This window comes from Perna viridis, chromosome 9 (assembly GCF_037379345.1).
Source record: "Perna viridis isolate PV_CMFRI_1.1 ecotype Kerala chromosome 9, ASM3737934v1, whole genome shotgun sequence".
Classification (NCBI taxonomy): domain Eukaryota; kingdom Metazoa; phylum Mollusca; class Bivalvia; order Mytilida; family Mytilidae; genus Perna; species Perna viridis.
In genome coordinates this window covers 6,567,263-6,628,210 of record NC_142453.1, presented here as the reverse complement: position 1 = coordinate 6,628,210, position 60,948 = coordinate 6,567,263, and the positions used below count along the sequence as shown (strand labels likewise).

Sequence of the window (60,948 nt, the reverse complement as noted above, 5' to 3'; positions counted from 1 at the left end):
TTACAATGGACTAAAAAACGGCCGTATGAGGGGTAGTACCCCAAACATGGGGGAGGGTGTAACCCTAACTTGAGGTCTTGTAACCTCTGACAGTAGGTATAGAAGGATTTTCCTCATTTGAATTTTTTTTATGTGGGAGATTTTGCGTGACAAACTTTTTCCTCCCCGAAACATATTCAAAAGAATTCTTGTAAGATGTTTATTGTTCTTGCTATGCAACATTTACATTAAACCACTGTGGTAGATAAAAACTGATTGTATTCCTGATTTTAAAACAATGCAACTTGTTTCATAATTAAATAATCATGTTGTACCATATAAAGTCCTATATATATACCTGTCAGTTAATGGCAAGCCCACACCTGTGTCAACAGATCTTCGAACTGCGAAAAGATAGGAGAACTGCCCACGCTATCTTTAATTGAGGGAAAAGCGTCCCTTTAATTAACTACAAAAAACTGTACGTTATATGTATCATCGTGGGTTTATCCCAGGGAATCCGATTAACTAAAATAAATAGCCGACAACAGGGTTGTGGCGCAATCAACATAAACCGTCATTATTTTTTTAAGAATCATTAAAATATTAGTTTTAAGCTCCTAGTCTAATATTACATGTAAACATATTTTTAATTAATGATCTCAAATTTGGTTGCGACGTTGCGGTATATCAGTGAAGTATATACATGAAGTTCTATTTTTTGTTTATTCCAATGAGGCATCTCTAAAAATTGCATTGTATACATTACATACGAACTCTTCATATACATACCCCATGTAACTTATAACAGATAATACTTCGTTTATACATGAGCTGTCTAATCTTTGAATAGAAAAAAATCATGTAAATTTTATATGTAAAGTGGAGTAAGGGAAGAGCCTTAAATCTCCATTCAGATCGGAATTTTATCATTTTCTCAAAATTCTTTGTTACAAGCGTAACTACTTGTGTATAAGGTTTAAAATTATTATTCATATTTCTCGTCTTCAGTTCACTTGGTCAGTACTAAATTTTATAGCATTACTTCAATACCAAAATGATACATGTACAAGTATACCGCTAGTATATTATAATTCCACTCGATATCTGTGTAATATCACTAAAGGCGCAATATACACGCGTGTCACATATTAACTGTCAGCTAACTGCAATGTGTCTAAATACATGTATTTTATGTTAAGGTTAGAAACCACTACTTCCACTTCCCATAGGCTTCTATGCAAATTTCACAATATTCAATGGCTTCTCTGGACTTTACCTTAACTTTAACCTGCAGAGGACTACATATCAGCATGATTCTACATATGTCAGCTCACAATCCTCAGAATGGCAGTGGGGTTAGCAGACTTGCAGTGCAGTACTGGTCACCAGAAGTGAAGTGTCTATAAATAGCATGGGAAATCCCAGTGTTTTCACAAGATAGGGGTATATTTAGAAATCATTATGGAGATTAGGCTTCGCATCACAAGAAGCAAAATGCACCTATAAAATGTACAGAAATGTTTTTCCTTTCAGAAACTGTTTAAAGTTTTAAAATAAGATGATAACTTTTTTCACAGCACTATGAGGAACAGGGGTAATTTCTGCGTAGGACTATTTTTGCGTACGTTCCAAATGCTCATTGGTTGAATTGGTGGTCTGTAACCTAAATGCCACGTGCCGCGCCGGTTGCACGGTATATTGTATATTGTCTGAATATCGTAAATACTCCTATACATTTTTTCAGGTACGGGCGTCAATTTCACAAAAAGTCGTAAGTGTAAAGTTGATCGTAAGTAATGACGTCACAACATAAAATAGCATTATGACATCACAATTTGCAATCAATTTCACACTTACGACTTTTTGTGAAATTGACGCCCGTAATTAATTGATATTATTATTATTTCACTAGAATATATCATAAGCATGTTATTTTACTTTTTTCTGACCCATTTTGTTTAGTACAAATCTAATATGTTTAAACTTAACTATTGCGTAATCAATTACGCCAGGCCTACAAATTCACTAGTGTTAATTTAAGTTACAAAAATATAGTTGAGACGAGACAGTAAAAATATAACATTAAATGATGTGATGTGTACCAAATTAGCTCAAGCAATATAAATCTTTTAGTTCACTTAACGAAGGAATATGAATAGTCTAACATAACTTGATTCTGTCTTCCTGACAGGTTTTCTGCCAACACAACCTGTTGTTGCCTTTCCAACACTTTCTGCCAACCGACAACCTGGTGCTGCCTTTCTGGTAAGATTTCCGCCAACACAAACAGATGTATGTGAATAACATCATATACCTATACGCACGCTAAAGGCTCAACAGACACCCTAATCCTCCGTTTGAAAAGCATGTTCCCAATTAAGAACGCTTCTGTCTTACAATATACATGAACGATATTAGTTTGCGCACGATAAACGAAGGCTTTTACCGTGCGTTTACACGCACGATGCACGAACGCTCCTACCGTGCGTTCAAACGCATAATCAACGAACGCAATCAGTCTGAATTTGAACTCACAATTTCGGAAGGGCAAACTTTGTTTTAAGTTTATCCATAATATGATATTTCAAATGTTTGTTTTATTTCATTTTTACTCCGTATTACTCAAGATATTTCTGTATTTTCTATGTAGCGTCAACTTATCAAATAAAAAGAACAATATGAAGAGGTGGTTTTATCGAGTGGGGTCTTCATCGTGTTCTTAATATATACATACATTCACACAAGAGACTAGCTTTTAGAACATGAATTATATGACTGTTTCAACGTCTTTCTTTCTCTTTCCTTCGTCCGCCTTAAAGCAACTTTTTTTTTTTTTATAATATTCTGTATTTTTAATAAGTGATATGTAGCAAGAACATGTATCAGAGTGTTTGTATTTCTCCGTAAAACCACACCGTATTTTTTTAATCATTACATGTACAGTAATAACCTTGTCCCTTGTTTACTCGATAGTTACTATCCTGCAAATAAACGAAAGCTTCTATCGTGCGTGCAAACGAACGTATCGTGCGTTTTTAAACGAATGCGTCTATCGTGCGTTTAAAAAACGATAATCGAACGCTCCTACCGTGAATGTAAATGAACGCTCGTATCTTGCTATAAGTTTTCGGGGGAGTACGAGTTGCTCATTTGGTTTTGTTTCTTTGTACATGTTATTTTGATTATTTGCATTATTATTGGTATCTATAAGAATCAGGCAAAATTGAAAAAAAAAAACATGCTTAAAAAGACTCACTAATTTGACATTGTTGCAACATAGTTCATGGTTTATTGAAAACGAATTGATAGTTCGTCCCTCTTAGAAGTGTCAGAGGATGCAGAAGAGAGAGTTCATAATTACAAAAAAATGATCGGGGAAAAGTGATTGTCACCTCCATTTGCTGACGAAACTGCAATACATTTTATATAATTCATACCTCGAATTACTGACACTTCAAAAAAGAAAGAATGCCATTTCTACATTTCAGAGAACATTCTGAATTAGATTTCATGGAAAGACTTGTGTGTGTGTTTTGGTTTTTTTACCAAGTTCTACAAACTGCCTAATTCTTACAGAGAATAGCACTTGAATGAAGTTTGTCAACGTTTCTAAAATCTATACAAATATGGCAGTTGTTTTTAAAACTGTCAGCTTTAGGAACAAACTCATCACCCTTCGTCCACGTCGCAACAATAGCGTAAGCCAGTTTGAATACGTTTGATCATGTGCAATTTAATTACTCTGGAACATGTGTATACCGGACCCTGTATAATCCGAAACCATCTAATTCAAAGCGGACACTTGTCAACGTCCCTAACACCAGAGACCTATCAAACTGACAGGGGCATGCTCCCACTATTCAGGAGCGGATCCAGACACTGAAAAGGAGGGTTGCTAGCCGGGGTTCTCAGAAAAAGGGGGCCCTAGGACATTAATTAACACTTTTAGTCAATTTTATACATGTATGCATTTCTAAAAAAGGATGGTGCCAACCCCTTGCACCCCCTGGATCCGCCACTGCTATCTAATGTGCAGCTTGACTAGAATATAACACGTACGCTAGACGGGCAGCATATTTGATATTGGGAGCAAGCTCTTGACTCTAAAGCGAAGTGTTTTTTAAAGTTTAAAATGGGTTCAGTTTAGACAGGTTTTATTGTATTTTGCCCATTTAAGTTCAAAGTAGGGTAAACTATAACAGTAAGGTACATATATGTCAACGTTTCTAAACGCAATATGAGGAAGAAACTCCTCGCCTCATAAACCCCGACGTCGCAAACAAGCACTATACTACCACTATATACAAATTATAGAGTATAAGTCATGTTATGGCAATATAAATGCATATCATATTTATAACTTTAAAACTTTTAATCGTTTTGAAAGTACATGTATATCTAGATTTCTGTCCGTTTGCACTTGTGGTTTTTGTTCATATTGATCGCCCTATTAGTCAGCGACTTTTTAAGGTGTTCAGGTACTTGTAACTCTTGCACAGGATGCATGGTATCCAGGTTTTCCCTACAGATCTTTAAAACTTTAATTTGATGACCTTCGCTACATACTTATACAATGAATTTCTTGTGAAGTGCTCGGCTTTTAAAACAGACAGTTACTTACTACTAACAATCGACTAGCAAAACAAACAGTGGTGAGTCATTGTACTTATTTGAGGAAACAAACTTCACAAGAAAAAAAAATACTTAGAAAAAAAACAAAACGAAAAAAAAGGTAGACAAGTTTTTTTTTTTATTAAATACGAACTTGTATAATGGTCGAGTCAAAGGAGAGCGGGTGTTGGACACACGTCTTTTGGGCGATTTTGATATTTCTTGCAAAATTTGGGCAACATGAGAAATAATAGCCTGGAACCCCCTTTTTCAGGAACAACAGAAGAAATCTGTATCCACGCCTACTTATGTATTGGTCATTTAGATTTCCATTCTAGCTTTCATGACGCTTCAACATACCTGTCTTTGATTACCTTATGTGATTACAGTGGCGGGTTCAACGAGGGTTCCGGGGTCTGAACCCTACCCACCTTATTCATTTTTCTTGTAGAATTTTAGATTTTGTTATTTTTCTCAAAACATTGACATATATAAAAATAACAGCAAGCAATCATCCTCTTTATATAATTAATTTCTAAACAGGAACTCCCATTTTTATTTCTGGACCCTATACCTCCCTAAAATATTGAATAAGATTTCGGTATACATTTTAGGTGTCGATACAAAATTTCAAGCGGGAAAGGGGAGATGACTATTGGGATCTCCATTTTTTGACAGTCTGTCTCAGGCAATTAATATTAAATGTACCTTTATGCATAGAAATCCTGATACAATAATAAAATTGAATCCGTGATTCATTTCTGCATTTATGTGCCTCGTCTTTTTTGTATGTACACATAACACCGAATGGGTCCTAACAAACATGAAATAAAAGTTAATTCCTCTTGCTGACTATCTACTATTAAGAAAATTTTACAGTCACTAAAATAGATTTATTCAATAGTATTCATTGTAGAAGAAAATTTATATAAATCGCTACCTTTCCATGCCTTAAGATTTTCAAAACTTATCAAGCCTTTCGTGGAAAGTTTCGAATCTAAATATAACCATTAGCAAATTGATATGCGGTAAAGTGGTTGAGACTCAAAAAAGTGAAGCACTTTACCTCTGTGAACCTGGGAAATTAAGTGAAAACGAAACAACTAAAGAATACATGTGATTGGTCTCCCCAAAGATCAAGGCGTCGGTAAAAAGTTTGGGAATGGGAACAAATTGTCACGTGATATTATAATATGAAATATGATCAAATTTTGACCCGAAATCCGGGTAGGTTTTCTAAATACATTGTAAGAACTAAGTTATCGAATTGATACATACAAACTTAAGATAATAGTCAAAAGGGAAAGGCAAGAGAAGGAAAGTCCATATGATAAAATGGAAATATAAAGGCAAAATCCGGAAAAGTAGAAACAACTACAATGAACATGACTAGACATGTACATTCAGTCATTTTCGTTGGTAATGGCTGGTTAAACCAGCGTGTATAGCGCGCAAAACCGTCCGCTCTCATACCTGTAACGGTTAACTGTTTCCTGTATACTGTGAATCAAACAAGCAATACAAAATAGGGGTTGGTAAACATTACAGAAAATATAATGATGAAATCATGGAAATCCATCGTCTGAAGTCTTTTTGTCAGAAACAGAATATTTCTAGTAAATGTTCGCATTGTTGTATAAGAAATGGTTGGAACTAATAGGGTTGCTACATGCATCTAAAATCCGCAACATCAAAGTGGACTTGAGTTCGGGTAGACTGGACAGGACGGGGCCAGTAAATTCAACCTACTGGCCTAGAAGGACAGGGGCCTCAGAAATTTCAAACCAAACGACCCTTGATACGATATAAACATGTTAAAAAGTACTTTTTCACATTTTTTAGATAGTCATTAATAGCTTAAATTATCGATAAAAATTATAAGTACATACAATCAGTTTTAAAATTTGTTTCCGTGTACTACAACTACGTGTACAATAACACGAGGATGTGTTTCTTGTGGTGTTTCTATTTTTGTATTGCAATTTATTTGTTTTTTTTTTCAATTTATATGCAAGTAATGCACTGTAGCCTGAATAGATAAATTATTCACATGGCAAGAAACGCCTGCTGTAACCTTATTTTCGTGACAGCTAGAATCATGTTCTGAAAAGTGACCGAATCGGTTCAATTGCAACGATATATCAAAGTTATCCGAAAAAGCTCATAAAACCTGCACCCTATCAAAACTTCTTGATAATCAAATATTAAAAAAGTAGAATTTAGATTAGGTAGAACTTAATGGATGTCCATAGCACCCACAAAATAAATGCCGCGAAAGATACATGTTACTATATAAATATTTGTTGCAAATGAACTTTGCCTTCAAAATATTAAGTTTTATCATGAACCGCACGCGTTCCAAATTCGATTAAAATACTTAATAAATATTTTCATCGCCTAGCAGTAATATGCAACTTAATGTATGCGCATGCAACAGTTATGTTCTCTCCTTAATTATGATCCCATTTTTCTGTAAGTTGTTGCTACCGGCAACGATTTATTCATCAGGGCTTTTAATTGTAGATTTACAACCAACACGAAATAAATATACTAATAGGGTACAGTGCCAATAGAAATTGATTTAAAATAATAATAAAAAAATTAATAAACCATGTGTGAACGTTCTGTATGTTTTCGTCATTTTTGTTTTTTGAAATTTGTTCACACGTGACTTTCATGCCACGCCCCCTCTTTTTATATACATATATATATATTACAGGTTCAGCGCGCACATGCCAGATTGCACGTACCATGTTTGCAAAAGTTAAAGGTACAACCTGAAGAAATAAATATCATGGATTACACAGGCAGAGGTCGCAGAAATAATCCAGACCAAAGATTTAGCAATCATTCATCAAACAAGAACAATATAAGGCTGGCAGTTGATTATAATGGTGCCCTTCCTCAAATAGATCGGCGGAGAAACGGTCTCTCTCCTAAGAGACACACAAGAACCACCGTTGGCTATTCAGGAGTAGATGACGCGCTACTAAGTAAACTTAAAAGAGAATTTGAAATAGAGAGAAGAAACGGCTACCATGGAAACCCGGGTACAAACCGTGTAGACAGATTCGGCAGAAAACTGAAATACCCCGAGGGTTACAGAGAGGATGTCTTTTATAAACCAGCCCTCGATACGACAGGTGGGAACCAAAGATATTACAACCAAAGTGAAAGAAATGGCTACAATGGGGTAATACACAGTGGAACAAAATCCATCAATTTTGAAAATTTGCACGAAATTGATAACAGAAAATCTGAAGAACTGTATGGTTCGCAGAAACACAGGCGTAGTCATAATGACTTAAAACATGAAACGGAAACAAGAAAAGAAAAACGAACAGAAACGAAAGAAGAGCAGAAGAAAGAAGCCGCACAAAAACCTTCTTTTATTAGAGTTACGAACCTAATAGACAAAAGCCAGCTCACAGACAATCTTAACAAGAAGGCAAATGAGGTAAATATACGGTATACACAAGGTTTTTTTAATAAATGAAAAAAATAAATAAATAAAGTCTTGAATTTGCAAAATATCAATATTTAGGTAATATTTCAAGGTAGTGCAATTGCTTACTAAATTTCCCATCATGCATGGTAATTACAGATTTCTTTTCTCTGAAACTGTTTTTTTTTGTAAAATGATACATGTACTAACTGTGAACCAAGATTAGTTACTAAATTTCCCATCATGCATGGTAATTACAGATTTCTTTTCTCTGAAACTGTTTTTTTTTGTAAAATGATACATGCACTAACTGTGAACCAAGATTGGTTACTAAATTTCCCATCATGCATGGTAATTACAGATTTCTTTTCTCTGAAACTGTTTTTTTTTGTAAAATGATACATGTACTAACTGTGAACGAAGATTCTCCTTATTTTTAAAGGTAAAGATAGTCTCGCTATACATAAATTTCGACCATTAGATTTCGTTTAACAGATCTGTCCTCGTTAAGGTAGGAATGGCGCGTTTTTTGTGTGTTTTTTTTTAAATTTTTGTTAAATTCGTCTTTTAACTTGTATCATTGATATATATTTCCCGCGTCAAATAGTTATCCATTAATGATAATTTATCGTTTCATATTGGAAAGAGTATGTGTACTGTAAATGACCCTATATTAAAAATGCATTGGTTTATTATTGTCGTTCCAGAGTCTGATTTTTAAAACTCTCCTCACCTAGATTCTCTAAAAAAATTAAACGTTCAATTAACATATGTACATGTGTATTGGTTAACTGAAATCACTCTCAAATGCTATTCTATTCCCTTGACCACAGGAAAACAAGGATAGGGGCGGATCCTGACACTTTGAAAAGGAGGGGTACCAGCCGGGGTTCCTCAGAAAAAAAGGGGTGCTAGGACATTATTTGCCATTTTTATTGTTATTTTTCCACCTGAAAACGACAATTTGTCAGCAAAAAAGGGGTTGTCACACCCCCCCTCTGCACCCAACTAGATCAGCCACTGAAGCACATTCTAGTTCGATGGCTGAGAAGTTTGTAAATCGGGCGTAGACATAGGCATACGAAATATTTAATAAACAGATACATGAACTTACAGTTAGATAGCAGCACTCGAAGTTTGCGCGCTGTTCACGTTCGCCACTTTATTAACCAGAAAAGACAAGGAAATCAAAAGATTGGTTTCGTAATTATGAAAGTATTCGAATACGCAACTAAATTTAGGCACGGATTCCACCGTTTGCTTCATAAATCCGATTTTGAGAATTCCGCGATTGCATATTTGTGAACTATTATCCGCCATTGAATGTTTACTGAAAACAAATTCCATCAATCATTCTGATATGTAGGATACACACATTTACAGACAACTTCATTTCATCGATGTATTACTCGCCAGAAACTTCACATGCATAATAAATGTATAGAATTCAGTACGTGCATTAAAAATTCAGATATCTGAATATAGTTATATAACTTAATATAGTGATTAATCTTAAAAAGGAAACCTTTTTCTAGAAACTTAAAGCGACAAAGTTGCTAACGTCACGAATTACATGCAAATTGAAATCAATACATATAACTTCGTGTGCTAAATATTGCATAATTTTAAGTATGGCTGTTTGACTTAATACTAACCGCATGTAATAAGGAAATGACTAAGTAATCTATGTTTGTTTTAAAGATTATGAAATATACATTCAAAAAACTAGACCATGCAGTAACTACTATAGAACACTCCTGATAAAGTTTTTTTTGTATTTCAAAATGTCTACCTTGGGACATGTTAAATTATGGTTGCGTCAGTTTAATAGGGTACATGCAGTTAGAATATTAATCATTAAAAAAAAGTAAAAAATGATTCTGCAGCTTTTAATTTTTTGCACTCCATTTTAAAAACAGCTAATTAAAAATATTACAGATCAGATTAATGGAAGGGGGTTTTTATGCTTGAAGTTCTTTTCCGATGACAACGAACTTAACAGAGTCTATTTTTATCATGTACATGTATTATATATGCATATAATGGCTTGAGAAGCATGCATATATTGACGGATCCTACAATTCCGAAAGAGGGAATAGGGACTCCGGTAATTTCCAGTTTTTTTTCTCCATTTGCACAGGTAATCAACCAAATTTTCCAATGTGAGACCTGGAGTCCCTCCCACTAAACGGATATGAATAGATAATGCTGGACTTTAGAAGGAGATTCGAGGCTATTTTCAGAAAATATTACAATCCCCCACCAAAGAAAAAGCACTAAATTTACTGCAAACAGAAATAAATAAATAAATGAAATAAAAATAATTAAATAAAATATAGATTTACAAAGCGAATATTAAACATGTAATTCTCACTCGTATAAATTGTAAGGTAAAAATGCTGATAAAACATAAGTATCTTTTTTCATTTATGTTCGCGCCCAAGTACATGTAAATGCACAAACACAATTCAGTGTAGCACTTAGGGTATATTATATTTTTAGCGTATCATTCAAATACTATATCCTATCGACAATTTTATTTTTAAATGGCTTTTGAAGTGCCTAGTCACGATAAAGAATGAAGAAAATGAAGAATATTTTTATTAAAAAACAAACAAACAAGAAAAAGTGAATATTAGTCAAACTTACTTATTCTACCAATCTCCCAACTGCCATCTTTTCAGGTTCAAATTATTTGAAAGGCCAATTGGTTCATATTAATAGCCGAAAAAAAAAGACGGATCACATTTGGTTATAACATGATTTTCTTATTTCATTTTGAATCAAAGAGATTAGAATATATGTTGTATAGAATTATGTCGGCAAAGTCAACACGATAAAGAATGTATTTACCTGTAACTTCGAATCTTGTTTTTATTCTTTTGAAAAACAAATCATTTAAAGGTTGTATCATGTGGACATCGGTGCACCGGATCTTTGATGACCACATTGACCTCCGACACAGGGCCACGGAAAAAGACGGAAATTATCGAACAAGCAATAAATTTTTTTGATCAATATTATTCCAATTTAAAATGGTAAGCAATTCATTATTTTTGTTTTGTGTTTATTAGTACACATATAAGGTGGCTATTTGGCTACAAATAAACGAACTCCTCACCCTAAAAGAAAAAATAACCTTTAATTTGAAAAACAAAACGAAACTGGAAAACCCACTATAACAACTGAAACAACTGTTATTTTTTTTGTTTTTTTTTTACCGTATGTTCTTCTATAAGTACATGCATAATTACGTTAAAATTGGCTATGATAAAAGGTAAGAAGAGAAAAAAAATAAAATAGGAAAAATTAATACAAGTGTAAAAGAAGAATACTTTATTCATCACTGCTTGGATAAAATGCTGATACAGTTGTAAAATAGACCTCATACCTTTAGTCATCAGTATTTGCATCTAACAAAGTACATAAACACAAATTCAGTGCAGCAATTAAAAATCGAAGGAGGATATTTTTAGCTTAAAATCAGCTCACTGAAACGACATTACAGTATTACATGTTTATACATACATGTGTATGGCTTTTGAAATTGTGTTGATTCGGATGAAGCAAAACCCTGGTGAAAAATACAAACAAACAAATAAACAAACAAAAACAAAATCAAAACGCAATGATAATTTGAATCAAATTCCTTTTTAGTAACAATTTTCTAGCAGGATCGCCATTGTCCTTCTGTCTCATAATTATCTCTCTACACTAGAGCCTGAATATGTTACCTTTATCTCTCTACACTAGAGCCTGAATATGTTACCTATCTGTTGTGATTGTTTGTGATATTCCCTAAATCGGTTATATCCCTTTTCAGCAAAGATTCTCCAGAACACGTGGCCCGTTTGAAAGAAGTGCAGACATCCGTTGAGAAAAACGGAACCTACGATCTTTTGTACGACGAACTGGTTTTCGGGACTAAAACTGCATGGAGGAACGCTCCAAGGTGCATCGGGCGTATACAATGGTCAAACTTGGAGGTAAAATATTACTTAAATAGTCCATTTTTTTAACTTTCACACGAGCGATTTGTTTGTTTTATTGTTATACGATGGTTTTGGGATACGAGGATCTTTACACAGAAATTTAAACACTATATTTAAAAGCAGTTTTTGTCATGACATGGGTTGTGTCCTTATTGTATGACTTATGAAGTACCGCGCATGGGAAGTATTGCAATTGATTTTACATACGATGGGGACATAACTTTTTGTATGTTTTAAACCAGCTGGTCTTGAGCTGGCATATCAGTTAACTGCTTGTTTCGTTTCCAACTATTATAGTTTATTTTTATGTTACTTCAGTATATAGGGGTAACTATTTAGATATACCGGTGCATAATAATTTTTGGGGGCCAGCTGTAACCAGTCCTGTGGTGTGAGGGTTTCCTAGTCGTTCGGTGTCCTTGGGCTGACATTTTCACCAAGTTGGGGTTGTTGTTTCACTGAAGCACTCGCCATACCTATTCGCGTTATATGTGGGTTTTAAAGTTCTTTGGTTTTCAATTGAATTACTGTACATAGAAAACTTTGTGACATCCTGTACTCAGAAATCGGACAGTGGGTGAATCAAGGGGTGTGACCCCCAGAACTTCCAACCAGCAACTGTTTATAACCTTTAACTATCACTACTATTGAAGCGATCCTTTCTGTATATCTAAATTTTCAGGTGTTCGATGCTCGGAAAGTTAGAACAGCCAGGGAAATGTTTGATGCTATATGTAGGCATATTAAATATGCGTCAAATAAAGGCAATATAAGGTAAGTTGCAAAGTGATGCTAAGTGCCAAAAAAAAAAAAACAAAAAAAAAAAAAAACAAACAAACAAACAAAAAGAAAAAAAAAAAAAAAGAATGCTTTTTCGATCTTCATACGCATATTTGTACGTTGCCATAGTATTTTTATTTTCTGTATTTTGGAAACTGTTCATTCATCTTCTCTATTATCAACAAAAAACAAGGACAATATTTTTTTACATGCCTCATATTTATAAAGACTGGTACTTAAGATCAGTATGACGTTTTATGTTATATTTACTATGTCACTGACACAGTGATTTACATATGTACTAAAGTGTTTGGTACGATAGATTTATGTATAGATAGATTAATCTTTATTAAACAAATTAATGGCCCGTGAATGGCTTGGTCGCGTAAACAAACAACAGTTACCCGACAAAAATAATGTACAGAGGACTCTTATGGCTTGAAATAGCCAAGCATTGCAGGTTTTCAATAATATGTACTAGTATTTAAAAGTAGTCGTGATAGGTGTAAACATGGCGGTTTGAAGCGGGGGATGCAAGAAGACATAATAAGATGGTGACCGATTTATACAATGTACACATTTTAAGTGTTTTACCCTTCTGCATTTATTATGTGAAACTAGCTGGTGTATATGTTAAAATATTTGTTAGTTTAACTAGTATAACCTCGGTTCTTTGCTTGGAACAATATAAATAAGGGGCGAACATTTGATTATGAGGTGGGAGTGGGTGGCTGGCAATTTTTGAAAATAAATGTCTTGGTCTGGAAAATTTTGGAAATAAACAAATATTCTGACTTCTATATTCTACTGTACAGTTTAATGTAAATAAATAATCTAGCCGTATATCATTAGAAAAATAAATTTTCAGATTAGCAAAAACAATAAAATATTCTACCCCGACCAAAACTGCCAGCCCCGCCCTTCAGAATCAAATGGACACCCCTAAGTTTATATTCTTGTACGGAAACGAAACATCTGTGATTAAAAGTCCTTCCCATGCTAACTAATTTGTAAATTCTAATAAAAGTTACATGGGCTCGTATATTCCTACAATCAACATTCAACATTGACTTTTTGTTCCTTTAACAAATGATTATTACAAGTAAACATACAATATATGTGGGATATGATCTTTGTTCCCTGACCGTTCAATGTATATGCACATATGCATAAACCAAAAGATCTAAATCCGAAAGATATGCACGAATATGATTTATTGCCTGCTTTTGCCCGATTGTTAGTTGAACTTGTACTGAAATTGCAAGTAACCATGTGCAACCAGCAGGTACAACAACCTTTTCCGTCTCATAGATCAAAATTTGAAATTTATGTCGGCTAACATTAATTTGGTTATTCCACTTTCAAAAAAATTGGATTTTCACACTCTAGTTATTATGATAAATGTATTGAGGTATTTGTATAGCCCCTTTATATCAAGTCGAAATGCGTAACAAGCCGAGTTTTGCGTATAGAGATGAACATACTCGTCTTGTCGGATTTCTGGTTCAGATGTTTCGATTGTAGAAATGGATTTCGAATTAAAAAAAAGGCCATAGTAGATATGACTGGCATATATGTAAATATAGAATCAGATTTTGCACGATTCATGTTACTGGTCTCATTCCTCACAGTAAGGTCAATATAATAAACAAGTTTAATACATGGATACTACACTTTTGTTTTACATATTACGGTATTGTTATGGTGTTAATCAAGTAAGCAGTAAATTGTTTCAGGGGCCAGTCTAAGAGAGACTCCTCAGAAATTTCTTCCTGATCAATGATGTCCAAAAGGCTGCCTTTTGATTGTTTGAATAGAACCAAAATTTTAAAGTCAGCAACTTGTTCATATAACCCCGTAACAATTAATGAACATTTTGTACAGGTCTGCTGTAACAGTATTTCGTCAACGCCTTGGGGACAGACGCCGTGACTTCCGAGTTTATAACCAACAAGTTATTGCATATGCCGGGTACAGACAACCTAACGGATCGATAAGAGGAGACCCAGCATACGCAGACTTTACAACGGTATTGACAAACCCTCTCACATATTAAGTACCATTCTGTGTAAGAATCAGGCAATAGGTGGCACATCTTATTTCTTAATTTGGTCTTTTGTCTCAAATATATTCAATACATTTAGAAAACAAATGAAAGGCTATTTAAGTTTATTCTGAAGAATATGTGATGCAGGTATTTTTTGACTGCATCTATAAGAAAAAAAATATATAGCTTATCCTTGCACCCATAGAGATTTACTTAGTAGCGAAGTTTTTCATGCAATTTTTATATAAGAAACCGGTCATCTGTCTTAAATCAAACATTTGCTCATGAAAATAATAATCAACATAAATTTTCTTTCATCTAGTTTTGCCAAAGTATTGGCTGGAAAGGAAAAGGTGGTAGGTTTGATGTGCTACCCATAGTAGTACAGGCGGACGGACGGGATCCAGAATGGTTTGAAATACCACCCGAGTTGGTTATGGAGGTCAGGATAGTTCATCCTAAGTAAGTCACCAAAGAAGTTTATTGGTCTATAGAATGCAATTAAGTAGCACTCCAGCTAAGGATCATGCAAAATGTGATTCATGGGTAAAAAGCCTACATATTTTTATTTTTGATATTTTGTTTGAAATATCATAGTAAATAGAAATAAACATGTGGTTTTTCATATAACCCGTGCACTTAGGAGATGAAAAATATATAGAATGCATTGTAGATTTCAAAATTAAGGGAGATAACTCTGTAAATGGCGCTCAAATACAATAGAATCTACTGTACTTTCAATGTCGATTATCTCCTAAGAGCAGGACGATTTGAATGAATAATTACACATTTCATAGTATAGACCCATAAAACAACTTAATTACAAAAAAAAATATGGAACCTTTTTTGGGGTATATCACAATTGTAAGATTTTGATTGATTCTTACAAAGACAGCTATTTAAAAAATCTTCAGCAAATCTTTACATTAACATATCAAATTTGCTAAGAATAAAGGTTTAAATTGCTTTTTATAGTTTGTCAATCTCTATTTAAATGGACATTATTTTCTGAACCACATGTTTGATGGTGATGATTGTAAAAGACTAAATTTTATAGCGTAAGGGCTAACATATAAAACACATTTTCTTTTTTGTACAATTGATATATAGCATATACAGGAAGGTAGATGGCATTTTTACTGGACAATTTTATCTTATCATTTTGGTCCGGTTGCTGTTTAATATGTCCACAATAGACTTTAGCCATGGTTGTCAGGACCTTTTGTTTCTACCTTACCTGATAAAAATTCCCATTTTCTACATACATTACATGTAACAACGAAAAAAAAATGGTTTCTTAGATTTAAGGAGGCAGATCTAGGGTAAGGGAAATAACTCTTGAAATCAGTGATATGTTTGTATCATATTCAATTTCACGAAAGCCTTTCAAGATTTCCTTTGAAACAGAATGAAATCAGTCCAAGTTACTTTGACGCTTACATGAGATTGATGTAAAATTGTGAATACAAACATTCCAATATTTTGTAAAAGTTGTGTCCCTTACCCTAGGTCTACCTCCTTAAGAGGCTGTCCATGTAAAAATCAGGCAAATCCTTTAATTTGGGTGGCACAGGGTAAATTTTATCCCGTTAATTGTATTTGCTACAATGTAATGTTTATATAATATGTATATGAAATAGTATAGAACTTTTTTTAAAATCGACTATGGATGGCTCAGAAAATGATTTTATATTCCCTAACAAAGCAATCAAATTTTGCTCAAATTAAAGAGTAATTTCCTTTTTTTCAATGAATTTCAATGCTTTCTATGTAATTTATTTCTATTCAATCGTTGCACTTGATCTAAAAACAACAATCAACTTCGAGAAATGATGCATTTGTGATATGAACTAGGTGAACATTTTTTGAAAACAATATTTGTCATGTGCTACCCACTGCTTGGGTTTTGATTGGACACCCTCTTCAGTGTTATTCGTAGTCAAAAGATAAAGGAGTAGACTGTACATAGGATAAGAACAAAAGACAAAACATTTCGTGAAGAGATCAAGGAATATCAGTGAAGAGCAGAAGGCAATGACAGAATATTAACCTCTGGTCTTACTAAACAATTTGCCACCCGAATGACCTGGTAGGGTTTAGAATGCAATTGTAGATTTGTATCGCCAACAGGTTCCCATCCTTCGCCGACTTAGGGTTAAAATGGTTCGGGCTTCCTGCAGTAGCTAGTATGATGCTGGACTGCGGAGGAATCCAGTTCACCGCCTGTCCCTTCAGTGGTTGGTACATGAGTACTGAGGTAGCATGCAGAGATTTCTGTGATGAACAAAGATACAATCTGGTAGAGGTAAAGTTCACAGACATCATAGTTTTTTATGCAACATTACATTTGATTTCAAATCTAGTGCTATAAGGGCATAGGTTTTGAAATCCTTCGCTTTTTGGTATTTGTGTGTGTGTGTGTGTGTGTAAAGTTGGGTACATATGAGCAAATGATAGCCTGGATCCCCTTTCTTACAAATTGAAAACCTCTCTTTATGAATTTATGGTTCTGCTCCTGTGGTGTAACAGAATGTCAGCAGTTTTTGAAAATCTATAGAAGACATTTCAATTTGTAGGCATGGATTCTTTGCCATTGAAAAAGATACACAAATAAATGATGAAATTAGGTTCTAAATCTGGAATAATAATAGGATAATTAATTAGAAAGAGTGCAAACCAAAACCTGATCACGAGTGCCGATGATCGCCTAGATTTAACAAAATTCAGTCGACTCGTATATGTATACTTTTAGGAAATCGCAGACAAGCTTGGATTAGATAAGAGCAACAATATTTCTCTATGGAAAGACAAAGCTGTTGTCGAGACGAACATTGCAGTTCTCCACAGCTTTCAGGTAGTAATTATATAAGGCTAAAAGTAGTAACTCTAATTTCAATACTTAGCGTTGGTCAGTCACGTTATACATGTACCTTCTTTATGCTGTATAATATGCCTTTATTGAACCATTTGAAGAACAAAGCAAACATTGACCAAGGTGCTACAAAACCTAAAAAAAACTTATTTATAAAAAAAACAAGTTTGAGAAAGTTCTTTACTTCCCATGAAATGCCAATCAAAGTATTAATTGGGATTTTATAAGGTAACAAAATGTGACGTATTGTAGCACTGTGGTCAGGTCTGGAGTTTTTGGATTTACCTTTATGTTGATTGTTATTTTAATTTTCGATTTCTGTCCAACAGTCACCAGGCTTTCTTGTTTGAATTACACTCTTAGCAGTATTTTTCCTAATTTCATTTTTAGATATAAATTCAATGGTTCTCCTTTTTTCAGCTAAGTGGAATTACGATCATGGATCACCACACAGCCTCTGAGTCTTTTATGACCTTCATGCAGAACGAACATAAACAAAGAGGAGGGTGTCCTGCTGACTGGGTGTGGATTGTACCTCCGATGAGTGGTAGTCTGTGTCCAGTGTTCCACCAAGAAATGGCCCTCTACAAATTGAGACCGTCCTATGAATATCAGGTATGATGTCCACAAAAAAGGCTGAAGTTGAATCAAATCATACATGTAAGTAGTCCCAGGAAAGAAGTGCTACATGTACATAGTAACAATTATGACGATCGTCTATTTTTCGATACGGTAATCCATGAGATTTTCGCGTCACTTTCTTCTTCGGCAAATTCTTGGAAGAAATTTATTACACTTGCAAATATAAAACAGCACGAAAATAAGTTGATTACAGAAACCGAGAAAAAGATGATGCGAATGTTTATTATAATATGTTTTACTTATGTAGATCATCGACGCGTTTAACACATGATTAGATACAAATTACAAATCAACCGACAAACAAATGAGATGTCCAGATGTGTCACTTTGGCTTTGTAGAGAGGTATTAATACCGATAGAGGGAAATACAGTTTCCTTGAACTAGCTATACATAAAAAGCGTAATAGGAACTATTTACACTCCTTGAAACGTTCACGTTTTCCCATTTTAGCGTTAGTGCATCGTTTATCGTGCGTTTACACATCGTTTTGCGTTCGTTTAAACGCACGATGAACGCACTAAAGAAGCGTTCGTTTATTTTTTGTACTTTGATTAATTCCTCGATTCAACTCCTATTTTTATATTATCTCTATTTTTAATTTATATATTTTCATTAATTCAATTTTCTATTTTCCCTTTCATCATTATTTGTTCATATTATTTTTCATCTTTCATCTATCGTGCGTTTAAACGCACGCTGTGAGCGTTCTTCTATCGTGCGTTTAAACGCACGCTGGGAGCGTCCGTTTATCTGCGTTTGATGAGCGTTTAGCGTGCGTTTAGATATCGTGTGTGCGGGAAACATAAATGTCTCAAGGAGTGTATATCTTTTACAGGATGAGGTATGGAGAACGTATGCAACAAGAAAAGATAGAGAGAAGAGGGGAAGGAAACAGAAATTGACGTTTAGAATAGTTTCTAAGTAAGGTTTCCATACTATTATCCATCGTAGTATTATGAAATTTGAAATTAATTTTAAAAAAATCAAACAAAACTAGAACAACCTTGAACCTGTAATAACAAATTCCTTGGCCACTACTCTTAAGTGCATTGCTTTGGTTGGCATCATATTCCTGTTACGAAAACGCCGTTCTTATGTGCTTAACATGAACAGTAATATCATTATATAGAAACATTGGACGGTGAATCCTGTCTAACTCGAGCCCTGAACAATCTGAAAATCTATAGTGAATACAATTTTGTTGAAAGTCCCTTTATGTTAAATTGTTTATTAATTTGTTCCTTGGTAAACTGAACAACTATATATACAAACCACCTGTCTAAACCGAATACTTGTATAATCCGAACAACTATCTAATCCAAACACGTATCTACACCGAACACATGTCTAAACCAAACACATGTCTGAATTCAACACCTGTCTAAACTGAAAACTTGTCTAAACTGAACACATGTCTAAACTGAACACATGTCTGACCAAAACACCTGTTAAAACCGAACACTTGTCTAAACCAAACACCTGTCTAAATCAAACAAAATTTTAAAGTCTAAGAGGTGTTTGGTTTAGATAGGTTTCACAGCAATAATATTTATCAGTGTGTTCATACTGACTGTTCCAACTTACATGCTATTTCAGGTAAACTTCTGTTCTAACATAGAAAAAGATAAGACTACATGTAACACACTGGACGTTGAATTTAGATTCATACACAAATGTGCATGTATTGTGCAAAACAAATAATGCAATTTTAATAATTTGTCTTAAAAGACGTTATTTGTACATCGTACATGTAGTATCACGATTTTTCCTCTTAGGCTTTCTGCGATATTGGTTGTGATTTCTTACGGTATATTTACATACATTTTAAGTATTCATTTCCTTTTTAGGGCAGCTTTCTTTTCATCTATTTTGATGACAGCGGCGAACTCCAAACGTGTAAAGTGTACCATACTCTTCGCCACTGAAACGGGCAAGTCGGAGAAATTCGCTTCAACTTTGTACAAGATATTCAAACAAACGTTTAATGCAAGGGTAAGTGCTGTCTTAAGTTGAGAATGAAATCGGTATTGAAGTAGAAATACCAAGTGAACAAACAAGGGGTAAAGCTTTAAAAAGACAACACCGTGGACACCAAAACTAAACGTTGGACATATGTACAAGAATAATTAAGGAAACTAACTTCCGAGCGAAAATCAAAAGAATGTAGTCCTTGGGTAAAGGGTAGACAAGGAAACATACCTACACAACAAAGAAAATGAAATTACAAAAAATGAAACTTATAAAGAAACAAAAGTGAATGAGTAACCAGAGGCTCACTATCTAAACCTAGCAGCATGGACTAGATGCACAGGTGAGGTATGCGTCCCCTGCTGTTCGGAAAACGCCGCCGAGTAAAAAAAAACAAAACAAAATACACACGACATAAACAGAACAAATACATGTACCACTTGTGCATTTTCTGTGCTTTGTTGACTAAGAACATGTTTTAATTTACCCGACTGTAGATAAACGCCATTGGACTGTTAGCAAAGAAAATTCTTAAAACGTTTACAGAAGTACGAGTTACCCATTTATGATGGCGCATGTCCCAAAACGCTTCTCAAAGATTTAAACACACTGGTTTTTGAATAATTTGTTTTCCCGAAACTAGGGTACTTTGACGATGGAGATAATTATGTATTTTGGTTTTATTGACATTGCAATAAAAAGGGTAATGATGCACCTTAAAATAAACGATTGTGGGTCTGAGAATCAAGTAATTAACTTTGTGAGGCCTTGAATCACTGCATTGATTGATAAATCTGGTATAATTATAATAATTAATAATAATATAATAATTATCATACTTCACTAGTATACCTTATTTGTCGGATTATTTACAAAACCGTATGTAAAACATTTAAGTAACTATTGACCAATGTTCATTTCTTATAAAGAAGTATCAGGTTTTGTATTCCAATATGTGAAACTTACTTCCCATTTTTTATTTTCATTTTATAGCTAATGAACATGGAGAATTATAATCTTGCCGAGTTACCAAGGGAACAGTTACTCTTGTTTGTTGCCAGCACATTTGGCAATGGTCATCCACCAGAAAATGGCAGGGTATGTTAATGAAAAAAGAAAAAGGAACAGATATGGTGAAACAAAAAAAAATGCACCATCGTATAACTCCTATAAAAGAGATCATCAGGCTTCATTCATAAATTTTTAATTTGATCTTGAACTTGGTATCACAAAGCAATAAATTGTGCGAAAATAAACAAGGGGTAGTTTTCATAGTTTAGACTCAAGTGGAAATTTAAAGAACTAAAAAAAAAAAAAGAAAAAAAAAGAAAGAAATAAACATCATGTATGAATGTAAAAAAAAACACACCCTTTCATTGAAAGAGCAGCATCATATATACCAGTAACATTAAAAAAAGATATTATACATTAACAATACATTCTAATATCTTTCGAATGCGCGTTTTTCATTCAAGGGGTTTTCCAATGGCCTTACTGCAGAAAAGGATAGAGTTCAAAAGAAAAGGTTTGCTGAATAGTTAAGTTCTCTAACAATGTCAAATATGCACGGGCGGATCCAGGTCGGCGGGGTGGTGCAGGGAGTTGGCAACCCTCCCTTTCATTAAAATAAATTGTCGTTTTCATGTGTAAAATTGAAAAAAAGTAAATAATGTCCTAGCACCCCTATTTTTTTTTCAGGATCCCCGGCTTGCTCTCCTCTTCAAAGTGCCTGGATCCGCCCCTGAATATGTTTTCTTTATTTTGTGAACGAATAATACAATGCTAAGGTTGACCACTCTTCTAGATTTATTGTACTGAATTTAAAAGGTCCAGTGTCCCTACTTTAACTTTATTGACAATACATACAAAGTCATGTGTATAAACTCGTTGATCGTTATGGGATACCATGAGAAACCGTATCACTTTTCTACTTTTGTCTACCCGAACGTGACATTTTAGGGTTTCTAAAAAAGGAGAGAACGCTGAGGCTTACTCTACCGGTGCATATGGTCCATCCTCCCACTCTTTAGTGGTGTCTGAGTTATTCATTTACTTTTCTTTTTATGTGTGTTGTATTGGGTATTTCGTGTTCTATGTTGTTGGTATCTACTTATATTTAGTCGTTATCAATGCATTATGTTTTTTTTGCCTCCCGTTCGAAACATGGATCCCTTAATATGTCTCTTTATTGGTTTTGTTATATTAGTGAATATTTTAATAAAGACATTAAACTGCTTTACACTCAGTTCACATTTATACTTTTTGTGGATACAATTCGTGTGTTACATGTAGTCCTATCTTTTTCTATGTTAGAACAGACATTTTATTGAACAACTGGCCTAGTGAAAATTTGTAAAACTGTATAAATATATAATCTTCAAATGTAGCAATAGACATGACTACCAATCCTCAAGCATCCAACATGCAAAAAGTCAAGTATTAAATGGACTGAGTAATGTGAAGTTCTCGGCGTTTGGACTTGGGTCAAGAGCATACCCGTATTTCTGTGCTTTTGCTCACTTTTTGGATGATACAATGAACAGCCTTGGAGCAAAAAGAATCTACAGTCTAGGAGAAGGGGACGAGCTTAGTGGACAAGAAGAATCTTTCAGGACTTGGGCTAAGAACGTGTTTGGGGTAAACAACTTATATCATCTATAGCATGACACCGCAAGGGGAACCTCCTCGAGCTATCGTAGGAGAACATCACATGTAATTACTGTGACTAGCGAGTTCTACTCCATTTAAAAATTAACATATTTGAACTTGTTACCTTATTCTGATCAGTATTATTTCCGTCAAATCCTTAAAGGTAGAACAAAGCAATTATTTCCATTTCATTCCATGCTTCTAGTATACATTCGAAATGACATTTTAAGTCTTTGAAATAAAACCTGTGCATGTTTGGGTGGAGTGGATATCAGCTAATCAACACTACAATGAAATATGGCATTTGAATATACAATGTTAGTGTTTTAGCATCCTTACTTTGCAGTTCATATGAATAAAGGTAACTGTATACCTTCCTTTGAAACTAAATTCGAATCGAGTTTCTTTATGGTTTAAACATTTTAGAACTTTTTTGTTTCATTTGGCAAATTGGTGCATTACTTTTCCCACGATATGGTATATTGATTTTGCTGTCTCTTGTACTCCTTTCGTTTTTCCAGGCTTCGTGTGTGTCTTATAATATCAAGGATAATGAAGGCCAAAAAGGGGCTGCAGCAATGTTGGACAACTCTGATATGACGTGGAAACCTGGCAGATTTAGAATCGCCCCAGTGTCAACTCACAGAAATATATCAATTACTGAAGGTAATGAAAAAAAAATGAAGAAACCTATCTCCTTAAACCTTGATTTAACAGAAAACCTGTTAAAAAAAGACACTTTATGAAGTAACTCCATTATTTAAAACTTTGGTAAACCAAATGCTTATCTAATGGACAAATTTTATACAGTACAAAAATAGTTTGGTTTAGACAGGCTTTACCGTTTATGTAACTATCATGCATATTAGGTATGTAAACATATATTTATTACTATAGTACTCCGGCAGGCTTTATTTGCGTTACATAATATTTATAAGTATGACAGATGGATAATCCATATTTTATGAAATATTTAATGCAAACATAGGACACTTTAATCCAAAACGTCAATGAATTTAAAAACATTATAAACAGAAGGGATTCATTTTTCTGTTTCTATGCGTGAATACAGCTTTGATGGTGACCGACATCACCAAATTTGAAGATTATTAAGCCTGGCCTTTCTTATGTAATATTTGAAACTGTTTAATCCAAAAAAAAAAAAAAACTTCTGAGCACATTAATCAATACTGTGCTTTATGTACCCCGCGATACTTTCTATTTACAACATTTTTATTATGGTACCAGGAAAATCCCTATGACCCAAGCTAGATAAATCACGGATGTCATTAACACAATTGTATTTCACATAAAGCCTCTTATTAGTCAATCTTCGAAATAATATTATCAAATAAAAAAGGAAGCATTGAGCTTTACGAATATTCACAAATTTGTATTATTGGTAAAATTTTGTAAATGTCACTGTTCATGTAGTATATTCTATATACGACCCCAACCCAGACTCTGGGACAGAGGTCATGACTTGCCGTGTTATCTCAAATACATTTTTTTTTAAACTGATCTCCGGTCTGATATAAATAAGGTCATATATTGGTCCATTTTGTCTAATACATTTCAGATCTATATTATATTTGTTTTCAGAGTTAACAAGAATTCATAGGAAGAATGTAGTAACGTGTAGACTTAAGGATAGAACGCGGTTCGAAATGAGTTCTGGGTATGTACAATTCTTTATGTCAGTCAAAGGAAAATTATGTATCACATCTTGAAATTGTAGTAGTCGGTACATACATTTTTCAGTCATTTTTTGTTTTGTTTTTTTTTTTGGGGGGGGGTTTAAGCATTGATACTGCATAAGCATTCTGGATGGGTTTGTCAAAGTGAACTGGAACACTGGGTTTTGAATTTGACTTTTCAGGAGGTTGACAATATTAGCAAAAATAGATATGAGGGGAAATGAGTCAAAATTAGACTACAATCCAGGCGACCATGTTCTACTGTTCCCTAGTAATCCAGCAAGACTGGTTGAAGAATTACTACAGTACGTGAAGAATGTACCAGATGTTGACAAACCGGTGAAAGTAGAGCAGCGATTTATTGACTCAGAAACGGACAAAAATGGTATGTTATTGTATTGAATTAAAAGTTGTGTAATAAACCTTAACACACCTTTACCTCTACACCAAAACTGTTACACTATAAGTACTAAACATGTTTCTTGTAAAAGGGATTTTTTTCTTCCTCAAACCATAACAGTCAAACACGTACTCCTGCTGTGATAAATTGAAGAAGCTGTCTTTGTAAGAATCATGCAAAATCTGAAAAATGTGATACACTCCAAAAAGGCTAAATATTTTTATTTTTGTAATTAAGTTCTTTCATGGGTCTATATTATGAAATGTGTAAACATCCATTAAAATCCGTCTGCTCTTTGGAGAAAATCTGAAAATCCAATAGATCCTATTGTATGCGAATGTCATTTACAGAGTTCTCTCTCTTAATTATGAAATCTACAGTACATTATATATATTTTTTTATCTTCTTTAAACAGGGGTTATGTGAAAAGCCACATGTTAATTTCCGGTCACTATAACATTTTAAACAAAATATTAAAAATACAAATATATAGGCTTTCTAACCACAAATCACAGTTTGCATGATTCTTAGCTGGAGTACTACTTAATTATGTATGATACGTTTATACTATGTACTTTAAAATCATCAATAAGTCAAGAAACGAAAACGGTAGAAGACCAATGTTATTGAATTCAGCCATGGATACATTTCACAAGCTTGTTTTAACTTATATTGTATGTTTGATTAAGTTCTTATCAGTAAATGAAAAATGCAGCTGCATGTTGTATAACAAGATATTCAACCAATCAAATGTTTAAACATTTTAAAATTTAAATATTCAAATTTACAGGTGTTAGACACGGTGAGAAAATACTTAAATGCTTTCATCTCTTGGTTGAGCTTTTAGCTTACTTGCTATTATCCGAAAATGTTCTATATCTGTGTGTGAAAGATTACTTATCTCTCGAATTCATAGTGAGTGAGATCAATGGATCACTCATTTTAGTCATTTAGTCACGTGATACCTCTTCTAAGGCAATAAACAAAAATTTCAAGACACATGGGATATTCATGATAAAAGCATTTGCAGTGTACTTTGCGTGTTATTTGCAAAAAAAAAAAAACATCGACTGTCACAGCGTATATGTGCTTATCTTACTTATTGAACCAAGTCAGCGCTTTAGGGAGGAAAACAGTAACTGCATGCATTGAAGTAACACAATATCACCAGTCTTCATGGGATATGCTTTCACTCTATCTTCTGATAAAGATTATTAGACAAATGGTCAATGTTTGTAATAAAAAGGAAAGCTAAGTACCAAGACGAGTGAGTATTGACACAATTGGTGATGCAAACCCGTGGATGAACATATCTTCGGAACACTAAAGGGGCAATGGACGTTGAACATATTAACGCAAGCAATTTAAAACATAAACAAATAAGCACGAACCCATCCAACATAGGTGCCCCGGAAAGGTGAGATGTTCCTGCTATCACAAGCCACCCTCATGCTGGTTATTGAAATTAAGTCCGGTAAAAGAGTAAATACACTGTATAGCGGGTTATTTTGGCGGGTGTAAAATTTGAATTTGGCGCTTTTGAGGTAAAAAGTTATACGAAAAATTTTGGCGGATGCTGAGAGATAAACTTAGTACTTAAGCCATAGTAAAATTTTGCAGTTTTAGACAGACCGCTAAAAACGCCAAAATTAGCACCCCGCCAAAGTTATCTGCTAAACGGTATATGAAATATGGAGGTCGTTTTTGAAGGGATATTTGGTATCGGCTGATCATGTCAGCATTTTTGATTGATGACCGTATTGTATAAGCAACATATTCTTGCCCGGGTTGCTATTGCATAATAAATTATCCATCCCTACATAGAAAATAGCAGAGCATATGTAACAAAAAGCAGAAACTTATTAGGATAAAGCAAATTGTAAGCTTAAGCGTAGGACAATATAGCTGACAGTTTAAAAGTCACAATTGTCGCGTTATAATAAATTTGGTCAATTTAGAGATTAAAATCCTGATCAGACGGAGAGACTTCTATTGTATTGTACTTTTATGAGCTACTGAGGACCGATAACGTTGCCGGCTTGTATGTTCTTTGATAAAGACCATTCAACAATGCTTTCTTGGTATCTGTGTAGAGCTATGCATTTCTTTGTGTTAACTTTTTCTAGTGTTCATGGAAGGATATATCATCTGGTGACTTCTATCCTATTTTTACTTTTTAAAAATAGTTTCCGTTGTATGCAATCACGACTTCGTTTTGGTGCTTTTCCTGTTCAAAGAATATTCGGCGGATGTACATCGGTGCAATATATTTTTTCTCTCCTAATTCCCTGTTAAGCAGCTCATTCCAACGTCTTTTTGATATAGAATTGTCTTTGGTTTATTTTTCCACCGTCATCCCTGCTTTTTCTGCTATTTACCTTCGCTTAGTTGAAAACTCGCAATTATTCCTTACGTCCTATTATGTTGCTTTAAAAGAAGATTGTCAATATTGAAAAGTGCTAATATTAATATGTTAACGTTACAGGACTTACTGTAGACCAATAGCGAATATATTACGGTTTACAGCTATCCTCGGCTGTTTTGTTTTTTTTACCTCATTTGTGATGTAAACTATATTGATACTAATTACAGCCAACAGTGAGACATGGCAAGTGTATTTCCGATTACCACAATGTAGTCTACGAGATATTCTTACATCATATATCGACATCACAACGCCACCGTCTCAAGATCTACTGAAAGATTTGTCTGAAATGGTATCTACTGCAGATGATCAAAAACGACTAAGACAATTGGCTTCAGTAAGTGACTCTATTTTGATGGAAAAAGATAGTATTTTCACTTGTATGATGTAATGTTTGAACAATAATTATGATAAAGTATTCTGCATCATACGTTTTATACCAAAACATCAAGGTCGATCAGATACATCAGAATTCACAGTTCATGACGCGCGGGAAGCACACAGAACCAATCCACTTACACAATATAGACAAATAAATACAGTACAATTATATATACAAATGATTATTAGAATATAAATATTCAGTATGAACTTCCACAAAAACCAGGAGTGGCTTCAAGTGTGCCTGAAGGGTCTGCATGTCCTGCTTCATTAGCGGCAACCGTCATATTGCTATCAGGTAGGCGTCAAGTAGAGGGATGTCAATGCAATTAGATTTGACTCATATTCCGTGATTTGCAAAAGCAAAATATTTCAGACTTACATGTAAGCTTGACGACTGTACTAATGAAAAAAAATCCACTTTAATCTTCGTATGCAATCTTTCCCATCTTTTTGCAATCTTCATGTCAATACGTCATACTTTTAGACTACCAATGCTTACGACCAGTGGAAAGCTGCAAAGATGCCAACTCTGGTTGATGTACTGAGACAGTTTCCCTCTATACGACTTCCGGCTGACTACCTGATTGTCAGACTACCTCTTTTACAGCCTAGATATTACAGTATAAGTTCTTCGTTAGACGCATCGTCCGGGGAGATCCATGTAACGGCGGATGTGGTTAAATATCAAACACCAGGTATTAGAGTGACCTCTCGCTCCTAGGAAATAATATGTTTTATGATCATTTTTTAATGATTTAAGCTAACATGAAAAAAAAAACATGACATTTATCAAATTAACACAACTTTCATCAGTTTTTTAATCGATAAGTACGACAATAGCGTCATCAACGGCTAAATGTGTACAAAAATGTACTGGTCGTTATGCAGCAATTGCACCCACATTTGCAAGAGAGGAAATGTATAACAAACGGGGTGTCCGTCCTTCCGTCTGGCCCCGTGCAGGTCCGGGTGTCAAAAATAGGCCTGCAGCAGCGCTAAGCTTGTCGTAAAAGGCGACTAAATAGTGCTCAGAACCCTAGCCGGGGGCTAGGGCGCTCTGGCCACAGAGCAACTGGGTTGTGTGCCCAGGTGGTGGAATGGGGTAACCCTGACGTGTTACGCTGAGGTTGTCAGGCTATAATACGGAAAACATGACCGCAAACCATAGTGGTGCACCGCGTTGGGAAAGATGCCACATTCCTCGCACGTTAAAGACTCCTACTGTATTCTCCCGGAGAAGGAACCATAGGGCTCTGTCACAGGAGGCTAAATTGCCCGACCCTACCCATCTCTTCCTATTTCCAGTGGCAATCAAAATTTGTCGACCTCATTATCCTTGTGTCCCATCCCATTTTTCATTTAGTCATCATTTCATGTTCATTTTGTTATCCACTTCATGTTCATCGCCTGAGTATAGCTGAAATATTGCTGCTAAACCCCGACAATTAATCAATCAATCCTTCCGTCTGTACTTATTTCCTACTTTCTTTTACACTGAAGAGATCCCTTGTCTTATCTGTCACTTCATCAACACCACTGAATGGAACTTAATGAAATTTTCACAAAATCTACAATACACAAGGCCAATTTAAGATTTTGATCCAAATTAATTTGGAGGTAACAAAATGCATGTTATTAAATACGGGATAGGGTTGCTCACAGTTTTTCAAATTTAACTGGGAAATATCTTTCATGTTATTATCTTTGTGTCATATCTAAAAATATAAGCAAATTTAATAACAAATTGCATAGTTTGGTGTGGAAAGATATTTGTATGCTAATGAGGACAATGCCAAGACAATAAAGCTTTTTAAAAGAAACCCAAGAATTCGTAAAATTCGACAAAAGTGGCTGGGTATTTTGTGAATACTAAGGAATTGTGAAAGTTTGTTCTCTTTGGGTTTTATGAAATCTAGCTAACACAACGTAGCGGTGTATCGTTTAATTTCTCATCTGATGCCGCATTTTTCTTATCTTTGAAAAGTGTTTGGTAAGAGATGATGATACCTGCACGTTGTAAGGTTATCATATTTGATATAAATCATGAAAATGTGCTCATCCAACATTAGTCAAATCACAATATGCCCATGCAAAGGTGTGAATCTTCCCAACTATTTGTTACGTATTCTTCTAAAAAGAGGATTTCTTAAAACAAAAACAAGAATACATATACTTTACATTATTTTTATGATTGGTATATTTTGTATTTAGATGGACAAACACACAGGGGACTTTGTAGTAATTGGCTGAATGATGTCAGAGTAGGACAAGATCTCCTGTGTGCTGTGAAATCGTATGTAAACTAGAATATTTTAATTGTAGTATGGTAGTGAATACGTAAGTGTTTCGTTTGTATGTATCTGTGATGTAATTGATTCATCATCAAGATACTATAAACTGACATATATTCCAATTCAAAATATTTTCATGTTGTTTTAGAATTGTCACTCTCATTTTGATTAAATTTCTGTGATTAAACTGTATTGAAATTATAAAAAAATTGATCTACTTTAAAATAGGATGTTAGATATAAACATAGATTTCTGCCACTCACTCTCGTGCTATTCTCATTGTAGTGCACCTCTTTTCCACATGCCAAGCAGCAAGACAACTCCTATTATAATGGTTGGACCAGGAACCGGTATTGCACCATTCAGAAGCTTCTGGATGCAAAGAAAAGTGGATATGAGGAAAAGGCGTGGTAGGACTTTTTCGTTGATATACAATTTGTTTTACAAGATAAGGAACAGGTCATTTCCTGATTTCCTAATCCCCATTTCAAACCCGAATTTCCTTTATTTCTATTGTCTATTCATTTTTGCCATTATCTAAAGGTAATAATCCCTATAACCGTTAACAAATTTAATATTAGGAAAACATGCGAATAATTATAATAAAAAGACAAAGAAAATTAAGACAATCTGTCACTGTTTTCACTGAATATACAACTTAATATTCATACATAAATCGACAAAACTTTGTTTATAAACACTATGCATGTTATTCATTTATTCCAATCCCCATGCCACAAATCTATTGCATCAACCACGTCCTATTCCCCATAGTCCCATGTACCATTGCAAGTTTCGTTATTGCCCCATCCGCACCCTGATTACCAAAATCCTATTAACCATTATTTTTGCCATCGTCATACATTTAAATATCATGTTAACAACTAGATTGATTTGAAATTGGGTTAAAATTATTAAGGACGTCGGCCTTCATATGTCTTTGACGTTGATCATAAATTTTACAACGGTTGTGGAATCAAAACCTTTTACAGACGCCACACTATAATAATGTTTTTACCCTGCCCCATACTCCAAGGCACCTTTACCCATTTACCAATTCCAAATGCTCCATTGTGACATTCCACATTAAATGGGAAGTTCAACCCATTCAGTTGTATAGTATTCAAAAATGTTTTGATTAACTCTAATAACTAAAAGCAGTGAAAAGTTCTATTTAAATCTATAAATCATTGAGCTAAAAAACAATGACAGCATAAAACGTGTTGAAAAAGCGTTTTTATCCTGATTGAAACATTTAAGCACTAAAAATGAAGGTTGTCACTTTGTACATTTTTTAAACTGTTTACGAGATAAATCATTCCCTATATGTAGGCAACTATGGACCAATGATTTTGTATTTTGGATGCCGTAATTCCACGACAGACAACTTCTATAAAAATGAGATAACACAGTGTGAGTTTGAAGGAGTGATGAGTAAATGTTACTTTGCATATTCGCGAGAACCCGGAGCCAGAAAGGTAGGCATATTATTTGAACTTTTTCACTTTGTAAACAAGAAAAATATGAGTCATATTCGCATTAATGTTACAGTCTTTGTATGAGTTAAGCTTTTAAATGTATAACGATTACGAAATGGGCAATGATATTAATTATTTTAATATTAGATTAAAAAACTCTGGGTAAATGATAGATCAATACACGAAGGGCCAGAAGTAAAGTGTTTTAGGTCTGTGCATATAAACATCTACAACTTTTTGTATGCTGTTTGATATAGCAAGGAGTAGTTAACCCCTGAAGCTTTCTTTGGTGATTTATAATACGTAATAATTTCAACCATTCACTAGCTCTGAATATATGCAATATACAAGTTATTCAGTAACACGTGAAAATAATGATGATAAAAAATGTGATGAAATCAATTGATAAGTGATAATTTCTGATAGTTTTTGGAAGTCGCCTTCACATTATGACTATCTTTTTCATAATTACAGACCTATGTCCAAGACCTGATCAAACAGAACGGAAAAGAAGTTTTCCAGCTAATAGTGCACGGCAACGGTCACTTCTACATCTGTGGAAATATTCAGATGGCATCAGATGTCAAAAATACACTACTCTCTGTTATACAGAGACATGGCAATATGACTGACTACCAAAGTGATGCATACCTCAACAAAATGAAGGTAATTTATCTGTCACTTAATTGTTTTCCGTTTGTTCTTAGTACGTCAGGCTACTACAATGGTGACGCATGCCTCAACAAAATGAAGATATTTTTTCTGTTGCTTAATTGTTTTTTTATTGTTCTTAGTGCCTCAAGCTACTACTATGGTACTAAAACATCGGTAATTCCAATGACATCGTTACGACTAATCGACTGTGACGTCTCTGATTACTTGAACAACGCCTGTTTTGAAATTCTTATTATAACTCACATCTTACGCAATAGGGCTGACTGGTCTATTTCTTGTCTCTGTTTTATTTTGTACTTATCTGCTATTAATATCTTTTCATCGTTCCATTGTTCGTTGCCTTTTAGTTTTAATAATATTTTAAAAGTAGGTCTACGTTTTTTTTTTTATGTCATCCTTATTTTGCTTTAGACATGGGATATTCATACCGGATTGTTTATTTACTTTTGTTTCCTTGTACATATTATGTCAGTTATTTTATGTTTTTGTTGGTTGTGTGACTCGGTATGTTAACCTTGCATTTCATTTCATGTTATTTTATCAAATCCATGGTTTTCTTTCTTTGAACAATGAACATAGATAAAAAATGACTCGTTGTATTATATTTTAAATACCAGTTAATATTCTTATTATTACTGTCATGTTTATTGTCTATTTTACAGGCTGAAGACAGACTTCATGAGGATATTTTCGGTTTAGCTGTTAAGAAACAGTGAAGAACCCCAAACATTTATCAGTCCAGTGGACTTTATTAACTATGCTGTCTTCCCTCATGTAATGAGTTTGTCTTGTCATGTTTTAGTTGCATGGTCCATGTATTGAAAAAATATGGATTTTGTTTTATGTTTTAGGCGGGAAGGCGGAATTCGATTTCAAAGCATACAAAAGCATACACTTGTTTCAAAGTTATATGTTTCTACAAGTAATTCAGTGAAACAAAAATAAATGTAAATTCGAGGGTATTAAAAAACTTTTGGTTGATAAAAAATGAAAAATGAGGGGAAGATTTTTTGGTAATAATTTTTTTCTGTGTGAAATGGGAAAGGGGGTGGTTCATTGTGTAATAATAGTACTTTTCACGAGTAGTAAATTTTTGGTGCACATAATATTTGGTAATGGGTTTGTATATATTTGTACAGGTTTAAAATCTAGTGAAATGACAATCTGTATTTTCTGTTAATTAAGTTCACACAAATGACAATCTCTATTATCTGTTAATTAATTTTATGTTAAAAGTTATTTTTTGAAATCGTTACGTGTATGCTGATTTCAGTAAGACTAACATTTGATGTTTACAGGAGTATTACTTTTATAGTTCATTTCCACAGATGAACTGCTATAACATGAATGAAAAAACGTGTACATATATTATACTTTACGGACTTTCACGGACTTTTATATGAACATTTAACTTTTGTTTTGATTCAGTTAAATATTTTGTATGAACATTAAACTTCTGTATTGAATTCAGTTTAATATACGTATGAAGGGAAGTAATAAAAATGCTCAGTTTTTTAAAGTCAAGTAATAAGGGAGGTAACAAATCAAAAACATTCTGCTGTTGTAAGACGTGAAGTAACTGAATTTTGTTCATGAATTGACACTTAGGTTATTCTGTCCTGTTTATGAGTTTCCCTTTTAAATGATGCTGTAAGTATCAGACGTTGGAGCTTCAAACCATGTACAAATGTACTACATAGATGATTTATCGCTTTTTATTAAATTTGTTTACGATTGCTTGATTCCAAAAATGACTTGTACATTTATATGCAAACGGTGTTTTATATTTTCTGTGATAACAAAGTTTAGAGATACTCTTTTTATTCAACTTTTTATTATGAATTTTATTATTCCTAAGCACACTGTGATATATGATAAATTTGATGTGCAGAGCAAATTTATATATGTGGAACACGAAGACAATTCAATTCAAGTCTTAAAGATATTTTGTCTTCGTCACAAGTTGTCGTATTTTGGTAATGTTAAAAGGTGTTTTTAGAGATTTCCTTACCTTCCTTAACAAGATTAGGAAATACAATAACAGATTTGCCCAATCATAGATTTCATATTTCTGAGATATCTAACATTCGATTGTTTAAAATAACATCCAATCGACAACTTTTGCCAAATTTTAATTGGAAATGTATAGGAGAGTTCGCTAATCTCATTAGTGATGTCATATTTACTAATTTGCATATCAAAAAGTGTCATATTGGTTGGCAAATAAACCACTAAATAAACAATTGACAAATTCGTGATTAGAATCCCAATTTTCAAACTTTATAACTTTTTATTTTATATCCAATTTGGTTCTGTAAAATGTGTCATTTAGTTAAAATAATTCATATTATGTATGTAAACCTCTATTTTTGTATAAAATTATAATTAAAATCTTTTGCACATATAGTCTAATTACTGAATATTTATTATATATATTTAAAATTCCATGGATAAAAAGAATTTTATTTGTAATGTTGGGAACCAAAAGAATTTTTCAAATCTGGTATTTGTCCCAGGATTACATTCTTTTGATTACCGCTATAGCCTTGGTTCCCTTGAGTACTCTTTCAGTTATCTTTAAAATGATTTAAAATTGATGCCCTATGCCACACAATGGATTTTTTGCCAACCAAAACCAAATCACAGGTAAGTGATGACATCATACAAAACTCTCTATACTGCATGTACCAGCCGTAAGATATGATACTTGATTTGCTCGTAACATGTGAATATCTTCCTGGCATAATTGTTGTATGAAATGGTTTTATTTCAATAAAGACGATATTTTGATTTGTTTTTTTTTTGCTGTTGTTTTATTTATAAAAAGTTGTTACAAGAATATCAATTTAGAAATGTTTTCCATCCATCAGTCTCTAAGATTCTTTTTGGCTTGATTAAACTTTCGATTATAGCTTTCTTTTATTTGTTGCGTTTGAAATTTAATCAGTTGAAAATCATGGAATTGTATCGTTTGATGACTCCTCCATGACAGTGTGTGTCCGGAAGTTAAATAAGTGAAATTTAGACTCTCACAAAATCTTACTCGCATTAAATATGATAGGTGTCCTTAGCTGAGCTGTACTTCCGGTTTTGTAGGGCTAAAACACGAATAAGCGTGGTATTACGCGATACTCTCCGAACGAATAGGTAGTTAAGTACCATTAAAATAAGGTTGAGTTTAATTGTCAGGAAATTTACAAATGAGTTTTTTGAATATTGTGTCATGCCTTTTTTTACAATTACATGCCGTGGTTTCACTTACGGTTCAATTAGTACATTTTTTTGTATAATATCTTATAATTTATTTTTTTTATTCGCTACATTGTGTATGTAGATCGTCTCTGTTTACTGTTTTAATGTTTATACCATTTACTTGGATTTTGATGCGCCAGAATTGTCTTAACATTGATGCTTCGACATTTTATGTCGGTATTTAGTCCATAAGATAGTTCTCAATACATTCGTAACAAATAATTAATTATATTTTCCCCATGCTGGTTGCCATGGGAATCATATTGCTTTAACCGTGTTTGTTTGTTCCTCTTCTCTGTCTGTCTGTTCGTCACAGAAACCACTCCACCAAAATTTTACGAAACTTTGTAGGAAGTTTTGACATTATATTTTGTTGTGCATATTACTCAGACAATTATTATCAATTGAATTGTGTGTGAGTTATACCTATTTAGACAAATAAATCAATGTTTGCTTACAGTTTATTGATGTAAACATACATGTCGATGAGTTGTACAGTTGCAAAGCATTCGCGAATAATAGAAACATATTTAACACCGGCCATCCTGACGTCTGGGATTTCACGGTGAAACCTTGGCGCTTCCAGAAAAAAATAAAGTACGTGATGTTGATTGGTCTTCCAAAGTAAATCGCCCTTGGACAAAATCCACAGATATTTTCATTCGAAAAATTCCGGCTTAATACATGAATGTTGTCGTGGAACTGAGAAAAAAATACCGACCTCCTATTTTCAGAAAAGGAATTCACATACATTAAAGTATATTTCGACAGTCTGTACATTGGTAGCTGCTTTTTTATTTAGTTATTTTTATTTTCTATTTAAAGACATTTGTATTGTAAAATCTAAGAGAAAACCTATTTTGCTCTGAAAATATACTTTCATCTACCCGTAAAAAATGTGCGTATCCCGGTGAACATTGTACTACGATCTATATATATTTAGCCTGTATTTTACTGAAAAGTCAGGTTTCTTACTCTTTAGTTTAAACATATTTATTCAGCAAATATACACATGTCATTTAATACAAAACAATATTTTATCTGCCAGAATCTGGAAACAAGCCTCAAGGCTTTTACAAGTCCATCTCCTGCGATATTGACAAAAATATAATACAAAGATTGCATGCGCTTAATAACATAATTTAAACGATTAACAAATTGTGGAAAGAGAAATGGCGAAGAGTTCAATTCGAAAGAACATAAGATTAATAAAGTTGCAAGTCAGTTAATAAATATCTTGCTTTTTAAAAGAAATTTCTGCACCTTGATAAAAACTTGCTTATTTTGATTATCGGTCATCCGATCAGAACCAAATAGTAAAATATCGGTATTTAACATAACTGGTAAATTTAGGGAAAATAAAGTCTCATTGCAAAGTTCGCGATATCCATCACAATGTAAAAAGAAACGAGATATTGATTCACTTCTTCCGCAAACGCAATTCGGCGAATTCACTAGGTTGCGAAAAAAAAGAAGTTAATTTAAAGAACTACAGTTCATTTGCAGTCTACTATGTAAAATCTGTCCAATTCTTGATCCGCTATGATAATAGGCAGGACATTTTTATCAAACCTTTGTATGTGATCTTTAAACATGTTTAAAGATTTGGAATCAGGTATACAATGAGGCAATTTATTCCATAATTTAATGGCAGATGGTATGAATAATTCTGAATACAAATTAGTGCGAGTACGAATCTCAGTTATATTCCGAGATTGACGAGTGTTATGGGTATGCCGATCTATGATTAAGTTTGGTTTAATATTATGTAGATAAGCCTGTGTATTATTTGTCAAAATCTTTTGAAGTAATAGTAATCTATGCCGTTCAGCCCCAGTTACAATTCTTGCGGCGTCCAGTTGACGTTGTCGACTTTATCGATGAGGGACTGGTTGCTACAATCCAAGATTACATCTCCATATTCCACAATAGGTCGAATAAAACTCATATATATTCTCTGCAAAGTATATGTATAGACAGAGAAATTGAGTGTTCTAATTATGTTCAGTTGCTTATATGCTTTTTAACGATATATTCAATACGATCGTGCCATAATCCATTGTTCGATATTATATCGCGAAAGTATTTATGACTATTTCCTTTTGTATGTCGTGTTGATTCACTGTGAACGGCGGGTGAAGTGGTTTGATTTTTTTACCTGAAATGACCATTTTCTGCGGATTAAATTTTACTAACCACCTTTCTGACCATTGGTGAATTTTATCGATATCCCTACTCAGTATCTCTGCCGATTCAGCTGCATTATCTATCTACAGATAAAGACTTGTATCGTCAGCAAATAATTTAATAAAGGCATCGAATTCGTCCACAATATCATTAATAAATATCAAAAGGAAAAGTGGTCCCAAAATAAAACCCTGTGGAACAGCAGCATTTATTTCCCTGCAATCGGACTTTTTCCCGTTCAGGACTTCTCTATGTCTCCCACCTGTGAGGTATTTTTAACCCAATTTAATAAATTGCCAGATATTCCATATTTTTCTAGCTTAAATAATAACCCTTATGCCAAACACGATCAAAAGTTTTGCTAATATCGCAAAATACTACACGAACTTCTTTCCCGCTGTCTAATGCCTTTCCAAATTCATTTGTAATATAAACAAGATATTTGATTGCTGAGTCACCGCAAGTAAAGCCCGACTGGTTAGAAGTAATAACATTATGATCTAAAAGAAAATTGTATATATATATAACACAACGTTCCATACATTTTGATATGAAGCAAAGCAGGGAAATGGGTCTGTAATTTTTTTACTTCACTAGGATTCCCATTTTTGAAAACTGGGTTTAAGTTGCAAATCAACAAATTAATATATGGATTAGAATGCAACTTATGTGTTTTAGTATATGCTAGAGAAACGCAAGAACGAATAAACGAAAGAATGTGCAGTTATTGTTTGGGAATTAAAACCACCAAATTCCCGACAGTTTATCAACACTTTAATCAACAAGATCATTCAATCCTCTCTATGAAAGTTCGTATTTTAGAAAAAAAAAATATCATCCTACAAACACCCCCGTTCTAAGTAAAAATTATCGTAGGGAAAGAGAGGATTGCAGATTAGTTATTGCAATACCTTACGGATGCAATGACAACATCAAAAGTATAGGAAACCTTTTAAGCCAATATAACAATATGTAATAAATGTGATGAAGTTATTTGACGAAAATCCAAGACGGAAAGGAGTCATGGCCACCGCCACTATACCTCACCTAAGTTACATGACGTCTCCATAGATGGTCTCCTTTCTTTCATACAAAAACCTCATGGACTCATCACATTAGAACCAAACTTTATTCTATACCTCTCACTCTACTAAAACCCTTTTACAAAACAAGCCTTGACACTCCTGTTTCTGACCCCACCTCACCATTGTACAGACTTGTTGCCATCATTTTGGATACTGGTTTCCACAGACTCTTTAAACCAGTTGTGTGAAAAGTCAAGATGAAGAAAAAAGATCATTTCGTCCACTACCGTTTGTTAACAAAGCATTTAATTTGGCTAACATCCTCCATCACAAAAACGTTACCAACAAAATTCCCCCATATTCAAAGACAAATCCATACCAAGATTGTTAATTAATTAATTAATGTTTTTTCTTTAATCAACATTTAATTTATAACTTCTGCAGCTGCATATGACAACTTCGGAATTATATTTGTTTGGTTATGCCTAGGAACAGGTTCATCTGTTGGATTAGGAGGATATATAATGTTCATTGCACACGGGCAATTGGCACTTATGAAATCTCGGAGCGCCATCAACTGTCCAGGTTTGCTTTATGAACTTTTTGTTTTTGGGTTGACGAGCTTTGTAGGCTATCGAATTACGATTTTTTGTTAGATCCTCGTTAATAAGCACAGCACTGTAATCCTCACTCTCTTTCAGATTTTTGCATGATTTCAAGATTCGCTTTTTAACAGTAGGGTCTTTCAATCTGACGATTATTTTTCTCGGTGGTAAGGGTCTGCCATGTCTGTCATTACGCATAGGGTTACCGACTCGATGAGAGCGGAGAATGTCAACATGTTGATACTCAGTATCAATACTCTTCACAATTTTGGTAGCGATATCGGTGGTATTTTCAGTTTTACTTTCAGGTATACCGCTTAACCGCATTAAGCTCCGTCTGCCATACTGTTCGAGGGCATCGATGTCGTTTCTTAATTTATTGTTCTCGTCTGAGAGACGTTCGATTTCACAGACATAAGGTTTTAGAGCAGGTTATATTGTCGCTTTGATAGTTGTCTGTATGTCATTATGTAACACGATTGATTTCTTGGATAATGGTGTTTATGTCAATTTGCTGCAAGGCAAAAGTGGTAGGCGGTGGTGAAGTGTACTGTTGCTGGTATGTACTTGGTGATGCATTATAGGACATCTGCCTGGGTTCTATGACGGGGTTGTCAAGTTGGATATGAATGGGCGGAGATGTCACTATGCAAGACTTTTTTACGAGGTTGGTCAGACGGTGGAGTGGGATTACTTTCTCTACGTCGCCTGTTATCAGGAGTGTAGTATGACATTGGATATTTAAACTCAGGACAATTATGATATCAACAACTGGTGGTCAGTTTGTTTGTTTACATTAATATACATTCGAGTTATTGACACGTTCTACCTGAACTGAGGTATTCTCAGTAAAATAAACACATCCTCAAATGAATGACAGCAACAGTAAATGTACATTTTCCACACATAACAAATGATGAACCAATTCTTGTAGCACATTCTCAATCAAATATTTTCTCAACATCTTAACCTTATGATTTATTATTTTAAGACACAGCTCCTGATAGACAAAACATGCGGTGTGATTAAACTACTTTGATAAGATATATCCACAAGGGCAGATCCATAAAATAGGGGACTTAAAATAAATAAATGGCAGAGGGAAGCGAGAACATTCTTAAGGTAGACTATGTTAAATGTCAAAATTGGATGCCCACCCCCCCCCCCAAATAAAAAAAAAGAAAAAGAAACCAAAATCCCGTTTTAAGTATGGAACACCAGGTCCGTCCCTATAAATCTACTGAAATTTGTGTTTAGTATTCATTGATTCGGTGTCCATTGAATACAAAGGGGTTTAGACTGGATTCACAGTAGTTGTTTTGTTTATTAAGTAGTAGTCTTTGTAAGAATCATGCAAATTCTGTAATTTTTATACACACCTTGAAAATCCCCGTTATTAAGTTCTTTAGCGGTCTATATGATGGAATTTATAATTATAGATTCGAATCGGTCTGCTTTTAGAAGATAATCCAAATTGAAAATCCAACGGTTTCTATTATATCATAGTGGCATTTACTGAGTTATCTACTTTAATTTTGAATTCTACAGTACATTTCAATATATTGTTATCTCCTAAGAGCACGGGTTTTATGAAAAGCCACATATTATGTTTTTTGTTAACTACATTATTTTGAACAAAATACCAAAATTAAAATATGAAGAATTTCCAACCATGAATCACATTTTGCATGACTGTTACCTGGAGTGCTGTCTAATAAAATAGAATTATATCATATACTGTTAACATTAAGTTATTGTCCAATTAAGCGGGAAGTAAGGGTCAAGCAAAGCCAGAATAGGGTTTGTAATCTCGTTCTAGTTTCGTTATCCGTACTGGAATTTTCTTAGTAGAACGTATTGAAATCCGGCATTTCATTGTTTACTTCCGGGATCTGGGAGCGCTTCATTACAAAGCAAAATCGTATATTTATTGCCTTTCTTAACATTTTTATCATGTAAAATGATTTTTTTTTAATCATTTTTATCATTATTTCTACAAGAAAATGATATGGATTTTAAGACTTGAATCAACGCCCTGTAAATGACAAATTTCCATTTCTTTGAATGGTAGATTTGGACCCATTCTCGTTAAACCACGACGTCACCTGACGAGACTTACACGCCCTATAGGAGAAACAATTAAAACGCTGTACACAGAATCTTACACGTAAACCAATCAATAAAAGCCAAGTCACTTTCAAACAGAAAATCAGATCCGGCAACTTCTGACATTGGCGAAAACGTATATACACTTAATATTTTTTGCATTGTTTTGCAAATATAGATTTGTCAATAAGCAATGGTGACGAATTCGACACAGATATCAAATAAGATTAAATCTTGGATAAGAAAATGTCATCCATGCCTTAGAATATAATAGAATATCAAATATTATGTATTATCTAGTAACCTGCTGGTGATAAAATATTAGTTATAACGAAGTCTATATTTTTTTTTGAAATGGCCACCATACAAAAATTAAAGGTCCGATTTTGATGAAAATTGAAAAGTAAGTTCTTTAATACGTCTTGATTAATAATCTGCTGCTCAGTTAACAGTTTAAGATACGCATTTACCGCAATTTTCAAAATGTTTGCGTATCAATGTGTAATGTGTAACAGTGCAGTACATCATAAGTAACCTGTTTGTAATATAATATGAGTTAGACATAGAAAAACGCTTGTACATTAAAAAGATAATCATAATTCACAGTACCGGATCTTGATATATACTGTAAATAATCATTGTTTAATTATTTCTTTGTTAATTATGTATTATTCAATTTTAATTTAAAAGTTAAGGCTGATTTCACTTTGAATTAACTTTCCTTACCTATTACTGTGGGTTTGTGTGACACCTGTTCCGGTTTTCAAGATGTCTATCGCATACAATGTTCGGTATTACTAGAAACCTTCTAGCATCTAAACCCCTGCATAGTAAGATGTATCATTTTTCATACATGAGTATCTTGGTTTGATCAAGACAAAATTTTCGTAGTCACTGTTTTCTACACTACAAAACTCTTAAGATTACAGCCATCGTAAAAAAAAGTGATACACACATGACCAACATTTTGTGCAATACCAGTCTAATTAGAATCGAAATAAATCAAGGAAACTCAATTATATTATTGTTTAACCATAAACTGGTCATTTACGTCTTTCTTTAACCCCTAGCTATGACTCGAGGTAAAACAATGCGACATAAATAACCAGCCACTGGTAAAAACCGTAATTTATTTATTAAATTAATATTTTGCGCAGCATTTTGAAGTTGTATTACAAATACATGACCCATCTGACATTAGTTATAATGAATTATTCAATTTTGAATATTTTCATAGCATGTACCTAATGTAATCTGATAAATATCTAAAAATTCAGACTGACAAACATTAAATCGTGCCCTAATACAGCACTATAACAAATGAAATATCAATTAAAAAAAAGCGATAAACTGAAATATCATAGTCATATCATAATGAAGCAACTGCTAATCTCGACAAAAAGAGATGAAGCACAAATTAAAATGAAATTTGGTTTATCCAGAGTTTGTTCTGGTCTTTCTTTTGTTACTTTGAAAGCAAATCGTCAAGAATAGTGTTCCGCTTGGTGTTCATAATATCTAGTATTATTGTCCTAACTTGTAGTTATGAAAATGTTTCTCATAATTTAAATTATACGTCAGAAAATTTAAGCAATGATGTTAAATATTCCACGCTGACAGTAGACAACAGCACAGAAATAGTTCGTGTCTGGGACTTATCCGAATATGATTTATACCTTAATTCCCTAGAACTGAGGGGAAAGAACTGTGATGGTAGGTTAAACTTATTTTCGATAAAGGAAGAAGGAAGATCACAGCACAGGATGTGACCCGGTTCTGGAAAACTTCATTTGTAATAATTCTACAGACTATATTAAAGTTCAGTATCTGAATAACACACTTATTCCTTATTTATCTGGTATTGACATATATTTTATTGGTGATGTAGATGAATATTTTACTTCCAACCAAGAGAACTATTTAGTAAAACTAAATAACAGATTAACCTATATTGATTTTGTAAACTTCTTCGACCAGAATAATGTTTGCAAGAAAAGTCTGGTTTTCACCAATGAAAGAAATATAGACATATATTTTCCTACAGTAGTAGGGTTTGAGCTCTACTACATATGTGTGTTTTATACCACTCACATAAATTCCACGGCTGTAATCAGATTTACTACAAATAAATGTAGAAACATATTCACAGAATTTCTAAATGCAGACGACGACATCCTCTCTGTTGGGGTTGTTTTGGGTTTTTTTATTACTACATAGGAAACGAAAATTTGATTGTATCAGTTTCAACCAATTCGTGGATTTTAGTGTTACAGATATTACTTACCTCAGTTATTATGACAATAAACTCATTCATGCTATATATATTTAAGAAACCAAAAATCATCATGAAATTACTATCAGTTTTAGCTGTCTGCACTGCCATTTCTTTGACATAGACGTTGGGGTAGTAGGAACAGAACCACTTAGATACAATCACATGATTTATACTTTTTACATTATGGAGGCATTCACAAAAATGTTTCATCTGATATCAGTCTGCATGACATGCGGGTTATGTGCACAGAAAATACTTGTAGTGATGTTGCCACTATGGACCAAGATATACTTGACAGGGCGATGTTCAGTTGGAACAGTTTTATTTTCAGTCATTACATCAATGTGTTCTACAGTTACTTACTTGTGGATGAATACTTCAAATTTATATATATGGTGGGCTTACCTGTATTAAGGTCTCGGATAATGTTTACTTTGCTGCTATCCTTTACCTAGTCTTAACACTATGTATTGTTACAAGTACAGTGGTCATGACTTTTAAATTGAAGAATCTAAGAACAAGAAGCCAATACAGCACTTGCTCACATAGAGGTAAAACACTACAAAAATCAACTTTGATGGTGATTGTTATTTGTGTCATATTTTTATGCTCGGAAGCAATGAACATTATGTTGGAAGTACATTAAGGTCAATTGTCAACAATCCTTCCTAACACACCAGCTGGTTATTCGTTGCTTTCAACTCTATTCCAATTCAAAGACATATCTCTAATGATTGGATTTTTAGCAAACTTTTTAATCTACATTATAATGGGTAAGGAGATTAGACAAATGGTTATTGTTCATAAAAGAAGACTCAAAAGTACATGTAAATGTAAAAACATTGGTCTAGATAACACTAATGGATGATACCGACGATATTTAAATCACATTCCAGCAAACACACGATGTTATACCGACGTCGTGGAATGCTAGTAAGAACGTCGAACTGTTTGCTGGGATAATTCTAAGTTCAAGTGATGGGATGACTGGACTGGTTATGTATTCAGAAGAAGTTTTACTCAAGAAAGTGATTGCTTAATGTAAGATATACTGTTGTCAATTTCTTTAGCTTACTTTATAATTATATTCAATTTTATACGATCTCTGTTTTTGAAACACAATGAATTGTGCCAAGTAGCACAAAGCATATTGATGTCCCAATCGTTCCTGAAAATGAATGTTTAAGTTCCATAAACAGATTAAACGCACATTATACAATGAAATAAACTGAGGCTTACGGCCTTACTTTAAAACTTTCGATTGAATTTTCTACCCTTACCAATAAGCTTTATTCAGTTATTTATAATTTTTCGATATATTTTTAAATAGCTTATCATTATTTTCGCATTCTTCGATCTGGACTGTTTTTAGAATAATACACATATTCTTATTTCGACAATTGACACAGGATTTCAAATGAAATGTTAAAAGAAAAAAATGAAAATATATCCCCTTGAAGTATTCATCTTATACATATTCCGGTTTGACTGAACGTTTATCGTTAGCCTCGCATGGTATGCTCTATACTATATGCGTTTTGTTCGTGAAATATTTTAATACAATAACCATCTTAAAATTATGAATTTTTCAGAGTCTCTCCAAATATGAAGAAGTTAACCCTTTTATGACGAAAAATGCCAGTTTAAGAAAAGTAAATATTTTGATTGTCATGAAAGAAGCCATGTATATGTATGCGACTTTGTTTCTAGTGTTATGTTGTCATCTACAACTTCTAATGTTTAATGGCAGGATTACAAGCGTAACGAGTCGTTCTTCCCAAAATTTGTATTATGCTGTCAAAAGACACCAGCATTCATAATATCAGTTCCAGTCGGTCATAGCTAGACGATGGCTATTTTTGTTATCAAATCATTATGAAGGAATCTAACTGGTTCAATCGTTTTGCCTGTTTTGTGGAAACAACTTATCCCCGTCTAGTTTTTATCCATGGATTATATTATTTTGATTTCCATTGAAGCCAAGCATTCTTTGTTAATAGCAGTCTTTTTTTTATAAAAATCAGACAGAAGGGGATACATGCATGTAAAAAACAAAACTAATTCAGTTTAATTTCTTGTTCAGAAACTGTGCCTGAACACATACCATGTCTCATATTTTTCATTTTGAGGTTGCACTTTTGAGAAAAAAATCATAAAGATTGTACATTAAATTGGCTTTTTGCAAGAGTTATTGTTCTTGATTTTGTTTGATTTGGCTGATTTAATTGGAAGGTAAATGTAAGATTTCCTCAAAAAGTGCAGATCTGAATACCGAAATAAGTAATATTTTGTAAATATATACTGTAGCATATTCAGATTGAAAAGAGATTGTTCGGTTGATTTTCTACACCATGAATTAGTTTAGTAGTTTAGTATTGGCACTGTCTGAATTTCACATGGACTGGTACTAAGATCGAAGTTATTCATATTCATTTAAACATGAGGAGGAAGTTGTTTGCTAATATGTCCTGTTGACTGTTGATATGCTTGGCCACGTCAAATACCGTTTGACAATGGTTTTATGGACATTGTCAAAGAGAGATCTACCCTACCAGTTTACAGAGGAAAGTATGTGATCGTGCGTTCTCTGTTCATTACAAATTTTTTTCACTTCATTGATTAGAATAAACCTGAAAATATACAGCTTTGATGAATGATGGTATTCAAGGAAACCAATCTAATAATAGAAATCAAAATAATATAATCCATGGATAAAGACAAGACGGGGATAAATAAACACACACAACAAATATAAAAACACGTATAAAGAAACAAATAAAGGCTGGGATTTTCGTCCATGTGCACCGACATCTTTTATTTAGTGTTTTGTCTGTTTTGTTGTAAATAGTGTTGCTATTACAGAAAAGGATGTAATAGCCTAAACAATGTTAGAAAGCAGTTCTAGCCATTCCGTCATAATACTTTAAAATTAACTAATTGAAAAAAATGAAAATAAATGTTTCAGGATATTTGACGTTACAAAAGTAAAGAACGTTCTCACTTAAATAATCTTTTTAAGTTGTAATATGTCGGGACATGAAATATTATTTTATCTTTTGAACCTAAAATTTTTCAACTTTTGACTATAGGAAAAAAGGAAGTATACATTTTTATACATAGATTGTCAAACAGTGTACCCTATTCAGATTCAAGTAAGTCACTTGGTGTACTAGCAAAATTCACTATTTAAAACCTCAGTGACTATATTTCAAAACTTCATTTATGAAAACAGTGACCTAATATTTGAAAATTACTTTAAAGTGTAATCAAGGAAACCAAGGTTATAGCGGTAATCAAAAGAAGCAATCCAGGGACAAAGACCAGACATGGAAAACAGACATACACAACAAAGAACATAAAGTAACTAAAATAATACATACAAAGTAACAAAAGTAAATGAGCAACTCGAACTCCGCTGAAAACTTTGAATTATGTACATGTTTTCACCCCCCTCCCCGACAAAAAGTTACTCATAATTAATTAAGTCCGGGATAGAAGAAAAAGGAAAGTAAAACTATGACATGAATGGTAATTTTAGTGTTACCCTTATTCACTGGATTGCAATTTTTGTTTGTTGTTATTGTTGTTGAAATAGAAATAAACCTATCTATCGGTCAATATTCATTTTTCCCGTATTTTCATTTATTTGTTAACTATAGCAACTAACAACAATTCAATGGATTTCAATTACATTAATTATTAAGGATGTGTAACTTAAGTAGATGCACATGAGGATGATAATTATTGCGTATTATCCTTTAATCATTGAAAGAGTAATCAAAAGAACCAAGATTCTAGCGGAGATCAAAAGAATGTAATCCAGGACAAACAAAAGATATGGAAAACAGACATACAGAACAAAGAACATTAAATAACCAAAATAATACATACAAATAACAAAAGTAAATGAGTAACTCGGTCTTTACCAAAAACTGGGATTATTGATCAGGTGCAGCGGTAGCGTAAGCGTCCTGTGCTTTTTAAAAACACTCTCCAAGTTGCTCATAAAAATTCAAGTCCAGGATAGACGAAAAAGGAAAGGCAAGCCATCACATATTGAACAAATCGGTTTTCATGGTGGAGACGGATACACCCGTAACGATTTACGAGTTCATAATGATGACAATTATAAAACGTCTGTAGTGATGACTTCAATCTTGTAGTAACATAACTCTGTTCAAGAAATCTAATTGTTTGTAAGAAGTCCAGCACAATACAAACACGTCGGCATGGTTACGGCAAACTCTGACAACGTATGCGATGTGATATGAATACTCCATACGCCGTTGCTCATGGAATGGTGCCACAGAGGAATGCATTATTAATTTGTATCTAGGTGTTGGTGCACCGTATTTTTTGGAGTTACAACGATGTATCATTTTTTAGAGTCGTGATTTTAACTGAGTATGGGGAATATAAGTAAAAAGAGTTGAAAAATCATAGGTTTAAATGCTATTTAATTCTTATAATATTCTTCACAAGCCTGTAATATGATGTCAAGTGTCAAGAACTATTAAATATGTTGACCATGTTCTAATTAAAACACATTAATCAGTCAAAATTATCATCCTATCATTGATATTATATGATTGATAAAGTGAAAGTAAAAAGGAGCGGATTTAACATAGAAAAATGGCGGGAAATATTAAATTGATAAAATGTGTCTATTGGAAAGTTTTATGCTCATCAGGGAAATTATTGTTAAAGATGAAATTAATTTTATTTGAGTATAACAACAACATCTGATAGATACTCAGTTAAAATACTTTTAATGTAAAAGCAAATTTACTGTTGGACAGGTCTGAACATTTGGGTAAAGATGTTAAATGGAATAAAATTTGTAAATGTGAGTAAAATTGGATACTATTTTAATGTATATTACAGTTAATACATCACAAACCAGTGGTTAAGATTGTAGTTTCAGTTTCTACATATCAGGAGTGAATAGGTCTAAATAACACGGGAAACACAAATATACTATTAAAGTTTATTTGTACATAATGTCATGTTAGAAAGTTTGTTCATGCTACAATTTTCACAAGAATCAAAAACCTACAGTGCTGACAGCTATTATATTATTCAGTGGTGTCATTGGCATGGTTTTGTAGCATTACCAATCTTGAAACATGACAAAAATGTGCATTTTAGAAAAAAAAATTAAAGAATTTAAAGACCAGTGGTCAAAAACAATTTGAAATATACATTTCATTTGATTGAAGCACTAAACAATAATGTAGTTGTATCTATTTTTTTTACATTTAACTTGCAAATTTTTATATCCACCGTAGGGATCATCCTGTTAGTCTGTCAGTCTGTTTATCCATCCATGCATTTGACGTTCTCATTGCAGATATTCATTACAGCCATTTGATATTTTGGAAACTACTTTATATTGGTATGGCTATATCGTGGGCTTTGACATCAGCTTCTTGTTTTATTTCATGCACTTGTTTATTACTAGTTTTGGTACATAATGAACTTGTTTTGTTTTACAAAAAAAAATAAAAAAAAATAAATAAATAAAAAAAAAAAAAAAAAAAAAAAGGCAATACTGTGTTAAGTAGCAAAAGGGCCATCTGTATCATGAACTTTTATTATGTACTAACACAGGTAGGAAGTGACTCTTAGCACTTTCACACTTTCAATAATCGCGTTGGTTCATGAGTTTGATCCCTTGAGTTACAACAAAATTTTCTTTCCCTTATATACATCAAATATATCAAATATGTACCATAGTTTGATAAATCACAATAAATAAAATTATCAATCAAACCACCTTCAGTAAATAATGTTGTGGAAATGGCACCTATTTCCTAAATAGCCGGATGGGGAAATAGAAATATTGGTTCCTATGCGTCTGTCTCTGCATCTGGCTGGTCACAATTGATGACGCACTCCTTCGAAACCCCCCTTGACAGATATCGTTAAAATTTGGCAGAATTGTTAGTCACCATATATAGTTGATTATATTGTGCTGCCATTTCTGTTTAACAACTTTCGCTGGCGTCTTGGGACTTTTTTAAGGGTGGAGAAAGGGGCGGTTGAAGACACTGTTTCAAGTTGCTTATTTTCACATTGGATGTTTGTCTATTGTCTTGTAGATGCTGTACTTTAGATAATGAAACTGATATTTTTATCCTCTTATCTATAAATTATTTGTAAAGAACAGCAATTTGAAAACAGAATTATGTTTACAATGAAGAGTTGTCATTTTAAAACACCCTTTGATCAGCATATTTGTCTTAATTTTATTGACCAAAACCAGAGATTGAAAAATTCCCTAACAATACAAATAGGTGATGTGTTATGATTTTCAATGAGACAATCATCCACCGAATGCAAAACAATTAAACGTATACGGGTCAGCACACGTCATCAAAGATAGGCATAAAATATGCTCGATAGCGCTCATCCCTCTCCTAACCTAGGAGAGTGGTTGGAAAATGCAACAATAGAACGAATTATAAAAGTTTGTCACATTTGGATTCAACACCTAAAATTGATACCGTATACAATCACCATAACGAACCGGGCAAAGAGCACCAAACACATTACCTGTTCAGCCAAATAATTGTTAAATACAAAAAATACCAGTTTTATATATTGTAAATTTCGATATGCTGTACACGTGTGTCAAGAAGTAACCTCATCAACAGCATTAAAATCAAATATGTAGGAACATCATAATCAAAATATCAGTTGTATACAAGAAGTACTCAAAACCAAAACCATCGATAAATCCATCAGCGAGATGTTCTACCATATACAATGCAATATAAAGATGTGTAGTTATTTTAAATTTTCACAGGTTTTACATACATTTCATTTTTATCTGATATCAAACAAAATTGCTGTTTTATGATGTTTTGCATTCTCATCATTGTGGAGGGCTGTGACCCTTAAGGTTCCCATTTCAGTGTATGGATCTCTTTATGTTGATACCAGAAAGTTCCATATCACAAAAGCAAGCTGAGATTGACCTTGAAGGGTATGACCCTACATGAGAACGCGGTACATAGTTTATGTATAAGGGTATTTGATCTCCAAAAATGAATTTGAACTAGCTAAATCGATACTAATTTGTTAATAAATTTGAGAAGACTGCATTGTATCTTTAAAACCACATACACATGTCTATCCTTTACTATATAAAATTTTTTTCTGAATTTGTATAGGTAAATGTTACCTTTCACAGAGCAATATAGTGCACTCACTGGTATGTGCAGTACGATTTCTTTTCGGGGAAATATTAACGGTTATAAATGCAATAATTCCATATAATAGAAATACTTTCACAGTTTTAATATACAGTGAAACCCTTTTTAAACGATACCCGTTAAGACTTTAAAATTGGTTCAGTTTTGTCAGATGTTTGGCTTAAAAGAAAAACATTTAAAATCATAAAAAAGTGACTTAGGAAGGTTTTCAGTTATTCATGCTTCGGTTTAGACAGGCTTCGCTGTAACTGTTTTGTTTATCAATAAAAAGAATTTTATATACTTTTATAAAATGTCAATGTCCCCTTAAGCGGGAAGTTAGGGTTTAGAAGAATGAGAATAAGAGAATTCATGTAAAAGCCGTGTATGATTCCTTAAATTTTAACCACCTAATGAAAGCCAAACAATGAACGGCAACACATTACATAAACATCCATAGTAATTCTACTTTAAAATGGAAGGAAGGGTATTAAGATTAGGCAAAACCTTAAAGTTAAAGATAACCTAAAAGTTATGTTGTACATGCTTATAATACTTGAACATTGGTCTTTTAGAAGCATTGAAATGATTTTTGTTTGGTACGTGCACGTTTTGTTTAAATCAGATCCCTATCAAACAGAAAATGAGGTCCGTCAACATTCGACATGGGATAACAAAGTATGCATGTACACATCTTACCAATATTGTGTACTGATATAAAACTTTCTGTTCATATTTTAATCTTTGATTGCAAATTCAGATTGGGTACTAAACAATATTGACAATTCTAACACAAATACCAAATAAGATTAAATCGTGGATTAGAAAATGTCACCCATGCCATAGAATATCATAGAATATCAAATGTCTGATATTACTTAGCTTCGCACTTATACATTTTTCTTACGTTTGTTGAAGTCATTATAAAGGGGGCGAGATAGGAAACATGTTAATTTATTCTTTTTTTTTTAATCACGGAAAGGTATTTTTCAATTTTAAATTCAATTTTAATGCTAATTTCACTTTGAATTTACTTCCCTGACCTATTACTACGGGCTCTATGATACAAGTCCCGATTTTTAAGATGTTTCAATAATAGTACGTGGGCTGAGATAACCCCCATGCACCCCCACTCATAAACGAAAATATAATTTTCAGGTAGCCTTATGCCTCCCATTTTCGTATTTTACTTATTTTTACTTTTTTGCTACATTTTATACCTCATTGAGGCAAAAATCTATTTAATTTTTTTTTTTGATTCTACGAACTACTTCTTTCTAAAGAACGATTGATTGATTGATTGGCTGTTTGGGTTTAACTCCCAAGCAGCAATATTTCAGCTATATTCAGACGATGCACATGAAATGGATGATAAAATGAACATGAACGATGATGAAATGAAAAAAAGGGATGGGACACAAGGATAATAGGGTCGACAAATTTAGATTGCCACTAGAAAAAGGAAGGGATGGGTAAGGTCGGACAATTTAGCCTCCTGTGGTGGAGCGCAAATGTTCCTACTCCTACCGAATACCACAGCAGGGTTCTTTAACGTGCAAGGAACGTGGCATCTTTCCCACTATTGGTTGCCGTCAGGTTTTCCGTATTATAGCCTGACAACCCCAGTATGTAACCCGCCAGGGGTACCTCATTCCACCACCTGGGGCACACATCCCAGTTGCTCTGTGGGCAGAGCGCCTGGCCCCCGGCAAGGTTTCTGAGCGCTATTTAGACAAGCTTAGCGCTGCCGCAGGTCTATTCTTTTTACACCCGGACCTGCAAGAAGATCTAAAGAACGACGGAAACTGACATATTTATGTATCATCATATGGCCTAATGTTTCAGCGTCACAATAGTACCAGAAAGTTGCGGTAACACTTTGGGTTTTGCAGTAAAATGAAAAAATGTACCCCTTACTCGCCAAAAAATCGCTTAAATTGACATATTTTTTAATGTGAAAACCCAGAAAAATTATGCTTCAGTATAAAAAATTGGGTTATTTGGTATTTTCTGTTTATTATTATCACAATTTATACTTCTGGGGTTCTTTTGATGAATTTTGGTGATTTTCAATTTTTCGGAAAAAGGTCACATACATTCGACTCTACAGGTTATTACTCAAATTTGGTATCATTCGATAGATTATTCAATTTCCTACATAAATGAATCACGAAAAAAACTAATTTTGAATTATAAAAAGAATGAATTTAAAAAATGTTAAAATAAAAACTACTCCTACCCCTGGAAAACTGGTCTCATTATCCAAAAGAATTCTCATTCAAAGCATACTGACACCGTAGAACTCATATTTGAGGCATTCGTTATTAAGTTAATAAATGTACCCAACATATCTGGTCAATTTTGTCTGATAGAGTACATTATTATAATGTCTTAGTTTCAAAATGAACCCACGTAATAAATATTTGAAATTTTCATAAAGTTAGGAATTTTCAGATTTTAATTTTTCTCCCATTTTGCCTGTAATGGGTAATGTTTTGCAAGTACCTTACCTCACACAAGCCTTTTATGTTCAAACACAAATGAAATGCACAATTACACGTATTTCAAGCCATTGGGCGAAAGAGTGGTACCTCTACCCTCTACAATCTGCCCCGATGTGAAAGGAAATGATCGTTTATAGCATACACGAACTGTACACAATGTCTGTCTGCCATTTATTATGGAGATCTTCTTGTATCAATCACATTGTCTAGCAAAATTATGCATTTATTGTTCCGAAGACGACAAAGTAGTACAAAAAGGGAAAATTAAGAATAAAACATGTTATCACCCATTTTAGCACGTAAATTTTATGATTTGCGTTTAAAATATATCACAGTTTTTACATGATTTGATTTTGTTGGTTATCATTATGTTTATACAAGAACGGTTTCAAATAAGCAACTACGATAAATGATTGGCAAGCCTATACAACACCATTGACAAATTGCTAATCAACCAATGCAATGCGATGCATTGGCTCATTAGAAAGCTTAGATGCTACATAGGTGTGTTTGTAAATGCAAAAGTTTGCTTGAAGTAGGGTACTTGAAAAAAAAATAGAAGAAAATATGAAATTCCAAAAAATCACCTCTTTATGAAAAACTCATTATTGTCATATTTAAAATGAAAAATTAGCACCTGAAAAGACCAGGTGTGTTGAATACATCGATAAATAAAATAGTAGAAAACAACATGTCTATTACACACCGTTTATATGCCAAAAATTAACATTTTAGTTCATGTTGAGGCATTTTTTTACCATGGGTAGGTGTGCAATTTTCCACTTATTTAGACTTTGAAAAGTTCAAATATTTATCAATTGGGCTCATTAGGAAGATAAGACACTATATAATGGTATTTGAATTTACAAAAGCTTGTTTGAAGTACGGTATTTAAAAGAAATTGACAATTATACGTGAAATTAACGAAAATATGAAATTCCGAAAATTCACTTCTTATGAAAAACTCGTTATCGTCACATTAAAATTGAAGAATACCCGCCTGAAATGCAAAAATATGTACAATACATCGATAATTAAACCGATAGTACCCAACATGTCTATTGTACACCGTTTATACGCCACAATTTAACATTTTAGTTCACGTTCAGGCATTTTTATCATGAATAGAGGTGGCAATTTTCCACCTAACTTGACTTAGAAAAGTTCATATATTTATTACTTGAGCTCATTTTGAAGCTAAGACACTATTGGACCGTATCGCACAGAAGCTGGTTTAAACTATGGTATTCTGAAAAAAAGACAACACCGGGAGATATTGTAGAAAATTCTAAAATTCTGAAAGTTCCCATTTTCCGATCTTAAAGTTATGTCCCCCCAAAAGGAAAATCTAAGTTCCTGAATTGATCAGATATGTCAAGCACATCATTATCTCAATTATGAATGCCCACAATATGAGTTCTACAATGTACGTTTGCTATTAATGATAATTCTGTTGGATACTGAGATCAATTTTCCAGGGGTTTGGGGTAATACTTTTAATTTTTTTTTTTTGGAAAATCCTTGAAAATTAGTTTTTCGTAATGTATTTATGTAGGAAATTAAATGATATATCAAATGATACCAAATTTGAGACGTTTTATTTTATAAATAAGTTGAAGAGTCGAATTTATGTGACTTTTGAACGAAAAATCGAAAACCATCTTTTCGCGTTTTTTTGATAATTCTGACTCCGAAAATTGCCAAAATTCATCAAAAGATCCCCAGAAGATTAAATTGTGATAAAACTAAACAGAAAATACCAAATAAGCCATTTTTTACAGAAGTATAAATACTCTAGGGGTTCTGATATTCAATAATATGTCAATTTAAGCGATTTGTCTGCGGGTAAGGTGTATATTATTTTTCATTTCACCGCAAAACCAAAAGTACTACCGCAACTTTCTTTGTGCCATTGTAAAGCTGAGACATTGGGCTAAACAATGGTTTATACGTTTGTTTAGTTTGTTCACACATACTATCCCAGGAAGTCTAAGTCTCTCAAACAATTAAGTCATAAATATCTTGGCTTTTTGTCCCAGTGGGGTACAAATACAGGCTTAGACTGAAAAAAAGAATCCGAGAATATTCATTGGCAACAAATTGATTAGGTAATGGTAGGTATAAAGGTACATAAAAATCACCATGAAGTTGATGATTGGATTACAGCCGTTGTAAAAAGGTGATAAATACATCGGCTCTGTCCCTTTCAAAAATATAAAGAAATTTGTCTAATTAGAATCGAAATAAATCACTGAAACTCTATTTAATTATTGATTTACTGCATGCTGGTCATTAATGTCTCTATAATCTCTAACTATAGCTATGGGTACAGCAATGTGATATAGGTGACTGGACCGTGGTAAAATTGGTAAAATCCATCCGTGATTTATTTCTTAATTTAACATTTGGCTCAGTGTTTCCGTCTAATATAAAGTATGGTCTGTACACTCGGTCAGATTTACACATCACACGCATTTCAAATACATGATATCTCCGTGAATTATAACAAATAAGAATTAAATGTCAATAAGATAAAAAGATAAACTGAAATATCATAGTCATAGCATGCTATTAAGTAATTGTTTATCTAGACAAAAAACAATAAAATAAAAATGAAGCACGTATTTAAATATAAATTGGTTTATTCGGAGTTAGATCTTTATTTTGTTACTTTGAAGGCAAATCGTCAACAATAATGTTCCGTTTTGTGTTCGTAATGTTTAGTATTATTGTCCTAACTTGTCGTGGAACTCGTAGTTCTGTAAATGTTTCTCATAACTTAAATTATACGTCAGAGAATTTAAGCTATGACGTTAGATATTCAACACTGACAGGAGACAAAAACATAGAAATAGTTCGTGTCTGGGATTTATCTAAACATGATTTATTCCTCAAGTCTCTAGAATTGAGGGAAAAAAACTGCGAATGTAGATTAAACTTATTTTCAATTAAGGAAAAAGATAACTTCACAGAATGTGACTCGATTCTGGAAAACTTCATTTGGAATAATTCTACAGACTATATCAAGGTGCAGTATCTGAATAACACGCTTATTCCTTATTTCTCTGGTATTGACATATTTTTTATTGGTGATGTATTTAAATACTGTACAAACAACCTAGATAACTATTTAGTAAAACTAAATAATAGATTAACCTTTATGGATTTTGTAAACTTCTTCGATCAGAATAATGTTTGCAAGAAAAGACTTGTTTTCACCAATGAAAGAAATATATATGTATCTTATCCTACAGCACTACCGTTTGAGTACTACTACATTATTATGTATTATACCACTCACATTAATTCCTGGGCTGTAATCAGCTTTACTACAAAGACATGTAGACACATGTTCACGGAATTTCCAAATACGGACGACATCCTCTCTGTTGGGGTTATTTTGGGGTTTTATTCTGAACTAAATTATACTGATGCATCATCACAAAACTGTGCTTTTTATTACTACATAGGAAACGAAAGGTTGATTGTATTACGTTCAACCAATTTGTGGATTTTAGTGATACAGGTATTACTTACTTTAGTTATAATGACAATAAACTCATTCATACTATATATATTTCTACAATTTAAGAAACCAAAACCTATCATGATATTACTATCAGTTCTAGCTCTCTCCGACGCATGCACTGCCATTTTTATGACATTATTTTCATTTCTAAAACAGAAAGAGACTCAAATTGACACAGATTTTGGGGTAGTAGGAATAAAACCAATTAGATACAATAAGATGTTCTATACTTTTTACATTGTGCTCGCATCCAAACGAATGTTTCATCTGATATCTGTCTTCGTGACATGCGGGTTATGTGTTCAGAAACTACTTGCAATGATGTTCCCACTATGGAGCAAGATATACTTGACAGGGCGATGTTCAGTTGGAGCAGTTTTATTTTCAATCATTACATCAATGTGTTCTACAGCTTACTTGTGGATGAATATTTCAAATGTATATAACTGTGGTGGGCTTACCTGTATTAAGGTCCCGGATAATGTTTACTTTGCTGATATCCTTTACCTAGTCTTAACACTATGTATTGTTACAAGTACAGTGGTCATGACTTTTAAATTGAAGAATCTAAGAACAAGAAGCCAATACAGCACTTGCTCACATATTGGTAAAACACTACAAAAATCAACTTTGATGGTGATTGTTATTTGTGTCATATTTTTATGCTCGGAAGCAATGAACATTATGTCGGAAATACGTGGCAGTCAATTATCATCAATCATTCCTTACACACCAGATTCGTTGCTTTCAACTCTATTTCAATTCAAAGACATATCTCTAATGATTGGATTTTTAGCAAACTTTTTAATCTACATCATAATGGGTAAGGAGATTAGACAAATGGTTATTGTTCATATAAGGAGCCTGAAAAGTACATGTAAATGTAAAAACATTGGTCTAGATAACACTAACGGATGATATCGACGATATTTAAATCACATCCCAGCAAACACACGATGTTATGCCGATGTCGTGGAATGCTAGTAAGAACGTCGAACTGTTTGCTGGGATAATTCTAAGTTCAAGTGATGGGATGACTGGACTGGTTATGTATTCAGAAGAAGTTTTACTCAAAAAAGTGATTGTTTAATGTAAGATATACTGTTGTCAATTTCTCTAACTTACTTTATAATAAAATTCAATTTTGTACGATCTCTCTTTTTGAAACACCAAGCATATTGATGTCCCAAGCATTCCTGAAATTGAATGTTGAAGTTCAATAAACAGATTAAACTCACATTATACAATGAAATAAACTGAGGCCTAAGGCCTTACTTTAAAGCCTCCGATTGAATTGTCTACCATTACCAATAAGCCTTATTCAGTTATTTATAATTTTTCAATATATTTTTAAGTAGCTGATCATTATTTTCTCATTAATGTATCTGGACTGTTTTTGGAATAATACACATATTCTTATTTCGACAATTGACACAGGATTTGAAATGAAATGTTAAAAGAAAAAAATGAAAATCTATCCCCTTGAAGTATTCATCTTATAAATATTCCGGTTTGACTGAACGTTTATCGTTAGCCTCGCATGGTATGCTCTATACTATATGTGTTTTGTTCGTGAAATATTTTAATACTCAATATTATATGTGTTTTATTCGTGAAAATGACTTTAATAAATAATTCAATAACCATCTTAAAATTAGGACTTCTTCAAAGAGTTACTCTAAATATGAAGAAGTATACACTTGTATGATGAAAAATAGCAGTTTAAGAAAAAAAAAGCCAATAATGAGACGATCAAATCGAAACATATGATATTTTTGGTCAGATGTAGCTTTTAATAGTGTGGTCCTATCTCTTTTATATATGCGACTATAGTGTTTTGTTGTCATCTACATCTGCTGGTGCGACAACATATTTGTCATATATAGTAGACAATGTTTTTGCTACGTCGGGGTCTTTGAAAACTGATGTATCTTTGACACTCATTGAACTACTTAAATTTTCATACGTTTCAACGTTCAAGACCTCACAGCCTTTACCTACATTGAAAGAGAATCGATATTTTCTTGTTCTCGTTTTATTCATTTCTTTTGCTTACTCCTCTGTGGCATCCATAAGAACTCAAAAATTAAAATTCCAATGTATTGAGAGTGGTTTACGGTACTTGAAACCTTTAGAAAGGACCTTATGGAAAGATTTGTTTTAAATCTCACGTAATTAGGTGACCGGAAGTACCATATTTGAATGGTGAGTTTTTTCAAGAACAGTCAGGTGATTTAGATTTGATGTCCTCAATCTCGAGGTCCTGCAATAGCCTTTTATAACTGAACATTTTTAATGCAATAGTTGAAGTAAAGCAATATGAAATAATTGGTATTGATTTATCTTTGAAATACGTTGGAAGATTGTTCGTGATAGTTTTTTTGTGATGGAGGCTGTTAGCCAAATTAACTATCTATACCGTTGTTGGTTCACAAGCGGTAGTGGGAGGAATGTTTGCCTTTCTTCATCTTGATCTCTAACACAAACAGGTTTAAAGATTATGTTGAAACCAATATGCAAAATGATGGTCACAAGTCTGTATAGTGATGTAATGTGTCAAGAACTATTAAATATGTGGACCATGTTCTAATTAAAACACATTTATCAGTCAAAATTATTATCCTGTCATTGATATTTTACGATTAATAAAACGAAAGTAAAGAGTAGTAGTTATAACAAAGTAAAATTGGCGGAGAATTTTAAATTGATTAAATGTGTCTATTGGAAAGTTTGATGCTCATCGGAGAAATTATTGTTTAAGATGATACTGGTTTTATTTGAGTTTAACAACAGTATATGATAGGTACTCAGTTAAATATTTTTAATGTAAATGCAAATTATCTGTTTGACGTCTTAACATTTAGGTAAAGATGTTAAATGGAATAAAATTTGTAAATGTGAGTGAAATTGGATACTATTTTAATATATATTACAGTTAAGACTGCAGAAATTAGTAGTTAAGATTGTAATTCAGTTTCTACATATCAGTGATGAATAGATCTAAATAATAAGGGAAACACAAATGTATTATTAAATTTTAATTTTACATAATGTCATGTTAGAAAGTTTGTTCATGCTACCATTTGCACTAGAATCAAACCCTCCAGTGCTGACAGCTATTATATTATTCATTGGTGTCATTGGCATGGTTTTGTAGCATTACCAATCTTGAAACATGACAAAAATGTGCATTTTAGAAAAAAAAATAAAGAATTTAAAGACCAGTGTTCAAAACCAATTTGAAATATACATTTCATTTGATTGAAGCACTAAACAATACTGTAGTTGTACCTATTTTTTTTTTACATTTAACTTGCTAATTTTTATATCCACTATAGGGATCATCCTGTCAGTCTGTTTATTCATCCATACATTTGATGTTCTCATTGCAGATATCTATTACGGCCACTATTACTAGTATGGTTATATAGTTGGCTTCGACATCAGCTTCTTGTTTGATTTCATTTATTTGTTGGTTGCTAGGTTTGGTACATAATGAACTTGTTTTGTTTTACAAAAAAACTAAGAAAATAAAATTAAAAAAAAAAACGGGAAGGCAATACTGTGTTATGAAGTTTTACTATGTACTAAAACAGATACGAAGTGGCTGTTAGCATATTCACACTTTCAATAATCGCGTTGGTTTCATGGGTTTGATCCCTTGCTTGAGTTACAACAACATTTTCTTTCCCTAAACTACATCAAATATATCAAATATGTACCATTGTTTAAAAATCACATTTATCAATCAAACCACCTTCCTTAGTAAACAATGTTGTGGCAATGGCATCTATTTCTTCAATATCCGGATGGGGACATAGAAATATTGGTATCCATGCGTCTATCTCTGCATCCGGCTGGTCACAATTGATGACGCACTCCTTGGGAGCCCCTTTTACAGATATCGTTAAAATTTGGAAGAATTATTAG

General features: G+C 33.2%; 1 protein-coding gene across 4 annotated transcripts; it reads left to right on the top strand.

Annotated features, from left to right (window-relative positions):
• The first annotated feature begins 7,324 nt into the window (after positions 1–7,324).
• On the top strand, positions 7,325–35,135 carry LOC148606480 (nitric oxide synthase 1-like). Of its 4 annotated transcripts, none has more exons than XM_088544002.1 (25): positions 7,325–8,050; positions 10,943–11,076; positions 11,862–12,024; positions 12,713–12,804; positions 14,695–14,839; positions 15,180–15,319; positions 16,988–17,162; positions 17,610–17,711; positions 18,150–18,344; positions 19,208–19,293; positions 20,220–20,364; positions 21,334–21,438; positions 21,816–21,865; positions 22,728–22,977; positions 23,511–23,655; positions 24,592–24,667; positions 24,869–25,071; positions 25,877–25,888; positions 27,679–27,848; positions 28,380–28,590; positions 30,107–30,188; positions 30,472–30,596; positions 31,519–31,664; positions 32,139–32,330; positions 33,002–35,135. In XM_088544002.1, exons 1-25 carry the CDS (start codon positions 7,388–7,390, stop codon positions 33,053–33,055), a joined length of 3,861 nt encoding a protein of 1,286 aa, XP_088400128.1. In that variant the 5' UTR covers positions 7,325–7,387; the 3' UTR covers positions 33,056–35,135. The 4 variants fall into 4 exon arrangements, with proteins under 4 accessions (XP_088400128.1, XP_088400126.1, XP_088400129.1 ...); XM_088544000.1 differs by having other exon boundaries at positions 21,816–21,877; XM_088544003.1 differs by lacking the exon at positions 25,877–25,888 and having other exon boundaries at positions 21,816–21,877.
• Positions 35,136–60,948: the final 25,813 nt, after the last annotated feature.

Coding starts and splice junctions, on each gene's coding strand:
- LOC148606480 (XM_088544000.1), top strand. CDS start 7,388: ATGGATTACACAGGCAGAGGTCGCAGAAATAATCCAGACCAAAGATTT. Junction 17,712..18,149: donor CAGTTCTCCACAGCTTTCAG/GTAGTAATTATA, acceptor TCCTTTTTTCAG/CTAAGTGGAATTACGATCAT. Junction 31,665..32,138: donor GAGAACCCGGAGCCAGAAAG/GTAGGCATATTA, acceptor TCATAATTACAG/ACCTATGTCCAAGACCTGAT.